This window comes from Adiantum capillus-veneris, chromosome 28, assembly GCF_014529385.1.
Source record: "Adiantum capillus-veneris isolate H3 chromosome 28, ASM1452938v2, whole genome shotgun sequence".
Classification (NCBI taxonomy): domain Eukaryota; kingdom Viridiplantae; phylum Streptophyta; class Polypodiopsida; order Polypodiales; family Pteridaceae; genus Adiantum; species Adiantum capillus-veneris.
In genome coordinates this window covers 37,294,538-37,366,626 of record NC_140958.1, presented here as the reverse complement: position 1 = coordinate 37,366,626, position 72,089 = coordinate 37,294,538, and positions in this window count along the sequence as shown.

The following is a 72,089-nucleotide window of genomic DNA, read 5'->3' as shown; positions in this document are numbered from 1 at the left end:
TTGTTGGTCATTCAAAAAAGGACATTGCTGACTTGAAAACCAAGCTGAAAAGTCAATTTACATGAAAGATTTGGGTGAAGCCAATCACATTTTAGGTATGTGCATTACTCATGACTGTAAGAAGAGGTTGTTGTACCTTTCTCAAAAAGATTATGTACACAAGGTTCTTGATTGTTTCAACATGTAGAGGGGAAGGTTTTGAGTACTCCATTGCCTGCATATTTAAACTTAGCAAGAACAACTGTCCCAAATCTAATAAGGAAACAATTGCAATGGCTAAGGTTCCTTATGGGATACTGTCAAGTCGGTGCTCAGATACTTGAGTGGCACTAGAGATAGACAATTATGCTATGGTCATGGAGAGTCATCCATTTAGGGATTTGTAGACAATGATTATGTAGGCTATGTTGACAATCATAAATCAACAACAGGTTGGATTTACACAATTTCTGGTTCTGCTATTTCTTGGAGATCCGTTCTTCAAGAATGCATCCATTTTTACCACAGAGGCAGAGTATGTTGCATTGAGTGAGGCATGAAAAGAAGCTATTTGGCTTGCTTGCCTAGTGAAAGATCTTGGATTGGAGTAGTGTACACCAGTTCTTCATTGTGAGAATCAAAGTGCTATTGCCTTGGCTAACAATCCAATGTTTCATTCCAAAACAAAACACATTGATGTGTGTTATCACTTCATTCATGAGTGCTTGGCAAACAAGAGCCTTGATTTAGTGAAGATTCCTACATCAAAGAACATATCAGCGGATGCACTCACTAAAAGTCTCTCTAGCCATCAGTTTCAGTAATGTCGTGAGTTGATGGGCATTGGGTGAAGAGTGGTTCTCTTTCATTCATATGGTCTCCCACATTGGCCATCAAGTGGGAGAATGTTAAGTTTAATGGACATGTGGTTGACCTCCCATCACTAACTGCTACTAACCCTAAATGTACAGTTGTACACTTGTGTGAGCCACTAACACTAAGTACAATGTGTATTGTGCCTTATGCATAAGATAGAAAAGAAAGAAAGGGAGCACATAGTGTGTGTCGACTCTCCCCCTCCAACCTGTGGGTAGCTATGGTGGTGTGTGTGTGAGTGTGCATGCTTATTCCTCTTCCTCTTTCGATGTGCTCTCGGGTCCTCTTCTTCACAAAGTAGATTTGGGTACCTAAACAACTATTGAGCACTAAGAAATCATCTTTAGATACACCCCCATATCAGCCGCAAAGGAAAAATTCAAAATCACAGTAAGCTCAATGAATTTGGAAACCTAAGCAAAAACATGAATCCAAGATCCAATAGTAAACTGAATGTCAAGAGAGACTCAAAACAAGGCCATGAATAGTTTTGTACAAATGGGTACCTACACCTTGACCAACACCAGAAACATCATCAGCTATAGTGTCCACCTATTCCAGCACCATGATTGTGAAATGTGCACATATCACTATCAAGGAACGAGCACAACTATTGCAAGGTTTGTGCTTTAAGAGAGTTAATCAACAAGATACTTTTCTATATGCTGACACCCTTGAGTATACTTCTCAAGACCCACCTCTTGTAGATCATACTATTTTCTACTTTCATTGACTTCAATAGCATGGTAGGGCCAATCTTGGCCATGCATAGACACGATTTCATCACCCATGCATTGCACAACGCGGGCTCCACTATGTCATCCCAGAGGACTCAGGCAAGGATGGGGGAGAAATTCTTAATGACACTTTAATTTCATTGTAAAGAGGCCACCCCGCTACACTTGCCCTAATCACGCAATAGCATCAACCTTTACACAAGCATGGAATAAAGAGGGGTCTATAGATGTGAATCATTCTCAATATATTCACACTACCTCACATATGTAAAGAAGTAAAAAAAGATATCATTTTTGGGAGCTCCATAAGTACTCACAAGGATATCATATCATGCTATTGGCCAAGCTGATCACTTACCACCAGTGCTGAAAAAAATCTATGGCTAGCAAGAAAAATGGATGAAGAATAAGAAGAGGTACCACCTAGAGCACCACCCACTTCTACAAGATTGCAACAAAGATTAGTCAAAGCTTTTGAATCAAAAATCAAGAAGGAAACAACCACTACATCTGTGGCACATCACATTGACAAAGAGCTAGAAAGGAGAAGAAGACAAAGCTCTCAAAAAAGAAGAAGGGAAAAAAGGCAAGGCCAAGATGGAAGGGGAAGATACCAAGAAACGTACATGTCCCACTGTAAGAGTCAAAGACCAAATACAAAAAGCAACAAGGATAGAAAGGGAAGCAACTACATTTGAGCTCAAACAAGGGCTGAAAGGAGACTTTGCGAAAAGGTGGCAAGCCAAACCTAAGCGGATCAAAATCCACTCAAAAAATCCAATGTACTACTAAGATGATGACACTTTGGTGGGGTTGGATTCAATTTACAAATAGGAAGATGCTCAAAAGGAGAAAGCCAAGGCATAGACTGGAGAAAACTTGGAAGTGATACCCAAAGTAGTAGAAGGAAAGTTGGATGAGATGCCTAAAAGAGAAGCAGAAGGAAGTGGACATCACTACCATGCCTAGAGAACAATCTCAACAAGAAGATCCTAGCACTCAACATGATGAATTCCTTGAAACTCAAACAGAGTTTCTAGGGATGTCCAAAAAGAAGCCACCAACATAAGAAACAACTGAACCATCACATCAACATGAATCTGGCACTTCTAGGAAACTCGAGGACTAGGAGGACATAGACAAATATGCTATATATGTCCATGAAGCTGTGGATAGAATGAAGTATGAAGTCTTTGCCCGACACCAATAACTTCATCACTTCAAGTAACAACTAAAGCTTACAATGATGCGGCTTGAGGTAGAAAAATCTTTCAGCGAGGCATGTACCGAGGCAATGGAGACTTCAAACAATAAAATTGGAAGAGGTGATGGCAAATTCTGAAGCAGAATTAGAACCTCTGAGATCAACAACACAACAATAAGAACATCAGCTCAAAGATGTAACCATTGCTTTATAGAATACTAGTTTGTTTGCTCAAAGAGTGCTAGTCTAGCTTGATGTAGCAAATGCTCAATTAGTCCAATCAGAGTCATGCTATTAAGAGAAAGCTACGCTACTTAATCAATTGTTGACTAAACCCATCGTGGTTACATTGCAACACACGGATGAGGCTTACAAAGCCCTTGAGCTACAATTAAAAGAGCTTGAAATGGTAATCAAGCTTGAGCAAATGTAAAAAACTCCCACTTGAATTTATGCAGAAAGAAGAAGGCTACAGGAAAGGAAATAAAACACCTCAAGAAAGATCTTAGAAAAGATCAAAAGGTAGTCAAGTCTCAAGCATCCACCTCCGGGGAGGACCAACAAGAAAAAGCCATGGGAGCTATAGATACTCTAAAATTCATGAATTTTGATGAAATACTCACAACAAAAATAAATCTCTCTGAGAGTATGGTCACGCAAGAAGATACCGGACCATCTGCACTGACAACAAGCTTGAATGTAGATGAAGAAAAGTTGCTTAAAAGGCAAGTAGAAGAAGAAACTGAGCAAGTCTGGAAGGAGTCTGTAAGGTTTCTACTTTCAAATTTCATACAAGTTCTATTACGCAGTTGAATTTTTTTTAACCATCACTCATTATTTAAGATATTCAAGTTCAAATTATGAATCGTAGGCTGAGAAAACCTAGAATTTAAAATTTACGCTACAAAATTTTGACATGTTTAGCTATATGAATCACTAATTAACTTATTGAAAGACTTAGTTACTGATTGTAGAATTTTCTTTTACTATTGTAAAGTTAATATAAGACTGTAAAGTTTAACTTAAAAATGTAAAGTAAATTATCATTAAAGAAATAAATAAAATAATTATAAAGACAAAAGAATACACAGGGATGACAAATGAAGGCACATGGACTCACCTGGACTTACATAGGAGGGGACAAAGTGGGACACACTGTCACATGAAAAGGAGAGGCTAGTTTTGACTAATCATAATGAGTGGGGGCTGTGTGGCCTTATCTTTTGATGATAATGACAAAGTGGTCAAGCTGATGGGTACCACAAGGGTACCAAAAACGTGGGTATGATTTTTGGAAGAATTAAAATTAAAATTAAAGAAACATTATTTTTAAAAAAAATTTATATATATATATATATTTTTTGGGAAAAAATGTTGGACGTTTTCCTTTCTGCTATAAATAGTGCATCCATGCTCACACTTTAGACATAGAGATTGCCTCTATAGCGCTCACGAAGTGCTCTAACTTCTCTTGGAGAGAAGGCTTCCACAAACCACTAAGAGAGCAAAAACTCTAGTGGACTAATAAGGTACGTATTAATTAAGCATTCAATTAACTTTAGGAATGATGTATGTGTGCTATCTCTTACTCTAATCTCTCTAATAGATTAGTAAGATTCAATTAGCTTTAAGAAAGATATGTGTGTGTGTGTGTGCTATCTTTTACTCTAATCTCTCTAATAGATTAGTAAGATTTAATTAGCTTAAAGAAGGATGTGTGTGTGTGTGTGTGTGTGCTATCTCTTACTGTAATCTCTCTAATAGATTAGTAAGATTCAATTAGTTTTAAGAAGGATATGTGTGTGTGTGTGTGTGTGCTGTCTCTTACTGTAATCTCTTTAATAAATTAGAAGGATTCAATTAACTTTAGAAAAGATGTGTGTATATGTTTTCTCTTACTCTAATCTCTCTAATAGATTAGTAAGATTCAATTAGCTTTAGAAAAGGATGTGTGTATGTTCTCTTTTACTCTAATCTTTCTAATGGATTAGTAAGATTCAATTAACTTTAGAAAAGATGTGTGTGTATGTTTTGTCTTAGAAAAGGATGTGTGTGTGTTCTCTTTTACTCTAATCTTCTAATGGATTAGTAAGATTCAATTAACTTTAGAAAAGATGTGTGTATATATTTTCTCTTACTCTAATCTCTCTAAGTATACCTACTCTCTCTAGTTAGTACATCTTCACTATTAACTTATGCATAGTTAATTGAAAGTTAATACATAAGAGAACTCATCATATTCTTATTATACATGATGAAATTCTCATTCACCAATTTTATTGTTAATTAGATTAAGTAGAATTTTGAATAATACTAAAAATTGACTTAGTTGAAGTATAGAAATTGAAGTTAGAATTGGATTAGAAATGTGAAGCATAAAAGTAATGCATTCCTAAACTTTCACTCATAGTTTACACACTTAATTTTTGATTAATTACGATTAGCAAATATTTGATGTATAGAAATTAGATGTAGAACAACAAAACTAAGTGTGAATCCGAGTTGGCGAGGGTTCAAATTACAGACTCTCTTTGGGAACAAGAGATTACTAGGGAAATTGACCAATTTAAAGTTCTAAGTGTATAACATAAGTGTAGTACAAAAAAATGGCTCCAAAGCGTGTTCGAACCCAATGCGCTAATGATCATGAAGCTGGTACAAGTAACGGTGGAACCCTTGCGGAACATGCTATGTCGAGTGGTATGGGACGCTCATGAGGACAAAGGTTTTTATAAATAATGTATATACCGATCGGACATAATAGCGCCAGTAGAGATTCTTGAGTGAACCTAATCCACGGGTTGTTGGTTTAGAATTGGACGACTTCTTGTTTGACTATTGTTTGTAATATTGTTTGAAGGGCTGTTTTAACAAACCAGTATCATAAATAAAGTAAAGGAACATGTATGTTTAAACAGTGTGGTAGTAACTAGATAACAAAAGAAGGGTGAGTGTGGTGTGGAAAGTGGGAGAATGATACCCCGACGGTATCATTCTATGGACGGGTGGACCCGATGAGTCGGGTAACTTTCCAACGCTAGAATTTTCTTTTTTTTATTAGTCATAAATCTTAAAAGAGACAAACCTTGGCGGCTGTGCTTCTGAAACACGCGGAAAAAAGCGAACAGGTTGGTCACTCTAAGATTTATACCTTTATGTATAGTTGATTATAGATAGTTTATAGATAGGGTTATGGTGGTTATGCTCCGCCATAGCGAGATAGGACCAATCCTTCACTAACGGTTGAAGCTCGTAGCTACGTAGTAGCTAAGGCAATGTCCGTTGGTTTTTCTTCTCAGGATTGGAGACCTATCAAAGGTACTCCACTCCTCTCAAAAAGGGGCAGGGACCTCACAAAGGCAATGTAGTGGGAGGAGTGAATGGCACCAACATGGACTCCCCATATGCTCATCAAGTTTAAAGTATTGCAAATTAAAGAAAGATTACTCAAGGAGCTTGCCACCAACCCAACAATGGTACACCCTAAATGGTGTGACATTTGTCTAAACCGGCACTTGAGATACCTCATTATCTACACCAATGCACCAATGGAAATAAAAAAAAGGTCCAATTTAGTGCCTAGTTTTGAGGGTCCGCACTTAGCAAAAACATTCCATCATCCAGCAAACTTGGCCTACTTGGCTTAATTATCCGCGATTCCCACCAACACCACAAGGAAAACCCACTGATGATTATACGGTGGAGAGTCTCTTATCAACAATACAAATTTTCCATAGGAAACCATACTTGTCTTGCATCATGTTGGTTAAGATTTCAAAGATGCTTCTTACTTGCCTACATACTTTCCATCAAGCCAAGTAGACCGATGACACCTAAATGTCATTATGTGAAGGCAATCAAAGGCATGTGCTATGATTTTTCAGAGCAACCTTCAGAGGAGGTACTCCATGGTTTCAATGCTAGGGTAATTTTCTTACCCTCATACTACATGCATCATTTCAAAGAGGTGTTCTACACGGGCTTCTTCACTTATAGAAGCATGATATTCAGCCCAATCATCACCAGCTTAAGAGCGTGTTTTCTAAGTTACTCTACCATTGAAACAATATTGCTATGTAATTCATGTCTATAGAAGATGAAGAGCTCCAGATCAACTACTAGCAAGGATTGGAAACAACGCTGCAAAGATAATCAAGTAGCTCAAAACACTCAAACTTGGGAAGACATTAAGTATGCTGTCAAAGGACGTTATCTTCCACCTGCACACGAATCCCTTAAGATGAATGAATTCTTCAACTTACATCAGTTTCATCTTACAGTGGAAGAATACTACTCCAAATTTGTAACTCTTAGGCACTATGCTCCGCCAATGACCGCAGATCAACAAGTAGCCCATTTCTGCCAAGGGCTAAATGCTCCTTTAAATACTCGTCTAGAATCCATGAGGCCTGTAAATTTGCAAGATGCTCTTTTAACAGCTAAACCCTTAGCTAAAGAGATGTCAAACTCTCAAAGGGTACGAAATGGAAATTTAAGGAATGCTGGAAGGAGAGGACGGCCTATGATGTGGAACCAAAGGCAAGTTCACCCAGTTCACCAAACTCATCCAATAGTTGCAGCTTCAGCAAATGGAGCTCAAAATGCATATCTTAGATGCTATGAATGCAACGAGCTAGGACATTTCAGGAATGTATGTCCTAGGCGAGTCTCCACAACAAATACACCTAATCGAGCTAGAGGGCGAGGCCAAATAATAAATCGTGGAGGAAGAAATGGAGGACGAGGTCAAGGGCACGGAATGGCTTCCAGAGTCAATGCTATCATAGGAGAACCAACATTGGGAGAAGAACAAGAGGAAAGAGAAACTCTACATGCTGCAATTGATAACCCAAGAGCAAGACAACAATATGTTGTCATTCAAACACCTGCAAATCACCAAGGTGAAAAATTTGAGCTTCCTATTGATTGTGGAAGTACTCATTCTTTCTTGTCACCTAAATGTTTAAGGAGGTTAGGACTTAATCAACACCCTACAAGAAAGATGAGAGTTGAATTAGCCAATGGAAAGGAGGTGTTATCTCAGTACACTGTGGGAAAAATAGATTTCAAGTTGGGAGAATACTCTACTTTTGCTACTTTTCGAACCTTACCCATAGGAATCTATGACGGAATTCTTGGAATGGATTGGTTATCCAGTCATAATGCCAATGTCCATTATGCCCAAGGAAGTGTTACTTTTGTGGACAACCAAGGTCAAGAAGTCACTATTCAAGGCCAGAATGGACAACCAAAAGCTTACTTGGTCAAAGCTAATTGTCTTTTGAAAGGGTTACGCAAGGGTCAACAAATTTTTGAAGTCAAGCTAAACAAAGTAGAAAAATCTTCTTCCAACCTTGAGCCAATGTGGCTAGAAGAATTTTCGGATGTTTTCCCCACTGAACTTTCTGAACTACCACCACCTAGAGAGGTAGACCATCAAATCAAAATTTTTCCAGGTAGTGAACCAGTCTCAAGAGCGTCGTACAAGATGTCACTTCCAGAGGATATAGAACTCAAGGAGTAGCTCAAGCAGTTGATTGAGCAAGGGTTTATCCGACCTAGTATATCTCCATGGGGTGCACCTGTTCTCTTCCAAAAGAAAAAGGATGTCTCTCTTCGACTTTGCATAGATTATAGGGGCTTAAATCAGGTTACCATCAAGAATAAATATCCAATTTCTCGTATTGATGAGATGCTGGACAGATTACATGGAGCCAAAATATTCACGAAGATTGATCTTCGATCTGGCTATCATCAAATTCGAATGCAAGAGGCTGATATCTGATGGCTTTCGGACTTACGAATGCTCCTGCAACTTTCAATCGTCTGATGCATGATTCTTTAGAGAATTCTTGGACGATTTTCTCCTAGTATTATTTGACGATATCTTAATTTATTCCAAATCAGAGGAAGAGCATGAAGGACATGTTAGGAAAGTGTTAGAGCTTTTACGCCGAAATAAGCTGTATGCAAAGAAAAGCAAATGTACCTTCTTTACCCCTAAGGTCTGTTACTTAGGGTTTATCATTTCACCTGAAGGAGTCTCTGTTGACCCTGACAAAGTCAAAGATATTGTGGAATGGCCTCAACCCACTTTACAAACCAAAGTCAGAGGGTTCTTAGGTATCACAGGATGGTACAGGATCTTTGTAAAGGACTATGCTCTTAAAGCTGCACCACTAACCGACTTGCTAAAGAAAGGAGCTATAATACTTTGGGAAGAAAAACATGAATCTTGCTTCAAACAGCTGAAGAAGTATCTTGCTTCAGAACCTCTCTTAAAACTTCCAGATTTCACCCAAGAATTCGAGGTGATCTCACAGATGCTAGTAACCTTGCATTAGGAGGAGTCCTTACTCAAGAAGGAAGGCCTGTAGCTTATACTTCTCGAAATCTTAGGATTCATAAAGTGAATTATGCTACACATGATTTAGAATTGCTAGCAGTTATTCATGATCTCAAGCTATGGAGACATTATCTATTGGGATGCAAATTCCAGTTGTTGGTAACAGATCACAAGAGCCTTAAGTGGATTTTTACCCAACCTAACCTTAACATGAGACAGAGGAGATGGATAGAGCTCATGCACGAATATGATTTTGATATTAAATTTAGACCAGGTAAGGATAATGTTGTGGCAGATGCCCTAAGCCGTAAAGCTTTTCTGGGGGAAATTTCCATGGCTAACAACCCTATTTTAGACAAGGTCTCGGATGCTGTTTTCAGAGATGCAGATTACCAGATGCTTGCTAGTATCCTACGTGAAGAGAGGGTATCATCAAATCAGCCTAAACCTCTACATTACTCCTTAGAAGATGGGAAAATTTACTATAGGAATCGACTATGCATACTTAAGGATTCTACCCTAAGGAATGCTATCCTATATGAAGCACATGATGGCCCAACTTCAAGACATCCAGGTTATGCCAAAACCATCAATACAATTCGCAGAAGTTACTATTGGCAATGGATGAAGGGTGATGTCCTTCGCTATGTCAAGCAGTGTTTGTCTTATCAAAGGATTAAGGCAGAGAGACTAAAGATGCCAGGTAAATTACATCCTTTAGATATTCCCCAAATGAAATGGGAATGTATTAGCATGGACTTTATCACCGGGTTTCCTTTTTTCAGAGCTGGCTATGATTCAATCATGGTCATAGTCGACTTGCTTACTAAAGTGGCTCACTTAATCCCAGTCAAGACAACCTTTACAGCTTCAGATATTGCTCGTCTGTTTGTGAAGGATGTTTTCAGAATTCATGGTTTACCCAAGAGGATTGTCAGCGATCGTGATGCCAAGTTTACTTCAAAGTTTTGGGTATCATTGTTTCAAGATATTGGAACCCAGTTATGTTTTAGTACTGCTTATCATCCTCAAACTGATGGCCAAACTGAAAGAGTTAATCAAGTAATTGAAGACATCCTCAGAGCCTACTACAATAGAGAACCTCGCAAGTAGATTCAATACCTACCCTTGGTAGAGTATGCATACAATTCCTCTACTCATAGAAGTATTGGAATGACACCTTTTAATGCTCTTTATGGTCAAGAATGTTTATCACCTCTTAACTTTTCTCACCCCACTATAAGGGTAGAAGCCTCAAAGAAAATGCTTGAAGAAATGGAAGCTCAAACCAAAGCTATTCGAAGGGATATTCAAGCGGCTCAAGATCGACAAAAGAAGTACGACGACTTAAAAAGATCTGATCGGATTTTCAAAGAAGGTGACAAAGTTTTCTTACGAGTAAAGCCCAAAAAGAGCAATCTGTCTCTAGAAAGGTATAAGAAGCTTAGCTACCGATATTGTGGACCTTACGAAATAATCAAGGTTGTAAGTGATCAAGCTTATAGACTAAAACTCCCTTCTCTTCTCAAAGTGCATGATGTATTTCATGTAAGTCTGTTAAAACTTTATGTATATAACCCTGATCATGTCCTTGATGATGAGAAAATCATTTTACCTGCTCAAGATGTTCTACAACTCCAACCTGATACTATCCTAGAAACTCGGGAGAGAAAGCTTAGGAATAGATCCATAAAAGAACATCTTATCTTATGGAAGGATTTCCCTATAGAAGATGCTACTTGGGAAGATGAGACATCCCTTCTGAAGGATTACCCTTCACTGTTCTTCAGATGAGGGCATCTCAAATTCTAAGTTGGGGAGATTGTAAGGTTTTTACTTTCAAATTTCATACAAGTTCTATTACGCAGTTGAATTTTTTTTAACCATCACTCATTATTTAAGATATTCAAGTTCAAATTATGAATCGTAGGCTAAGAAAACATAGAATTTAAAATTTACGCTACAAAATTTTGACATGTTTAGCTATATGAATCACTAATTAACTTATTGTAAGACTTAGTTAGAATTTTCTTTTACTATTGTAAAGTTAATATAAGACTGTAAAGTTTAACTTAAAAATGTAAAGTAAATTATCATTAAGGAAATAAATAAAATAATTATAAAGACAAAACAATACACAGGGATGACAAATGAAGGCACATGGACTCACCTGGACTCACATAGGAGGGGACAAAGTGGGACACACTGTCACATGAAAAGGAGAGGCTAGTCTTGACTAATCATAATGAGGGGGGGCTGTGTGGCCTTATCTTTTGATGATAATGACAAAGTGGTCAAGCTGATGGGTACCACAAGGATACCAAAAACGCGGGTATGATTTTTGGATAAAATTAAATTTAAAAAAAAAAACAATTATTATTTTTTTGAGAAAAAAGCTGGACGTTTCCTTTTCTGCTATAAATAGAGCATCCATGCTCACACTTTAAACATAGAGATTGCCTCTATAGCGCTCACGAAGTGCTGTCACTTCTCTTAGAGAGAAGGCGTCCACAAACCACTAAGAGAGCAAAAACTCTAGTGGACTAATTAGGTATGTATTAATTAAGCATTCAATTAACTTTAGGAATGATGTATGTGTGCTATCTCTTACTCTAATCTCTCTAATAGATATGTAAGATTCAATTAGCTGTGTGTGTGTGTGTGCTATCTCTTACTCTAATCTCTCTACTAGATTAGTAAGATTCAATTAGTTTTAAGAAGGATATGTGTGTATGTGTGCTACTCTTACTCTAATCTCTCTAATAGATTAGTAAGATTCAATTAGCTTTAAGAAAGATATGTGTGTGTGTGTGTGTGCTATCTTTTACTCTAATCTCTCTAATACATTAGTAAGATTTAATCAGCTTAAAGAAAAATTTGTGTGTGTGTGTGCTATCTCTTACTGTAATCTCTCTTATAAGATTCAATTAGTTTTAAGAAGGATATGTGTGTGTGTGTGTGTGTGTGTTTGTGTGTGCTATCTCTTACTGTAATATGTTTAATAGATTAGTTGAATTCAATTAACTTTAGAAAAGATGTATGTATATGTTTTCTCTTACTGTAATCTCTCTAATAGATTAGTAAGATTCAATTAGCTTTAGAAAAGGATGTGTGTGTGTGTTCTCTTTTACTCTAATCTTTCTAATGGATTAGTAAGATTCAATTAACTTTAGAAAAGATGTGTGTGTATGTTTTGTCTTAGAAAAGGATGTGTGTGTGTTCTCTTTTAATCTAATCTTCTAATGGATTAGTAAGATTCAATTAACTTTAGAAAAGATGTGTGTATATGTTTTCTCTTACTCTAATCTCTCTAAGTATACCTACTCTCTCTAGTTAGTACATCTTCACTATTAACTTATGCATAGTTAATTGAAAGTTAATACATAAGAGAACTCATCATATTCTTATTATACATGATGAAATTCTCACTCACCAATTTTATTGTCAATTAGATTAAGTAGAATTTTGAATAATACTAAAAATTGATTTAGTTGAAGTATAGAAATTGAAGTTAGAATTGGATTAGAAATGTGAAGCATAAAAGTAATGCATTCCTAAACTTTCACTCATAGTTTACACACTTAATTTTTTATTAATTACGATTAGAAAATATTTGATGTATAGAAATTAGATGTAGAACAAAAACACTAAGTGTGAATCCGAGTTGGCGAGGGTTCAAATTACAGACTCTCTTCGGAAACAAGAGATTACTAGGGAAATTGACCAATTTAAAGTTCTAAGTGTATAACATAAGTGTAGTACAAAAAATGGCTCCAAAGCGTGTTCGAACCCAAGGCGCTAATGATCATGAAGCTGGTACAAGTAACGGTGGAACCCCTGCGGAACATGCTATGTCTCCACCAATCGGACCAATCGGAGCTATGGTACAGGTTAGTATTGCAGTTTCATGTTATGCATCATTGCATATGCGAGACCATAGGAATATATTATTTACCTTATGAAAAGAAAACACGGACCGAAACCACGGGGCTTAACCCTAAGAAACTCGTCATATGTTTGACAAGTAGGAAAGATTGTCTGGTTAAACTGGCTGCTATAGGAAAGAATGTTTGTGCAAAACCTTCTGTATGGTTTCTCTCAAGTCTCTCTACTTATTAGCGCTGGTATTATGTGGTAGTTGCCGAGGCGTGAGATGACGCCCAGGATGGCACCGCTGATGTTGTAGTGGGAGTACACCCAAATTAGCCCAGCTGGATACTGCAGTGTTGTTTTGCCGTGGCGTGAGGATGACGCCTAGATTGGCACCGTTGTTGCTGTGATGGGAGTACGTCCAGATTAGCACAATGAGTACTTGTCGAGTGATATGGGACGCTCATGAGGACAAAGGTTTTTATAAATAATGTATATACCGATTGGACATAATAGCGCCAGGAGAGATTCTTCAGTGAACCTAATCCAAGGGTTGTTGGTTTAAAATTGGACGACTTCTTGTTTGACGATTGTTTGTAATACTGTTTGAAGGGTTGTTTTAACGAACCAGTATCATAAATAAAGTAAAGGAACATGTATGTTTAAACAGTGTGGTCGTAATTAGATAACAAAAGAAGGGTGAGTGTGGTGTGGAAAGTGGGAGAATGATACCCCGTCGGTATCATTCTATGGACGGGTGGACCCAATGAGTCGGGTAACTTTCCAACGCTAGAATTTTCTTTTTTTTATTAGTCATAAACCTTAAAAGAGACAAACCTTGGCGGCTATGCTTCTGAAACATGGGGAAAAAAGCGCACAGGTTGGTCACTCTAAGATTTATACCTTTAGGTATAGTTGATTATAGATAGTTTATAGATAGGGTTATGGTGGTCACGCTCCACCATAGCGAGATAGGACCAATCCTTCACTAACGGTTGATGCTCGTAGCTACGTAGTAGCTAAGGCAATGTCCGTTGGTTTTTCTTCTCAGGATTGGAGACCTATCAAAGGTACTCCACTCCTCTCAAAAAGGGGCAAGGACCTCACAGAGGCAATGTAGTGGGAGGAGTGAATGGCACCAACATGGACTCCCCATATGCTCATCAAGTTTAAAGTATTGCAAATTAAAGAAAGATTACTCAAGGAGCTTGCCACCAACCCAACAATGGTACACCCTAAATGGTGTGACATTTGTCTAAACCGGCACTTGAGATACCTCATTATCTACACCAATGCACTAATGGAAATAAAAAAAAGGTCCAATTTAGTGCCTAGTTTTGAGGGTCCGCACTTAGCAAAAACATTCCATCATCAAGAAAAATTGGCCTACTTGGCTTAATTATCCGCGATTCCCACCAACACCACAAGGAGAACCCACTGAGGATTATACGGTGGAGAGTCTCTTATCAAAAATACAAATTTTTCATAGGAAACCATACTTGGCTTGCATCATGCTGGTTAAGATTTCAAAGATGCTTCTTACTTGCCTACATACCTTTCATCAAGCCAAGTAGACCGATGACACCTAAATGTCATTATGTGAAGGCAATCAAAGGCATGTGCTATGATTTGTCAGAGCAACCATCAGAGGAGGTACTCCATGGTTTCAATGCTAGGGTAATTTTTTTACCCTCATACTACATGCATCATTTCAAAGAGGTGTTCTACACGGGCTTCTTCACTTATAGAAGCATGATATTCAACCCAATCATCACCAGCTTAAGAGCTTGTTTTCTAAGTTACTCTACCATTGAAACAAGATTGCTATGTAATTCAAGAGCTCCAGATCAACTACTAGCAAGGATTGGATCACCACACATAACGGACGGAAGAGAGAAAATCCGACCACTACTTAGCACCCTAAGTCGCTATGTCGCGGACATGAACACATTCAAGGAGGGGGGAATGTTAGATCCTCAGCTAATAGGAACAACAAATGGACACCACTATCATTTTCTCCCCCATGACTTATTGTATCAAAATCTTATTATTTGATTTGAAATCCCATAAAAGTCCAAACTTGTTGTATCACAACTAATTTCCCACAAGAGTGTAAAGGAGCTAGGGGCTTTAAAATTTGTAATTATTTGCAATTTTGAGCCTTATTACTGAGCCAAATTAGCTAAGAGTCCATATCTTAAACCTTGGCTAAGCTATAAAAGCCAATTTTTGTAATGTTTTGACCTAAGTTTTTCAATAATGAAAGTGAATGTACGTTGTTGTACTATGTTGTGAGCTCTCTAATGTTTCATCTCTTCATGTTTCCCTCGTGTGGTGCTACATTGCAATTCTGAGCATACCAATGTGCTCGCAGGTGAAAGCTCTTCCTTTCTACGTAAGTTTCACGCGATGAAGTTGTGTTTTTAGTTGTGCCCGTCTACAAGTTGTTTTCACTTCTTATGCACCATACACACATCAAAATTGGTTTTTGATCATAGGAGTAGATAGAGCATGTCCTAAGGAAGCTATAGCTTTGGAGACCAAAATTGACATTCCCAAAATAGGTTGTTTATCTTTGGTGCAATTTCTCCAAAGCATCAAAAATGACTTTTGAGCACATGGGGATGGTGAAGATACTCTACACATTCTAGGTAGCAAGTTTCATTGCATTTCGAGCATCGTAGCTATGCAAATTTGTCGTATTAGGCTTGCGGTAGAAAGGTTAGCTTTTGGTGTTTGACGCACACCTGAGATCGATCTAGGTGAGAGCACACTAGAATTGGCTTTTTTGAGAGATTAACCATTTCTTGTAGCCTCCATGCACTAGTTGGGTCAGCTACATCCCACGGATTGACATTTTATGTATGTGATTCTTGCTTTGCTAGCATCAATATGGTGAGGCTTGGCAGCCAGCCGACACTGGCATTTGTCTCAAGCACAAAAGGTTTCATTGGATCTGCAATAGCTAATATGGGTACATTAGCTAGAGTGACATTACATGATTCAAAAGTTTATTTTTGATCATCTCTCCACTTATTGGTCTGTCATAGCAATAACAATTTTCACATAGTTTTTGAGAAACCTACAATATAAGCCTTCAAATACTAAGAATGTTTGGAGCTCTTTAAAATATTTAGGAGGAGGCCACTTACAGATGGATTCCAATTTGGAATGATCCATATGAAGGCATACAACATAAATTATATGTCCAAATAGTGAATTTTCATCTTAAAATCATCACACATGGACTATTTGGCATGTAAATTGTGTTGCCTAATGTGATTAAACACTTGCCTTTGATGTTGTAAGTGCTCATCATTAGAAACACTATAGAATTCATTGAGGAAAATAATGAAAAACTTGCACAACTATGGTTTCAAAACACTATCCATGAGTGTCATGAAAGTACATGGAGCATCGGTTAAATTAAAAGGCATAACCAAAAACTCATTCAGGCCAAACCTATCCGGAAAGTAGTTTTAAGTATATCAAAAAGTCTAATTCTTACTTGATGATATCGAAACCACAAATATATGTTTGTAAAAATGAATCCATGTGTGAGTTTATTAAACAACCAATCTATCCTTGGTAACGTATAGTTATTCTTAATGATAATTGTGTTAAGACTACAATAGTCTATACACATGCGCATAGTACCATATTTTTTCTTGACCAATAGGATGGGGGAAGTCCATGGTGAAGAGCTAGGTCAAGAAAATCCACACTGAGGTAGTTAGTAAGCTGACATTTCACCTCAATAGCCTCAAAAGAACCTAAGTTGTAACGCCATTTTCTAGCTAGCTTACCACCTACAACCACATCTATGCTGTATTGCACAGGAAATTTTGGTGGTAAACCATGTGGAAAATCGCATGGAGAAACATCATTGTATTCCATTAAAATTTACTTCAATTTTGAGCAACATTTTCTTGTCATGATGATTGAGAAATAGAGAGAGATTACAAATGACGCAAAGAGTAGCACACAAAGAGATTCTCTATTTGTTCATTGGAAGAGAGCTTCATAAGCTTGGCTTTACAAACGAGCGGTGATGTATACATTCTGGCCCCAACAATAGCATATGCATACCATTGGATTCAAATATTAAGATGTTGTGCTTATAGCTACGCCATAATGATAAATGTAACCCATGCAATGACTCGTAGCTATGCCATAATGATAAAACTAAACCATGCTATGACTCTTGACTCAACACTTTATTTTCCCTATCCATGTTCATCACCCAAAAATATAAGGTTGTTTGTTAACATAGGATCTCAAGGGGTACTCTCTTGACCTGAGTATCCCACACTTCAATATCCTCACCATTGATTGTGGCTATCCTATAGTGGTAGGAACTAGGTGTCTGAGGTAGATTGAGACAATTTACTAACTTGTGGTTAATAAAATTGTGATAAGAACAATCATCTATAAGGATTCTCACCTTGTTACCTTGAATGTAGCCGTGGATTACCACAAGCTTCTCTAAGCCAAATTCCGGTTGCCACATAGAGGTAGTTATACAACACTGATGAACTATGGTTTTATGTGTTACCTCTACATTGGAGTAGCAAGAAGAGGATTCAAGTGGACACAACTACACCATGTGCACCGCTTTTTCTTTACCTTGGGTAGCAAGCTTCTCCTTAGAACAATCTTTTTGCCATGGAAAATTCTTATACAATCAAAACATAATTTCTCTTGTTTACCCTTTCAAATTCCTCCATGGAGAGATGGCCTCTAAATCCTTGGACTTCTTGGATGCACCAGAGGAGAAAAGAATAAATTTTCTTTTATTGTGTGCTTAAGAGATGCATGCGCATGTGAACTATCAATCATATACATGTTATGCAATGATCTATCATTGGAATCATTATGAATATGTACTTGCGCTATGGCTTCCTCAAGTGTTTTGGGCTCCTTGGTTTTAACGTGCTTCTTAAGCTTAGAAGTTAATCCATAGATACACCCTTATACTTGTTGGAAATAATTTAATCCCTCCAGTTTGAGGATAGCAATTGTATAGTGAGAGATATATTAATAACTAGCTTATGCTACCTCATAGATCACTTATCCCAGGCTATCCACTTCTTATTTTTTTCATTAGTAGAAAGTAACTACTTTGGAGAATGTTCTCAAAATCACTCCATGTATGTGGTAGGATTCTATTCTCCTTAAGAGAGATCCACCATTTTTAGGTTTCTCCTTCTAGTGACCAGCTACTATACAGTTTCTTGAGTGCAATTGAAGTACGACAAAGATGACGAACACCTTCAAATTTACTGAGGAAAATATTGATCGTATCTATGTTGCGTTCTTTCTCTTCACCCCAAAAGATTGGTGGTTTTGTGTTTTTCAACCGTACACCCACCTCTTTTTAAGCAAGATACTTCAAAGGTATGGATTAGACCCTTGCTTAGAGCGCCACAATTAGAGCAATTGTAGTGGTAAATAGAATTACCTTTGAATTGTATCTTGATGATGTATCAAACAAGATAGCCTTGCTCTTAATGGCCTTGGATGTTTGATCACTATTGGTGGACTGACCTTGCTAATAGGTCTCCAAGAAGAATAAGCTTCTAAGAAGCTCTTTATCAATGGTAGAGTTATAAAGTGTCACTTAACCCTAGATTTCATTGGATTCCAAGAGCAGACACAAAATTCAGCTTAGAAACTTGAAAACTAAACCAAACTTCATGAAACTTACCAAGTGACTTGTTTAAAGTGTGAACATTCAATGCAAGTCAAAAAGTGGAAAAAACCCTTCATTTTGACCTTAGAGATTGTTAGCAGTGTGCAGTGGGCGACCTTCAGTGATGCTATTTTTAGCATACGATGCTTATATTTTGATAGACATATAATTTGCATATGCATGTTTGATGTATTTATAGGCTCTACGTGAGTTTCAAACTGTATAATTGATGTTACCATGATGCCTAGGAGATATAGAGACGCACACAATTTTATGCATCTCATGGACGGCCGTACATATTTTTTATTTTTAGGTATAAAAGGGGAAATTAGGCCATTTTTCACTTATCCTCTTGAGAGTAGATCTTCATGGAAAACTTGTAAAGAAGGTGGAGATGGTGATGCATGTAGTGGATATTCTTCTTGTGCTTCCACTCTTTCTATGGTATGCAATAGAAAGTTAAGTGCTCTTCTTCTTATATCTCTTTGTCCTTTGTGTTAATGGCTGTGGTTTAGTCTCTAATTATTGCTTTCACTCTCATTTCTCTTCTTCTTTTCTTAGTTTTGAGCTCTTTGAGCTTTTGATCTATGTGTGTGAGTGATTAATGGGTGTGTGCATTATTGTCCTCTTGATTGTGATACTAGAAAGTAGACATTGAGTAGCATTCTCTATTAGCACTGCATTCCCTTCTTCTTCTCTCTCTTGATTAGAATCATTTTCTTGCATTTCTCTTGACTCTTTGCCTCCATGCACTACCCGTGTTTCGATCCAATGGTTTGCCATTATGTCAGTGGATTGATCTTTGCTACAACCCGCCAACATTGGTGTAATTGTCGAGAATCGATTGCATAAGCTAGCGGAGTCATTAGTGTGTAGAAGTGTCATTAAGCATCAATCAAAGTAGTTTAGGTTTTATATTACGTGTTGGTGATGATAATTGGTTTATTTGTGATGTAATTTAGTTATAAAAAAAAATTGTACTTTTCATGTTTTCCCCTTATTTGTGACTAATTTACTAATAATTTGTGTACTAAACATGTGTGTATGCTTAATTAGAGGTTTGGACATCACTCTTTTGAAAGAAAATTACAAAATTTTCATGTGGATTTGAGTGATTTTTAGTGTGTAATTAAGGCATTTTCCCTAATTATCCTCTCTAACTACCACTAATCACTTGAAATTTTAATGCTATGCATAGATATAGCATTGGAAGTGTTCTCATTGATAAAATGTGTTTATTTTCCATGAATTTGATACTACAAATAAGTTTTTTGTGATAGATTGTTTGTAGGTGAATTACGGATGCTATGTACACACACATGTGTGTAGGTGTCATTAGAGTTGCAATTCAACACAATTCTTGATGCAATTTTGAGTGCAGCAACCCATTCAAATATTGGTTTATGTGCAAGTTTTTATTGAAGATTAGGCACATCAAAATTGGTGCAATTTTATGTGTATTGTTGTGTGCCTATGTGTAGGCAAAGTGCACACATGTAAGTGCAAATGTATGGAAATTTTGATGCCAAAATCAATTCATGTGAAGAAATCCAATGTTTGTGGCTGTTGAACTGATCATGGTGATTGCTTTTGAGTATTCAAATTGCTTCGTTATTGTGCATATTTACACACTTGAAAATTGAATGAGTGATTTGATGTGCAAATGAATTATTTCAAGCATTGATTTTATTGTAAGTATTGGGCCAACGTGCAATTTTTTTCTAATTGAACCATTGATTAGACAAATATTTGGGTCAAAATTGAGTCAAAAACAGAAAAAAACGATCCAAAATGGTTCAAATTTGATTAGAAAAATGATGAATAATGTAATTACATTGCCAAGTGCTGAAAATTGAGTTGATTTGGCTGCATAAGCTTTAGAATTTTAAAAAATATTTTTTGGCTACTTTTTTGTAATTTTTTGCTAGTTTATTGCCTAAAATTGCTAATTTTTATCCAAACATATGATGAAAATGAAAACACATGATGCAAACTTTCAATCTTGAGCATGCTTTGTAACTTTTTGAAAATTTTCTATTCTTTTTGGCTATGTTTGACATTTTTTGGGGCATTTTTTATGTAACTTCTGAATCTCGGGCAATTGTTTTTTCACTTTTTTGCATTGTTTATAACTTTTGACAAAAAATATATAAAAAAATTTTACAAACCCCCCCCCCCCCCCACCCCCCCCCCCCCCCCAATGCACCCCAAGCACTACAACATTTTTAACCTATATTTTTCTATTTTCTTATTTTTTGGCTTTTTTGAGCAATTTTCTTTAAATTTTTTTATTTTATTTTATTTTGTTTTTAAAAAAATACACACAAAAAAAACCTCCCCCAAAAATTAATTTTAAATAAAAATTTATTAAAATAAGAAAAGAAAATAAAAATGGTAAAAATTAATTTAAAAAACAATTAAAAAAACACACACAAAAGGAACAAAACTAAAAACATTAAAAAAAAAGAAAAATAAAGCCCGCGTGCACACACACACACACACACACACCACACCACACCAACCCACATGCACGTGCGCGTGCACACACACACATGTATGCGCACGCACACACACACACAAAAACAAAAAACATTAATAGTCGCTTTGTCTCTCTTTCGTTTTCTCTCTCTATCTCTCTCGTGCAGGTTGAATTTCTCTCTCTCTCTCTCTCTCTCTCTCTCTCTCTCTCTCTCTCTCATGTCCCTGCGCCACCGAAAGGAGTCCCCCCCCACTCTCTCTCCTCCTTTGTCTACATGCCGTGTTGTTCACTTCTCACCAATCCCTCCCTCGAATCTCGATTCCGTAGCCATTGATGTCGGCACCTGTAGAGACCCTTGCTTTTATCCTCCCCCCCCCCCCCCCCCCCCCCCCCCCCCCCCCCTCTCTCCTTTGATGTTTTTTAATAGCCATTTGATCTCATTTCATTCGGTTTTAAAATTTCATGTGGTTTCATTTGTTTTTAATTCATTTCATTTAATTTCATATCCATTTATTTTTTACTTAATTAATTTTTCATTTTTGTATTCATTAAAAAAAGAAAAAAGGAAAAAATAAATTTAAAAAACATTTAAAAGTAAAAGTATAAAAATCCAAAGAAAGCCAAAAAATCACAACAATTCACCAAAAAACCCAAAAAAAAAATAAAATTTTAAATAAAAACAAAAAAATCACAAAAATTTAAGACAAAACCTTTTTTTAGAGAAAAATACAAAAATAAAATAAAACTAGAAATAATTTAAAAGAAAATCAAGAATTACAAAAAATCTAAAAAGCTAAAAACATTTCAAAAAAACATAAAAACTCCAAAAAAATTATCCAAAAGTCAAAAAATTCATTAAAAACAAAAAAAAAAGTTAAAAAATCCTTAAAAGCCGAAAAACATTGTACCTAATTTTGTCTTTTGAGCATTTTTAACTTTCTGTTTTTCTACTTTTTGTTTTTCTACTTCTTGTTTTTGAATGTCTTTTCTATTTTTTAATTTATTTTCAAAAAAACCAAAAACTCAAAAAACAATTCTTTTTGTATTTCTCCTCATTGATTCTTCTCGTCGCTTTAGAGATGCATCACACACCTCGTACACACCTCCGTTCATGCGCACTTAAACACGGCTAGACACGTTTAGATTAGATACGCATGGAGTGTTAGATTTTACTAGATTTTTTTTTATTACACCAGATTTGAGCTAGATCACATGCATAGACTCTGTTTGTACACGGTTTCCAATTTTGGTTTACATTTGACCAGTTGACCAGCTTTAGAGCGTGCTCAAGTGGATTATTCCATTTTGGGTCAATTTGATTGTAGATTCCATGCTTGACCACATTTGACCCGATTTGCTGGTGTCCATCATCTTTGGGACTGGTTTCCATTAAGAAGGAATAGCTTTGACCTCTGATTTCATTTTATGCTCTCCTATGAAAAATGGAAAAGTCTTCAACGTTTCAAGCTTGCTCTCTGCATATACTTTTGGTCTCGCATCATTGTATAGAGATTATATATCTCTTATATAGAACTTGTGATCCATATTGATCTTGGTGATAGGTGTAGACGCTCCTTGTTTCCTCTTTCATGTTTAAAGTACTCCCTAGTTTGTTGTAGCTCTGTCTCTAAGGTAGTTTTTGCTTTTAGCCTTTTTTCTTCCATTTTTTCTTTTTTGGCTTTCCATGCTTTTTCCCAAGTCCTTACCATCAAGATGTCAAATATAATATGATTTGGAAGTTTTTGTTCATCCTCGATTGACGTAAGTGTTTGAATATTCTTGAGCTTGTGTTCTAGTCACCACATTGATAGGAATGATTGGCTTGTTTCCGATCCACTCAAACATGGCATAACTCCGACAATGCTCATCATCGCTTTTCCCTTGTTTTCAAGATTTTTGGGGCAGCTTGAAAGTAAATGTTCTATTCCATAACCATCACATAATCCAAAATTCTTTTTACGCTCGCCCTTGTATGGAAAAACAAACCCTTGCCCAATGATTACCTCCACATTTATAGCAAGGACCTTTGTGTTGGTATGCTTGTTGAGTCTCCATTGGCTGTCCTATCCTAGGAGGATTCTTTGTTGGTTCAGCAATGTATGATGGCTCTACAACATCATCGGTGCATACCCAAGAAGGATAACCTTTGTTGGCATATGCAACACTCTCAGGTTCCCTTTCATAGGTCTCACTTGGCTTCTCGTAATATGAAGTTGGTGGAAACATTTTTCGATTTGTGAGTGTTTCTACACACTATGTGTATTGTACAATTGTATGGTTCTCTTGAGGTAAAGGAGGTTGTTGGCCTAACAATGATTGAGGCTTATGTCCCCCTTGTGCTTCATTTTTTGGGCCTATTTGGTACCTCGGTGATGTTGGCAAAGGTTTTTCATCCTTCTAATCATTGCTTTGACCATTTGATCAACATTTGATACATGTGAATGCTAACAACTCAATTTTGATGTGGATTAACTTGTGTTAGAAGAGGCACTACTTTGTAGTATTGTTTGCATCTATGATTACCTCTCCGTAGACCTTGCAATTGGCAAATAGATATAATGCTTCTCTATTGACTTGCTCAACTTTCAAGTACATGTCCTTTTTGAGAGTCTCATTCCTCAAGCCCTCAATGAAGAGAACTGATAATCTCTCTTATCTTCCAATAGCTCTCATGCATGACACCTCTCTGATGTATTGTTTTAAGCGAAGCAAAGCTTCCTTCACTTTCTCGTTCTCTTTTTGTTTTAAAGCATATATTTGAGAAACTGTGTTATGATTGATTACCCTGTTTGAGAATTCCTCAACAAATTTTCACAGAAGTTACTCTATATTTGGAAAATATTTGTTGTTCAATGGTTGGAACCATGTTAAAGTTTCTCCCTCTAATGTCAACCCAAATCTCATGTATTGACTATCAAAATCAACCACTTGTCTAGCTCTCAAAACATGTTTGAAGAGTAAAACGTGTGCATATGGATCCCTTGACTCATTGTACTTCTTGGCAACCACTTTGCTACTTGAGATGGTCACATTCATTGTGTATTTTCAACCATTCACACAACTCCAAGTTCTCTTACAAAGATATCTCTAGCCTCATAACCCCCAAGAGGAACTCTAATTGGAGTTCGTTCTGTGGACCTCTCATCAAGTCACACATCTCTAGCTTCTATCTAGGTAGCTGGAACTCTCATCATATAGACCATGCTTCTTCAGTGTCCCTATATGTGGTCATCGGAACCCTTGAACTCAAGGATCCCATCAATCTTAGTACTAAAAACGGTGGTCAACTAAATGAGTCTACAACTCTCGTTCTATCTGGAGTCACTCTTTTTGTTTTTGGCCTTGTCTCTGATACAGGAGGTATGAACGTGCTTGGAGTGACATGATACTGATGGAGTGGGTTCCCAAAGTATGTATATCTCTGAAGCTCATTACGATCTACTACGGAGTATCTCTGCCCATACCCATTATCAAGCATGATAACATGGGGTATCTCTACCTTTGATGTAATATATAAAAACATACAAGAATTTTTTCTTTGACAAATCTCCAATGGAGGGCTCATTGCACTTATAATAGAGCATTTTCTTCCCATTATTGTATTTGTACAACCCCAGATGAGTGTTGTCTGTGTTGACTCTTGTTGTTTCATTTGCTCGCCTTAGTTTTGCCTTTGGAATGTCCAACTTAGTTGGCTTATCCTTAGGCTCTATTTTAACTTTGTATTTTGTGTCTGTCAATCCCTATTTGTCCAAAATATATGGAATTTTCACAACAACAAAATACATTCTACCCTCATCATCAAAGTATCGATCACCACTATAGTCCATAGGCACTATGTCCTTGAACTCATTAGGTCTCTCTTCTAACTTTATGCGATAGAAATCCATACCATCTTTGTGAGTCTTTATACTGTTGTCATTTTCAAATTGATATTTCAAGTGCAAAAAATTCATGGTTGGTGCGGCCTAGGATGGTCTAGCTCCCATGTTTTTTCCCTCTTTGAAACTCACACTTCTGTATCCCTCAACGGTATAGGTATAAGATGTTTCTCACTATGATGGAAATGGCCTATGAACATTAAGAATAATGAAATTAAGAGAACTATAGTGAGAATTTTTATGAGACTACTTGGAGAAAATAGAGGGTGAACTTGATTAGAGGTAGCAACATAACCATTATACTTAATTAAATTGGTATGAACAATACTTTGCAAGAGAGAGAATTAGAGAACTTGACAACAGTTGAGGACCGGATTTATGTGGAGCCGGTCCCCCCTCCAAAAGGCTTTGGTAATATAGTTTCTCCCATAAAGAGAGACTTGGTACAATACAAGCTTTGTGTTCCTTGAAACCTTGATGGTGCAATGAAGATAGAGAGCTTCATGCACCACAATTATGACCATAAATTAGCTAAATGAAAGATTAACTTGTCCCCGACCTCAGTCCCAAGACCTCAAACACCTTCGAAGGTGGAGAGATCTAGCAAGGAATGAGGGCAGGGAAGAGGAATAAGAAGCATTCTTACAAGAAAGAAATAGCTCCTTACTTATCGTTACTCTTGTTGCTTAGCATAGCATAATAGCATACTAATGATGATGAAGAAGATGGAAAGCTTAAGCATTGAAGCGTGGCTCTTGGTTGATTTGCATTCCATAGCCAAGAGTGTTGGTGTAGGCTCCCAATTTCTCAACAACCTTGGAGAAGGAGATAAAGTTCTTGCACTTAGACTTCACACAATGAGAGTGTGTGTGAGTTTGTGGGAGAGAGTATACCCCTCAAGCTAGGCCCCAAGTTGCTTGGGTAGACCCCCTCTTTTTTTCCTTGATTGAAATTTATTGACTCTCCCAAGGTGTTAGCGGCAAGCTAACTCGGATAACATTTTTCGGAGCTTTTATTGTAAAAACACTTATTATTTTGATAAATTGGGAATGTTGTAACTCCTACTTTCTAGAAATAGTGCAATTGATGAGCCAAGGCTACAAGCTTCCAAATTGTATCAACCTATCTTCAGTTACAGCTCCCAGATTATTAGTTTTGACCGCAAAAACCTTGGCTAAGGTATAAAAGCCAATTTTTGTAAGTATTTTGTAAGTTTTTGGATAATAGAACACAGTGTGAGCTAACGGCGCTCACTTCTCTCCTTCTCGTGCTTCCTACTCCCTTCCTAGTTGTCACATTGCAGTGTCATCTGTTGTGTTGCAACCGCAGGTAAGAGCTACACGCGTTGATGTAAGCATTTCTTGGTAATCCATAGCTTTTGGCATTGCCGCGGCCTAATTTCATCATAATTAGGAATTTAAGCTAGAAAATCATAAAATAAGTATAGGTAGGGTATTGAGGCACCATTGCTAAGCATTTAGACACATTTTGGGTCGAAAATGACTAAGTCAAAAACTCACTGCTATTAATAATCGTGATTTTTTCACTTGACCTAAAGTGAGATTTGAGACCATAAGCATGTGTGCTTAGGTCTTATAAACATGTCCTAGAAGTTTTGTAATGTTTGGATGTCGTTTGATGTTGTAACGGGTATGATTTGTTTTTGCCGATTAGCGACTAGCTTTTGATGATTTTGGTCATTTGAGTGTAGCTTGAGTTAGATGTGAGTTGTCTGTTGTCTTCCAAGATATTGACAACCTCTTGTAGCCTCTATGCACTAGTCAAGTTAGCTTTGTCCCATGGATTGACAATTATATTCGTGGTTCTTGCTATGTCTGCAATAAAATAGGAGCGAAGTTAGAAACCCATCCTACATTTGGTGCAGTTGTTGGGGATCGAAGAGACCTAAACTAGGGAAAACACTAGCGTCTTGTGTAGTTTTCCTTTAACTTCCTCTAGGATCACCTAGAGTCAAAACTTTTTCTTTAAAACCGCATAGCTTAAGATTGTCGTCTTTTGCTGTGTAGAGGTAGCTTGGAAGTAAGTGTACTTGCTAAGTACTTGGACTTCAGCCCCAATATTGAAAGCACCAGATTGGAATAACATATTCCACATACATGTAGATGCTTCCAATTTTTCCATTGGGTGTATACTAGCTCAATCGGGAGACAAAAAATTTGATTTTCCCATTTCTTTATGCTAGTAGTAGACAGTTGAATGTGGCAGAGAAAAACTATACAACCACCAAAAGGGAGGGATTAGGAATTATCTATGCCGTAAGAAAGTATAGATATTACCTATTAGCTAACAGGTTTGTGTTTTTTGTGGACCACCAAGCCTTATTGTACTTGGTCAACAAGCCATGCAACACAAGAAGAATAGTGAGATGGTTCATCATTCTTTTGGAATTTGATTTCATTCTGGTTGTAAAAAAGGGCACCACTCACCAAAGAGCATATCATTTATTGATGATTATTTCAAGAGAACCATCAAAAGGGGTAGACAATGATCTACCAAATGCATATCTATCTCCATAGAGATGATACCATATTGCTCAAAAGTTATGGTTTCATTGATGACACAGCCCAAGTGGATTCTCAAATCCCACTTCCTATTACACCCGAATTAATTGGGCAATTGGCTATGTATCAATTACTAGCTGGAAGGTTATACAAAAGAAATTGGAATGGAATATTGCTTTTGTATATTAATCTTGAGGAGAAAACCCAATACCTAAGTCAAGCACACAGTACCATAGTAGGACTTCACTGTATGGAAGACCAAACTATGCAGCGAATCTTGAGACTTGGAGTATTTTGGCCAACCATGAGGAGTGACATTCACTCATTTGTAAAACAAAATCCTCAATGCCAGAAACAAGCACCCATACCTCATGTGACATTGTTCCAAATATCACTCATTCCTAAGTGGAGTAACTATCTAGTTACTTACTTATCAAGCCGAACATTTCCTGAGAATATGAGTAAACGTCACCAAAGAGCAATTGAAACTGAGGCAAGAGAGTATGCTATTATTGGAAACCAATTATATCAAAGAGGAAAGGATCAACATTTGCGTCTTTTTGCAAATGAAGATGAACATATTCCCATTATAGAACAAGCACATGCTGGATTAGCTAGAGGTCACTTTTCTAGTGAAACTACCGCTAGAGCTATCTTAATGGCAGGCATATGGTGGCCAGCACTTTTTGCAGGTGCCAAAGAATATATTTGAAGGTGTGATGCATGTCAACGAGAAGAACGTACCAACCTGTGTAGATAGCATTCCTTTAACCAATGATGGGGGCTAGAGCTTTTGCAAAGTGGGGCATAGATTTTGTCGGGCCAATACAACCACCGGCTTATAGAAAATCTCAATATATCATTGTAGCTATGGACTATCTCACCAAGTGGGAAGAGGCTAAGGAAACCAGGAATAATGATGCCAAAACCACAGCCGCATTCTTATATGAAAATGTATTCACAAGATATAAACTACCAATAGAAATTGTCATTGATAGGGGAACTCATTTCCTCAATGAGTAATTGAGTATCTGCTAAATGAATTTATGGTCATCCATAACAAATCTCATTATCACCCCCATGCAAATGGACAAGTTGAGCACACAAATAACATTCTTAGCTTGGTATTGACTAAAGTGGTTAGTTTAGGACAGACTGATTAGGAAATGAATATACATGCCACTCTATGGGCTTATAGAGTTTCATTCAAGACAGCTTTAAATGCTATGCCCTTTAACCTTGTTTATGGCCTTGATGCCATTTTGCCAATAGAATTTCTATTGCCGACATTAAGGGTAGCTAAGGATCTTGAGTGGACCGGACATGAATTTTTAGAGAGGCTTGAAGATTTAGAAAAGATTAATGAGCAAAGGCTAACAGCTGTAGCTCACATCTATGCACAAAAATGGAAACAAAAACAGTTTTTATTCACATCTAGTCACAAAAATCTTCAAAAAAGGGGACCTAGTTTTAGTCTATTTTCTTAGGCAACACATTCCCAAGTTTAAGAAAAAGGGAAACGGACTGTTTCTCATTGAAGACGTATCTCCAAGTGGAGCAATGAAGTTGTCCTCTCTAGATGGTGAACCAATGGCTAATTGGATTAGTGGATGCCACTTGAAGAAGTACAATTTTCCACTAACCAGAAAAGATACATGCAGCAAAGCAAAGAAAGATGAAATGACAGCATGTCATTGATGAAGCCCAAGAGGAAGCTTGGCTTCGAAGACTGAAAAGGAAAACTGCTCTCAACAATCAAAAAATAACTATTCCCATCAACATTCTGGAACTAGATGAATGACTATGGGAATTACAAAAGGATGTAGTGTCACAACAGATGATGAATGGTTAGATGGAATGGACCTTCGTAGGGCTCTTTATCTCTTTTGGAACCCACTTTTTAGGCTCCTCACCTGCAGCTTGGCGGCTTCTTTTCTAGGTTTGTTTTTCCCTTTCAAACCTTACGTTTTTTTGCTAAGGCTCCTCTTGGTGTGTAGCCACTGCTTTTTTCTTCATTTCTTCTATTCTGGCTCTCCTCTCTTCATTGTCTGAGCTATCACTGCTATGTGCTTCATGAGATCTTCCTGCCGACTCTTCATTAGATTTGTAAACTCTCTTTGTTGAGCGGGTGGTTCTTGGAGATGGCTGTGAAGACATAATCCATGTGTTTTGATTTGGAGTAGGCGAAAAATTGTCTGCCATGCCAATAGCATGGTATGCTATTCTTATTAGTACCTCAGGTGCACCCAGATATGTGATCTTACCCTCTTTCTTGGTACCCTTCAGCGTTGATAGCACATATTGCGCGTGATCAATGGCTTGTCTGGTTGTCGACTTCAACACTTGTGTGAATGTAGTCGCAACTGCATGATTAGGTGTGGTGTACCTTGGCGGTCTCTTTGCTAGAGAGTGGAAGTGCTGGTGATACAACTGTGTTGGTTCTTCCACTTGTTTCAGGATGAGGTTAGCAAAGGTTTCCGCAGCAGCAGTCTCCTTGGTGAAGGTGCCTGCTGTCTTTCTGTCTTGAGCCCTCACTGTCATCCCTTCTGTTGGAAACTTCAAAGCCTCAGTCACTATTTCCTTTGTGATCACTACTTAAACTTTCTTCCCTTGTTGGCCAGTAATTTGGGTTGATCCATCTTTCTTAATTGTAGACAAGAGCTCATAGGCTTTGTGGAAATCTACGTTGCATGGTTCTTGGTTGTAGAATTCTCTTAGGCCCAGCCTTTTGATCACTACTTAAACTTTCTTCCCTTGTTGGCCAGTAATTTGGGTTGATCCATCTTTCTTAATTGTAGACAAGAGCTCATAGGCTTTGTGGAAATCTACGTTGCATGGTTCTTGGTTGTAGAATTCTCTTAGGCCCAGCCTTTTGTTGGCCTCCTTTGTGTTTTTTCCGTGACATCATAGATTTCTTTCAGTAGTAATTGTAGCTCTACTTGATGTCCTTCTTCACTTTTAAACTTGCCTATGAAAACCGTGGTGTTGTTCTCTTCAAGCTATTCTCTGGACAGATATGTTGCCTTGGCTGTCTTTACTGAACTGGGATCCAATTGGTATGGTGATAGCTCTTGCAACTTCTTTTTGGGACACCCTTTTCTTGGCCTTCTCCACAGCTTGCATTGCTCTTGTGGATAGAGTGCCAAAGTTAGAAAATTTCTGCAATTTCTGCTCTAAAATGTCCTTCAGTCTGAATTGCTGACAAATTGAGTCCAATTTGCTTCAAATCAATTTTTGAACATGCATAGATGCATAAAAACATGTAAAGGTCAAATTCATAAAGTCCAAGCAAAAATTAGCAACAAGAGGAAATAATCGCGATTATTTACAACTGAGAAATTTTTCCAACTTTTTGCATTTTTGGCATCATAGGCTTGAAATATATATCAATTAGATACTCTTAGTGAAGTGTGGGCTCATTTGAGTACACAGGGTGAAAATTGTGCCAGATTTAGGCTTTCCATCTCTGAAACAGTAGATATAAGGGGATTTTGATATTTTGAGCTCCAAATTTGTTCAAACTTGGTCAGTGGGCTTGGGGCATCATGTGCTTTGGCCCCATGAAGTCAAACTTGAAATTTCCCCCCATCTTGGCAAAAAAGTAAATAATCGCAGACGATTATTAACTTTTTCATCAAAATGAATATTTTTTGGTGCAACTTGGTTCTTGGCATGATGTAGGCCCTTGTGTATGAGGTATGGTGTGATTTGGATCAAAAAATGTGACTGATAACTCAAAATTTGCATTGGAAAGACTTCTTTGAGTTTTTTGACAATTTTCCAAGTTATCTTTGATCATTTTGGCTCATACTTGGAATGTGGCATGTAATAGGTGTGCACAAGTGATAGGTGATGCGAAGGTACCATTTTCAAGCCAAAAATTTACAAAAGTAAATAATCACGATTATTTACAGCAGTCAACTTTTTTTGCTAAACTTGACAAATTTTGACCTAAACATATTCAATACATCTAAAACAAGTCCTAAATTGAATTTGGTAAAGTTTTGTCTTGTCGGCACACTTCGTGCTTTGTCGACTCTGAATTCACCGATTTTTGTGACTACATGGCCTGTGGAGTTGGTTAGTCACTTTTGAGGCTATCGACTTGTCCGCTACATAGTCATGAAGCTACTCATCCAGTTTTGGCCCATTTGGAGTCAATTTGACTTCGTATGTCAAATTTAACGCTTTGTAGCCTTCAAGCTATTTTTTGCTTTTTGAGAGCTTGCCTTGATTTTTTTATGAAACCAACCATATACATTGTATATTGACCCAGTCTATAAGCTGTCTGTGGAGTCAGAATCCAATTCTTGCATCTGCCATAAACCTAGCTTTTCTACTTGGGACCCCTCTCGACCCCTGCCGAATGGTCAATTATTGATATAGAACTATTTTGTTATATAGGGGCATGCTACAGTTCAAGTCTCATCCAATTTGGTTGAGCTGACAGGCCGCTATGGTCAATTTTTGATCGTAGGACTTCGTGCACTTTTCAGATTCTAGGGTTTTTCCCTCGGGTTTAGACTAGCTACTGGCCATATAAAATGGATCACTGGTAAGTATAGAACTTACCCCTCATGTCTCTGTGAGACGGTGCTATAAAGGGGCCGCCTAATATGGGCTTCCCGCTTCTATCTGCCGAATTAATTGAAATTTTTTGTGCTTGTCTGCCTTCTCCTTTTGATCATCGGCGTATCTTTAGTTTTCCCATGCTATTTATTATTAATTTTTCACCTATTTATTGAAAAAATCAAAGAAAATAACAAAATGCACTAAAAAAGCAAAGTGAAAATCCAATAATTAAGAAAATCCATTGAAAAACATAGCTGTATTGTTTTTTGTTGGATTTCTTCATTTTTAAGTCCTAATATCAAGAAAAATGATAAAAAATAACTAAAAACAAGCTATTTTATGATAATATTCTCATAGTATATACACTATTTACAATCATTAGGGAGATGTTATCAGTTAAATTTACCATGTTGATGATTTGTAAGGATAGTATTAGGTAATCTTGCAAAAAATCACACGTTAACATCAAACCTTCTCCTCCCTCTTCAAACATTGCCCTTAATTACTTAGTTCCCTTCCACCCCTTCTAGATGGCGTACTCCGGGGGACAACTGTGTGCATGGGTTGAGCAATCATGTCTATGCATAGCCTTGGTTGGCTCTACCATGCTTTGAAGATCAATGCAGTTCAAACCATTATGTTGTGCAAGAGTTGGGTTTGGAGTGATTAACTCAAGGGTTTTTGATGTCGAGATTTTCTTTTGTTGTCTTTCAAAGAGCAAATCTTGTAGCTTGTGTACTCTTTGCTTGATTGTACCTCCAGGATGCTTTGGTATGCTGATTTTTTGAGCTGCCAATATTAATAGCGATTGTTGTCGAGCTTTTACCCGCCATTGATGTCTTGGTTTGCTTTAGTTAGAATGGTGTGGTTGAGTCGTCTGAGACTTAACTCTCCATTGTTTGATTGGTTTCATGGTTTGCGGAGAAGATAAGTGCTCTTTTTTCTTCCAAATCCATTTTGTATTGGGTTCCCTATTTGAAGATGCTCCTCTTTGTGTTTTGAACCTTGGAACCATCTTTGGTATTGTAGATGATGTTTTGGGCACCCAAATTTGAATCGACTTGCCCTTAAGCTGTGCTTTTGGTACCCAAATTTACCTGACTCCTTGCATGCTACTTGTATCATTTTCTAGTTGATAAAATGGAGAAGATTGATTGCTTCGTGGTTTTCTCTGTTGATAATCCCCTTTCCATTCCTCCTTGCTTGGTGCAATTGGAACGATGAGTTTTCCGACTTTAGGTGATAGTTTGAGATGATTAATATCCCAATCTGGTAATGTCTTTTACGTCCGCATCCATGAGATTCCAAGAATCATTGTTTCATTCATGTGTTCATCTGGTAAGCATACAAATTGATGAGGGCATGAACATCCATGTACTATCACATTTAAGTTGACTACTCCCAATGTTGGTGTTGGGTTCTTGTTGCATTCTTTAATAGTCGCTATTCTTGCTGTCAAAGACTGACTTGTTGCTTTCTTGTATGTGGAATAAATGATTGCATTTACTCTAGCTCCTGTGTCGACCAATGCATTTGTGCTATGATTGTTCATTTGTACTTTGATGCGAAGGTCCATTATATCTAACCATTCAGCATCTGTTGACATTGCATCTTTTTGCAATTCCCATTGTCGGTCATCTGGTTTAAGAGTGTGATGGGAATAGGCATTTGTTGATTTTTTAGAGTAGCTTTCCTTTTGAGTACTCGAAGCTGAGATTCCTCTTGGGCTTCATCAATAACCTGCTGTTGTTTTATCTTTCTTTGCTTTGCTGCATGCATCCTTTCTAGAAATTCAATGGTTAGTGGAAAATTGTAGTTCTTTAAACGGCATCCACTAATCCAATTAGCCATTGGTTCACCATCTAGGGTGGACAACTTAACTGCTCCACTTAGAGATATATCTTTAATGATAAACGGTCCATTTCTCTTTTTCCTTAAACTTGGGAATGTGTTGCTTAAGGGAATAGATTAAAACTAAGTCCCCTTTTTTGAAGTTTTTGATAACTAGATGGAAATCAAAAAACTGTTTTTGTTTCTACTTTTGTACATAGATGTGAGCTACAATTGTGTGAGGTCCCCACCCCGCCGTATCAACCAGCGGACTTGATGGTGAACCTGGTGGCCACTAGATCTATTGCAGAAGCAAACAAAATGGTTCAAGGTTCAACTAGCGGACGATCTCTCATCACAAAGTGAGTCGAGTTCGAGCCTACTAGCAAGGAGATCTAGCTCCACCTCGCAGGGGAAGCGTACTTAAACTATCTAGCGATCCTGAGCCCCACCTTCCAAGATGAGAGAAAACCCAAGTGCCTTTTTTCCCATGTTTCAGAGGCACGTACCCTTGAGATTTCACCACTCTAGGGGCAATGAGTAATTACTAATATCGAGTAAGCACTATGGGGACAGAGAGTTCCCGACCAATCGGGACCACCCATCTCGTAGGCATTGGCAACCTGAGCCAAGCCCCCACTTTCTACCCCCATACTCACACTTCCTTGTGCGACCTAATTACTACCACAAAGGTTGTTCAACATAAACATTCCTTGTTTTAATTCCGAAGCACATTGTTCGTTAAGACAACCCTTCAACCAATATTGCAAACAACACCAAGACAATATTTTAGTAAAAATTCTACTCAAACTTATTCATTAAAATTCCAATGTTCTGGAGGTACAACATCCCCCCTCCAGCGAGAGTTCACTCCTCCCGTTGTCGCCTAGCTGCCCATACGACTAGGTATGTCCACCGCATAAAAAGCACGTCATGGACACTCCCACCGCATAGAAAGCAAGACATGGGCTCCCACCGCATAGAAAGCAAGTCGTGGGTATCCACCGCATAAAAAGTAAGTCGTGGATTCAAGATCCGTTAACGAGGAACTCTGCCCCCTCTGATCAGTAGGGGGGTCAGGACTAATTCAACATTGGAAGCAAAATGAACATGTCGAGTTAAATTTTCCCTAGCAGACATTCTTTCCTCTTGCAAACAGCATACCCATCAATCATTTCCTTCCTACTTTTAGAACTTAATGTACAATGAATTTAATGCCGAGGTTTCCGTCAGATTTCTCCAACATGTTTGGGAATATGTTCATTCCTAACTAGCGTATGCAATGTTAATTTAAACGACTTAAATGAAAATATGACCTACCTCTTCCATTTCTTCATCGATGGTCCGTGAGATGGCCGGTATTTGTTCGTCCATGGGAGCTTTCCCCTTCCCGTTGAAATTGCTGGTTCACGCCTCGCGGTCATGGGCACCACCGAAGCGTGTTCTCTTAACCGGAGCCATTTGTCTCACTACTCTAATTAAAAGAATGATTCTCTTCATTCTACACAATTACCAGCTTACCGATTAATTACTATGTTACCTAGAGAGAGAAAATTCCAATAATTATGCACTAATCATTAATCGAGAGTGATGAATGGCTGATAATTCAGCTATGGAATGAAGATTACATAATAAAATATGGTTAAAGAGAATTTAGAGAGTAACTATAAAGAATTACGACTAGGAATAAGCATAATAGACGATGAATTTAGATGGTAGAGAAAAGAATTTACAGATGGCATTAATTTAACAGTGGTTACCGTGATTAAGGGCTGATAATATTCTCAATTTTCTGATCTGATCGAGCTTCTTGAGATGAGAATTTGGCAGCACCTTCCTCCTTGCTTCTCCTTCAAAAAGTGTGTGAACCAGCAGCACCTTCCTAGGGTGTGTAGGTGTGTGTGTATGCACTCTGTGTGTGTGTGTGTGTGTGTGTGTGTGTATGAGCATAAGTGTGTGTGTGTGTGTGTGTGTGTGTGTGTGTGTGTGTGTGTGTGTGTGTGTGTGTGTGTGTGTGTGTGTGTGTGTGTGTGCAGGTCTTTAAATAGGCTCCTACAGGCTGAAAATCGATTTGTTCTGCTATAAGCATCTGAGTGACCACTCAGTCCTTGCATGGTAAGTCTAGTTCCCTACTCACCAAGTGTCAGGTTGGCTAGTTTAACTGACGCTGAGACTTAGTTACTTGCTTGGCAGCTTTCCCAGGACTCCCACAAGGCAAGAGGGAGCCCCCTAGCTGCTAAAGCTGATCTGGAGTGGCCTGGGACCTGTTCCCACACAGTCCTGGGCCCCCGGTGCCTCCCCGCTCAATTTTTGGAAAAATTAAATTTTGACTAAAACGGGTCATACTAGTCGGATTTTGATGCCGTAAATTGCTATACGGAGCTCTAATTAAGACGTACAGGACCGAGTACCTGCCACATCTAGTAGCCCCCGGGGTCCGAAATTGCAGTTTTTTAAAATTCGGGGTACGGGTGCAGTTTTTCGAGACGATTGAAACTGGACGGGTCGGGTGACCAAAAACTTGCTATTTTTGGATTTTTTTTACAAAAACTATTTTAATTCACATTTCGAAGCTTTAAAACATTCTAAACATCAAGGCACTGACAGAATTTGGAAAACTGCTAAAAATAGTACCTTTTTCCATTATGTTCATTTCATGGTACAATGGTGCTCTTTTGATCGGGGTCAGAGACCTTACAAATTGTTAGCCTTTGCTCATCAAGATTTTCTAAATCTTCAAGCCTCTCTGACAATTCATGTCCAGTCCATTCAAGATCCTTAGCTACCCTTAGTGTCGGTAATAGAAATTCTTTGGCAATATGGCATCAAAACCATAAACAAGGTTAATGGGTGTAGCATTTAAAGCTGTTATGAATAAAACTCTATAAGCCCATAGAGCAGCATGGAGATTCATTATCCCAATCTATCCTTCCTGAACTAACCACTTTAGTCAATGTCAAGCTAAGAATTTTATTTGTATGCTCAGCTTGTCCATTTGGTTGTGGGTGATAGGGAGCTGATTTGTTATGGATGACGATAAATTCATTAAGCAAATACTCAATTATCTCATTGAGTAAATGAGTTCCCCTATCACTAACAATTAGTATTGGTAGTCCATATCTTGTGAACACGTGTCATAATAATCAATATCTAATTCTCCTACATGATTTTCTCATGTTAAATTGATCATTTAATATGGGGAAGTGCTAGGGAAAAAAAAGCTAGAATATTGGTTAAGCTAGCAGACTGGCCACAGTAGGGATCCAAAGGAGGGAAAATAGGGATCCAAAAGGGGGGCCATCTGCAAAAGAGCAATGTGTACCAATGGGCTTAAAAGACCCAAAGGTTCAGCCCATTAAGACTTCCAAAATGCTAAGGTTCCAAAATTCAAAGGTTGTGTCCAAAGGTCAAAAGCCTAGGGAAATTGGATGCTTTTTGTGTGTCCCAAAAGTCTTCAACAATCCCTACAAAGGAGGGGCGAGCCCTAAAAGTAGGAGATGAGAGAGAAAATCACACACACACACACACACAAACACACACACACACACACACACACACACACACACACAAGCTCCCTTTACACAAAGGGAATGAGGGACACATGTCAGCTCCCTAGCCCAGATGCCCACAAGGTATACTCAATTCCTATTGGATGGCCCTGGAGGTGGACCAATGAGAATTAAGCTAGCATAAATCTAGTTTAATTAATTTAAAAACACTTAATAAAAGAACCAATAAGAATTAAGCCCTCTAGAAGACTATTGGACAGTCTCCCAAGGGGTCCAATGAGAATTAAGGAGCCCAATGGCTTACCTGATTCCTATTGGTGGCCAGGAGGCAAAGGGGTCCAATGAGAGTTTAGTTGAATTAAGTAATTCCTAAAGCTCTCACAAAAGGGGAAAGGGGAACACATGTCAGAAGACTATCACTTATGCTGCTTAATTTCCATTGGCTAGGCCTCGGGAGGTCTGATGAGGTGGAGGATGAGCAAATAGCAAGGGGGGTTGACCAAGAGAGCGAGGGGGTTGATTTTTGCAAGGCATTATCACACATACACTCACAAAATCTCATGTGTGAATCAAAGAAGACTCACTCTCCTTCTCAAGCTTTAATGGAAAGCTTACCACCTACTCCAAGCTTGTGAGAAGGGAGGCCTACACCAACAACTCTTGGCTTTGTGATCCAAATTCAACCAAGAGCCAAGCTTCAATGCATGCTCATCTCCTCTATCATGCTAATTACTAAGCTAAGCTAGGCTATATGAGTGATTATGTGAGGAGATGTACAGCTTTCTCATAAGAATACTCCTTCTTCCTCTCAATCTACTCTCATACCCCGCTAGCTCTCACCATTTTCGAAGGTGTGCGAGGTCTTGGGTCTAAGACCGTGAAGGAATTGATGTTGTGTTTGATAAGTGTTTTGCTTAGTGCATGAAGTTTGCATCTTCATTGCACTAGCTAGTTTTGAAGGAACACAAAGAATTGTATTGTAAAGTGTCTCTCTTGATGGGAGGACCGGCTCCATGCAAATCCGGTCCTCAACGGTTGTCAATCGCTTAATTTCTCTCTCTTTTGAAGTATTGTTCATGCTATCTAACTAGGTGTTATACGTTTTGTTGCTCTTTCCACCTAAGCACTCTTGTTATTCTCATTAGGAAGCTATTCTAACGAAATGCTCACTATGTTCATGCTATTTTCCACTACACACAAGTTACTAGACCATTAAATGTTACATTGGGATCAGAGCACAAGGTTTATCTTTTCTTGCTCAAGAAGGGGGAATCCCAAAATCCGAGCAAATAAAAGCGAGAAAACCATAAACCGAGCAAAAATAACAAATGTTTTTGATATCCTTGTGCAATATATTAGTTGTAATACAAAATTACCCAAACCATAAACTTTTTTTTGATATCCTTGTGCAATATATTAGTTGTAATACAAAATTACGCAAACCATAATTTTTTTTTTGATATCCTTGTAATACAAAATTATGCAATCCGCAAACTTTTTTTTGATATCCTTGCAATACAAAATTACGCAAACCATAAACTTTGCAAAACTTACAATGTTTTTTTATATCTTTGTGCAATATATTAGTTGTATATATTGTGGTGTGTGGTTGTGTAGGTAGAGTCCGGCCACCTAGTGTGGTCAGACATGTTATGGTTGTAACTGCTTGATGGTAATATAAGGAGGTGCCGAATGAGAGAGAGGCACACTTGGTTTGGTCGTGTAGGCAGAGTCGACCACACACCACAATATCTTGGATTTTTGTTGGTTAGAAATACTCCCTACTTAGTTTCTTAACCTATAAAAATAATTTTAAATTGTTCTATCTCTAACACATGTCAAAAACCTTCCATCAACATTGAAATTAACCAAAAAGGTGTATGGCATCTACAAATCAAAATGGAGAGTGCAACAAAAAAATACTGCCACGGTAGAATATTTGGGGCAAAATTTAATAGCCATAAGCACATATCACCAAAAAAACTACTTCTATAACAACATAGCAAGGTCCACAAGCCTTTAAGGCTGCATCAGCACCCGTGAACCTCCAAGTGCTTGGACTAACTCCAATTTTGTTAAAGCTGCCTGATGCATGAACTCATGATCATGAGGGTCAAGGCCAAGTACTTGTAGAAATATGAAGTAAATGTGCTTACATGGCATATACACAAGTCGCTTGCTTTCCCGATTTTTAAAATCCTCGCAAGTACATCTAGGAAAATCTGACATTGTCACAGAGTATGTCACTCCCTTTGCACTTGACCCCACAGTATTAACATAGAAAACATGTGTTTCATTGCAAACCACAATGACCTCTCGCACCAACTCTGTTGCCATGGTTCTACCCACTTCAATCTTGCCATGAAACTCCTTTGTTAATCGTTATCTCCATTTCACAATCTTTCCATCTCTAAATTTGGGACGGATGTTGCTAGCAACTCTTTGGTTCAATGGAACTGTTTCATGCATTCTTGATGTTGATGTAACTCCTGCTTGCAAAACAAAACCATTGGCTTGCAGTTGCGTTACCTCTTGAGGTTGCAAATTTGTGCCCTCTGCGACCACCCAAACATCGGGAGCTGGACCTGGTTGTCCTTCGACTATGCTGTGAACCTTCCAGGTTGGCATGCTATTGGAGGTACAAAACCAAATGAACCCTTCCACAAGGCCTCCCAATTGTGAACCAGATGGAGGATATTTCTTGCGACCCCAAAAACAAGGAGCTGGCACCCCTATTTTGGCATCCGTTGAATAGGCATTAATGAACCACCCACATCGATCTCCATCTTTTGACACCACACCGAAACAAGTCATCTTTTGCCCAGGTTATGTTCTCCTTATTGCCCAAAGTGACTTTGCTACATTTACTTAGGGATATGGGACATCCTTTGAAGCTGTTTTTTTGTGCTGAAGCCCACCAATTGAAGTTTTCATTGTAACATACTATGGCCTGTGGCTATCCTCCTCCAAGACAATATTTGCATCAGCAAAAATTGGCCTCTTTTCTCTAATACTCTTTTCTTGGAGTATATTTCTATTCATTTCAGGACTATTGACACCCATTTCATGCATTGAAGAATGTGTGAGGTCAACTAGTTTCTTTCCAGCTGCCGCGGAAGTAGATGAAGGTCGGGTCATGAAGAGATCTGCCAAATCTTTAATGTCGAGACCGGTGGAGCTCCCAAGAGCTTTCAAATAGGCATTATATTTCACATTATATTTCACACTCTTGAGGTTGCAAATTTGTGCCCTCTGCGACCACCCAAACATCGGGAGTTGGACCTGGTTGTCCTTGAACACGGTGAACATGATCAAATTATGGATAATGATTCAAACAAAAATTTGAGATTTCTTGTGCTTTTATGATGTAGATTTTGTATTGCTTGCATACGGATTGTGAGACTTATCTTTTTCTTTTTGTATGGAAGTGTCTTGCCAATTTATGTTGCGGGGATTGTAAAAACCATGGCTACTGATATACGATACGATTTTGACACCCACAAGAAGTGTCAAAGACGTAATGTCTTTATTGATGACGAGTGTGACTCTTCATAGTCACGAGATAGAACCATAGCATTTCTTGTTGTTATAAGAGTGCAGAGGCACGACATGTTGTTCTCTATATTCCACTTGTTATCCTACAACTCTAAAGAAATCTCTCTTTTTTTTGTATAAGATATGGCAATTCTCTCTTAGTATAATTTAGAAACTTTGTAGATGTATGAGCATTGTTGACTTGCATTAGATAGCTCCGTAAAATTTAAAGTTAAAATAAAAATTATGGTGTTGAATGTAGTTTTGGATCATTGCATGTTTTGTAATAGCTTTGCTACTAGCTTGGGTTTTCATTGCTCGACATTAAGTATTAACTTCGCAAAAGAATCGAGAGTCTAATTTTGACAATTATATTGCTACGATTACTTAGGGATTCAAGATCCTACTATTATTAAAGTAGGATCTTCATTCATCTTTTTTATCAAACCCATTTGGTTTCTTTATTTCATTTTCTCAGATTTTCCTTCGCTCGCCATACGGTAAGACTCTCAAGAAGGGAGGTCCTCAAGCTAGCTAGCTATAAATGGTTGGTACTATTAATTGCATGTGAGTAAGTAGAATAGGGATTTTTCAGCCTTGCAGTGTGCCTGCCTTTGTGCAGTTAACGGGTATCACTGTCGAAAAGCTATGGTCTTAATAGTGGATTCCTACGAGACTTGCCTACGGCTTAACCACTATTGAGCTATTAGAAGCTTGACAAGAGCCGGTGCTGTTTTGGTGTTCAACAACCCTCTCTTCTATTCCTTGCAATTAATGGTATTCGAGCCACAGGTTCATTAGCTTGAGTTCTTTTTTTAAAGGGGTAAAGAGGAGTAGCAACTAGGGCTTGAAGTGTCAAAGTACACCTAAAAATTTTACACCTAAAAGTTGTTAGAATGGTTGACAATAGTAAAGAGAGTGAATTTAATGTTAATAAATTTGATTTTGCTAATGAGAAAGCTACTAATGATGCCCCGATGCTTGTTAACTATCTTATTTCTAGGCTTCAACAAGCCATGGGAAATCCATTCCTCCAAAGTGAAGTGCAATGGTAGATTCGTGCTCATGGGATTCTCCAAGCTTCCCACCATGACGAGAGAGCACCTAGGAAGCCTCCTTGCGGGACTTCCAAAAGAGGCCTCTCTCCGATTCGGGAAGAAGAAGAGGATCCATATGAAGGGGTCAAAAATTTGCTCTTTGATGACGCATCTCCTTATCAAAGGATAATTCAAGAGCCTCCACCGAAGGAACGAGAAAGAAGTGAGTCTCCTGCCACCTTGGCGGAGATGGCTCCACGAAGACGGCGGGCTAAATGCTCTCCACCATCACCTCCAAAACGGAGAAGACCATTGCATACTTCTCCACACCATACTTCAAAGAGGGATGACAAAAACCAAGAGAAGAAAAAGGCGAGAAAGAGGACGCACTCTTCTTCATCCTCTTCCTCTTATGAAAGTGACAGTGAAGACAAAGAAGATCAAGGAAAGAAAAAGGCGAGAAAGAGGTCACCCACTTCTCCATCTTCCTCAAATTCTTCATCTTCTAAAGAAAGTGATGGTGCAACCTTTGAACCATAAAAAATAAGAGGCCATGGGGAATCCTATGCCATGTGGAAGAGGTCGTCCAAGCTCAAAGAGGGAGGGAAGAGCATCTCTTTCCTTACCTATGATGGCACTTTTGGTGCTACAAACAAAGTTTTGGCTCAAGAAATTCAAAGAGGGAGGGAAGAGAAATTCAAAGACAAAGCTCAAGAAATTCAAAGAGGGAGGGAAGAGCATCTCTTTCCTTACCTATGATGGCACTTTTGGTGCTACAGACAAAGTCTTGGCCTTTATCCAACAATTTGATGTGGCGTTTGGAGATGAGGGCTTGAGGGAGTCCTCTAAGCTACGCCATGTAGCTATGCACTTTCAAAAGTCCGCCAGGAAATGGTGGTCTAGCCTACGGGCCAACGGTGAAGCTCCACGAACATGGAAAGCTTTGAGAGCTTCCATTATGAAATAATTTTTGGCCGCCGATGCCAAAGACAAGGTACTCACCAAATGGTGAAGCTTGAAGCTCTCTCCCTACGAATCCATTCACAAATATGTAGACACGTTTTGGGATTTACAACTCAAATCCACTGTCTTCAAGAAGATAGATTTTGGAGAGCAAAAGCAACAATTTTGTGCGGGCTTAACTAAAGAAATGGTGGAGTATGTCAACTCCCAAAGGCCACGCACCATATTGGCGGTTATACGCCATACTATGGTGGCCTCTCAAATCAATTTCCAAACGGGGGCTAAAAATTCTAAGCCCATGAATAACAAGGGTCTCAATGAGCCTAAGGGGAAGGACAATGTCCAAAATTCTCCTAAGAGCAACTCCAACAAAGCTAAAGAGAAGGGAGTTTATAAAAGAAAAAATAAATTGAAGAGCCTGAGCGTTATTGCAAGGATAACTGTTGTTTCAAGTGCAGCGAGCAAGGGCATGTGTACCATGCTTGTCCCCAAAAGAACACCCGCCATGAACCTCCTAGAGCTACCTTGGTTGAAATCCAAGAGGAGGAAATTCACCACAAAGGATCTCCTCTATGCCATGCTTGGGGAAAGGTAAGAGAACATGATGCTTTTATTCTCTTTGACCCTAGTTCTACTCACAATTTTATATCTATAGAGTTGGCCACCAAGCTAGGCATACAAGCCTACGAGATGGGAGATGTCCTACCCATAGACGGTTCTTTCAAGGGGCAAGAAGGTTCAGTCACTCCCTTAATCGGGAAATTGAGGCTCCATGTATAAAGCTATGTGGACAAAGAGGACTTCTTTATCTCTCCTCTCAAGCATGAGGATGTAATCCTAGGGGCACCATGGTTTGAATGCATGGCTGCCAATGTTGCATTCCTTGAAAGGAGAATCTCCTTTAGGTTCAGGGAAAAATATATGTATATAGATGCTAAGGAAATGGGTGACACTATACCCGTTGTACATACATAAGCTTTCAACAAGTCAATAAAGAGCTCTATTTCTGTGTACATGATTTTTTAGCAAAATGAATCTAATGTTTTAGCAAAAGAAAATATACAAAATCAAAAGGAATTAGAGTTATCCAATTTTCTCAAGGGGTTTCAAGATGTCTTTTTTGACGACATCCCTTGTGAGCTACCTCCTAATCGAGGTAATGATGACCATGCAATTGAACTTCTTCCAGGAAGTTCACCGCCTAACAAACCTCCTTATAGAGTTTCTCAAGATCAACAAGAGGAGATTATGCGGCAAGTGCATGAGTTAGTTGATAAGGGCATGGTTAGGCCTAGCTCATCTCCATTTTGTTCTCATATGCCAGTAGTGCAAAAGAAAGACGGCACATATCGTATGTGTGTCGACTATAGAGCACTAAATAGGATCACTATCAAGAATAGGTTTCCCATTCCACGGGTAGAAGACCTATTTGATAAACTACAAGGGTCCACCTACTTTAGTAGGATTGACCTAAAAAGTGTCTATCATCAAATAAGGATAGTTGATCAAGACATTGTAAAGACCGCATTTTGCACTACGTTTGGTCTTTACGAATACATTGTCATGCCTTTTGGCTTGACCAATGCACCAGCCACATTCAACTGCTTCATGGAGAAGCTATTGAGGCCTCATCGAACCTTTACTGGAGTGTTCTTTGATGATATCATCATCTACTCTAATTCATTAGACGAACACAAGCAACAGCTCCAGGTAATATTTCAAGTTTTAAGAGAGAATAAACTTTATGTTAATCGAAAGAAAAGTGATTTTTTCTTACAAGAAAATCAATATTTAGGTCACATTATCTCTCAAGATGGAATCCAAATGGATCCATCAAAGTTAGAGGTAATAAAAGGATGGCCTAAACCAAGGAATCTTCATGAGTTAAGAAGTTTTATAGGTATGTGTGCATACTATAGACACTTCATAGAAAAGTTTTCACTAATAGCAGGACCATTACATGACCTAACAAAGAAAAATGTTAGGTACACATGGTCTACCAAGGAGAACAATGCTTTCGAAAACATTAAAGAAAATCTTATCTCTCACCAGTGCTTACACTACCGGATCTCTCAAAGCCATTTGAGGTCCAATGTGATGCTTGTGGTGATTGCCTTGGAGCTGTTTTGCTTCAAGAAGGGCATGCCATAAGCTATGAAAGTCGAAGGCTTGACCTTGTTGAGCAAGCCCTAGGCATATATGAAAAGGAACTCCTCGCAATTATACATGCCTTAGACTCATGGAAGCACTATTTATTAGCAACTCCTTTCATTCTACAAACGGATCACCAAAGTCTTAAGTACTTCATGACGCAGACCAAGCTCTCCGACAAACAAATGAGGTGGGCAAATTTCCTTTCGTAATTTCATTTTCATATTGCTCACATTCCTGGCAAGCATAATCAAGTAGCCGATGCACTCTCAAGACGGTCATAGTGAATGCGGTTTCCATAGCAACTCACAATGATCTATTTTCTATGATAGATGAGTATGCTATTGATCCCGATTTTAGAGATGTGATTTCAGCCCTTGCATTAGGGAAGAAAGAGGAACCATTTACCTTACAAGATGGTTATCTTCTCTATGGCAATAGACTATGTGTTACTAGCTCACTACGTGAGAAAATAATGTATGAATCTCATGCTCCTCCTTATGCGGGGCATAGAGGGATTTAGTCTACCTTAAAGAGGATTGAAACATATTTCTATTGGCCTACCATGAAAGCAAACATCCAAGAGTATGTTTCTAAATGTGTGGTATGCCAAAAGACAAAGTTTGATCGAGGGAAGCAACCTGGATTGCTTCAACCTTTGCCAATCCTAGATTCACCGTGGGAGAGCATATCCATGGATTTTATCTTTGGATTGCCTAAGTCTATCCATGGGAATACGGGAATATGGACGATAGTAGACAGGTTTAGTAAACAAGCTCATTTTATACCTGTCAAAAATACTATCAAAGCCCATCAAATGGCAACCCTCTTCATTTCACAAATCTTCAAGTACCATGGCTTGCCAATGTCCATAGTGTCGGATAGAGATCCTAGAATGATCAGTAATTTTTGGAAGGGTCTCTTTGGGAATTTAGGGACAAGGCTAAATATCTCTTTAGCCTATCACCCACAAACGGATGGCCAAAGTGAAATAGCTAACCTAACAATCCTCCATCTACTAAAAGCCTATGTAATGAAGTAGATCAAAGATCCCAATACTTACCTTTAGTGGAGTATGCCTACAATAATACTGTACATACTTCCACTGAAAAAGCACCTTTTGAGGTAATTGAGGGAAGATCAAAACCCAAAAGGCATAACCCAATAGGCAAAAATACCCCATTCAGTTGCAAAGACAGTTTCTTGCTGATCTTTGGGTCAACCAAAAGTTGATTGTATCCCAAAAAGGCATCTAAAAAGATGTAAGCTTCTTTTCCTGCAACTCATTCTAAAACATGCTTAGTGATTGGAAGGGCAAAGTTGTCTCTAATGGTAGTTGCATTTACTTTCTTGAGATTCACACACACTCGTAATTTTTCATTTTCCTTGGGTACTACCACAATTGGAGACACCCAATATGTGTGTTCAATTTCATAAATGAATTCGACTTCCTTTAGCTTTTCAATCTCTTCTTTGATCTTTTTGGAAAATGTCTCATTATAAGTGTATGGCCTTTGTCTGCTTGGTTTTGCATCATCTCTCATAGGTACGGTATGTTGGCAGATTTCTGGATCAACATCCTTGAGATCCTTATAAGACCAAGCAAAGATATCTCGGTATTCTTTCAGTAAGCTTAACAAAAGCTCTTCTTCTTATTCTTTAGTCAAGTCATTTGCAATGTAGGTAGGTCTAGGCTCTTCTCTTGGTTCGGTCAGATCTATCTTTTTTGCATTTTTAGGTCCTTCGTAGGTCTTGCCTTGTTTCTATAGTTCCTTGACAAGTTGTTCGACTATGATTTTTTGGTCTTGGAGAGTATATTATTTGTAATGGGATAGACGACTCATTATATCTTTACCTCCTCCTCAGTGGTTTCCATTTCAGTTGTATATATTTCCTTTAGAGCTTTTATCAAATCTTGATATTTCTTTCTTCGTTCAAATCATGGTTGAATCCTTGTCTTGGTATTTAGGTTTTGCTTGAGTTTCCTTTCTTGTTTTTCTCAATTTTTTCAACATTTCTTGTTTCTCGGTTAAAGGATATATACCTTTGTTTTGTCTTTGGCACAATCATGTGCATCTATCTGCATTAGGAACTGTTCTACTAGAGACTGATGGCATAGTTCTAGCTTTCAAGTTTCTGGTGTCTCTTTTTCTTCTATACCATTTTTGTCTTCTCGGTTTCTGGTTAGGAAAGTCAAAAAACTTTTTCTCCCCTCCTTTCATGAGTAGCTTAGCTCTCACATGTTCTTTTTTTTACCCCGAATCTTCTAAGGTAACTGAGTGTTCTTCCAACTCATATGTTGCATCATAGTAGAGGTCTGAAAAGACTTGTTGAGCTTTCATCAAGTCCTTGGATTCGTGAATTTCGTCTTCAATGTGAAGGGTTGAGATCATTTGTATGGGAATTATGTCACAGCCGTCCTCATTGCAAAATTGAGTAGGCATAGATGTATTTACACATACATCCATTGTTGCTAAAATTTGAGTTCACTCAAATGGCTCAAACAAATGCTCCAGAAAGGGTTCAGGTACATAGGCTTCATCCGTACAATCCCTTTCTAAGATACATTCTTCTCATTTTAAGCTCTCGCTTTCTGAGGCTCCACACATCCAAATGGGTGTGTCACTACAAGAGGCTCTTCATATTAGCGACGCTCACACAGCGACGCTCAAAAAAAAATTTCCCGGCGTCGCTATGAGCGTCGCTATAAGCGTCGCTATGAGCGTCGCAAATTTACAAAGAAATTTGCGACGCTCATAGCGACGCTTATAGCGACGCTCATAGCGACGCTGGCTGGGGTAAAAAAATAACCGAGCGCGCCCAAAAACTCAGATCTCAGATCTGAGTTTTTCGGCGCCCTCAAGCAAGGAGCAGGTAACGCTCTCCCTCACTCTCTCTCTCTCTCTCTCTCTCTCTCTCTCTCTCTCTTTTTCTTCTCCACACACACACACACACACGCGAGGAGAGGAAGGAGAGCCAGGTATGCTCCTTCCCTCTCCTCATTCTCATGTTCCCTTCCCCTCTTTCTCTCTCCCTCTCTCACACACACACATACACACACACACACATAGTGTTTTTGAGAGAGAGAGAGAGAGAGAGAGAGAGTACAAACAAAAACAAAAACGCACACTCACATACATAAACAAAGAATGCACACACACATTGAGAGAGAAAAAGAGAGAGAGAGCATGCATAAACAAAAAACGCACGCATTGAGAGAGGAAAAGAGAGAGAGAGAACATGCATAAACAAAAAACGCACACATTGAGAGAGGAAAAGAGAGAGAAAACATGCATACGATCCAAAAAAACGCACACACATTGAGAGAGAAAGAGAGAGAAACTAATTTAACGTCGTAGGAAACTAATTAAAATTAAAAGACCTAAAGATCTAGCCGACGAGGAGTTGAACTGAAGACCTATTATTCAAGAGGGAAATGGCATAATCAATCTATCATACTTGGCATGGGTGATAGAAAGGTTATACCATTTATCTCTTTTTATTGGCACATACATCCACACACGCGCACACACACAAGAAGAAGAGAGTTATAACGTCGTAGGAAACTATCTTAAAAGACGTTAAAGATTAGGTTATATGTAGACTTACATTAAATTAGATTTAGGTTTATTTTTAACTAGATTTACATTTATTTAAGTTAGATTTAGATTTACGTTATATGAGATTAGATTTAGGTCTCCATAGACTGCGATGCCTGCATGAAGCGGGTGAAGAAAGCCCTCAATGGAATATAGGGTATTGCTGCCTTCACTCATGGTGGGCTCCGTCGATCCAAAAGTACTGGTGAAATGTCTTCAGAAGATAGGGAAGAAGGTGGATCTTCAGGGCGGCAAGAGTCACTACATCCCCGACACAATGACCATCTAGACAACCTCTAGTCATTAGACTTACGTTAAATTAGATTTAGCTTTATTTTTAGTTAGATTTACGTTTATTTAGATTTACGCTTATTTACGTTAGATCGAGTCCACGCAAGAATTACTTACGGTTTAGGGTTTAGAGTTAGACGAACAGTGAAAAGATCTACTGTGAAAAGATGTTAAGATGAAGTGAAGTGCTACAGCTAGAGAAGAGGCAAAGGGATTTTGTCCACTACATGCAGTATCATGTAGACGTGGGTGTGTAGATTTCTTGTACCCACAAATATAGGTATTGACCAATAAAGACGAGATTATAACCCGGTGGTTCTGATCTCCGTGCACCTCTAGACCGAGCTGTGCGGGGATTGGACATGACTAGAGAATGTGAGGTAGAGAGAGAGAGAGAGAGAGAGAGAGAGAGAGAGAGAGAGAGAGAGAGAGAGAGAGAGAGAGAGATAAGACGAAGAATGCCAATAGAATATTAAATTTGTTGTCCAAGTTATAAGTTTTTTATCCTCATTATGAGTAGCGACGAGGATGTGGGACCGTCCAACCGAAACACCTATCTCTCAACGAGGGTCTTATGTCCTTGTAATCAATGCAAGCATGCTGTGCGACGGACAAGACGTGTTTCTTTGCAGCACGTTCGCGAATTTGGCGAGTTCGATCCATCTATTATAGATCGAGTTGTTGCCAATTATAACTCGTCGGACTCTGACGCTGGCCAACAAGCAGCAATCTTGCAACCCAATAGACGTGTTCGCAGGCGCTTTGGTCAACAAGCAGCATATGTGAGGCCACAAGATGTAGCCTCTGACAGCTCGGGGGATGATCATGCAGAGCACATTCCCAACGAGGCAATGTTTGAGCCCGAGATTGATGAAATGATCGAGACGATCATGGATTCAGAAAGGCTTATCTATGATGATATGAAAAGTGAAGCCGATACGTCATTGTATAATGGAGCACATATGTCTAGATTGAAAGCACTCCTGGTTCTTCTCAACATGCAGGCAAAGTTTGGATGGAGTGACACTAGCGTCACAACGCTTTTCAGGTGATCTATTACAGTTAGTTTACTTTAATAGAACTCTAAATGTATAATGATCTGATAGATTTTTACACGACTGTATCATATTTTTATGTTGTGTAGATTGCTGAAAGAGCACATACTACCAGCTGACAATGTGATGCCAGATTCCCGAGATGAAGCAAGAAAGATTTTGCGAAACTTGGGAATGGATTACAATTCTATCCACGCTTGTCCTAATGACTGCATTCTTTTCAGAGGGGAATACACAGACATGGAGAAGTGTCCGAAATGTGATTCCGAAAGATATCGAGTAGATCTCCATGGGACAAAAATTCCACAAAAGGTTTTGCGACATTTTCCTTTGCTTCCTCGCATCAAGCATTTCTTCGAATGTAAGTCCATGGCCGCCCTAGCATCATGGCATGAGGAGAATAAATCTTCGGATGGTGTGCTACGAATTCCTGCAGATTGCGCAGCCTGGAAACATATAGATGGAACATGGTCGGATTTTGCCAGGGAAGCTCGAAATTTGCGCTTAGGCCTGGCTATGGATGGCGTAAATCCATTTGGTCAAAGATCAACATCTTACAGTGTATGGCCCGTTGTCATCGTCAACTACAACATTCCCCCGTGGTTGACTACGAAGAAGGGGCACCTATGGCTAAGCTTGATTGTGCCAGGGCGATATAAAGTGGGGAATATGGATGTGTATCTTCGTCCACTATTGGAAGAGCTACAACAATTGTGGATTGGCATAGAGGTGGTGGATATGAGCCGACTCACAAGACGACGGAATGCTTTGATCAGAGGCATTCTAATGTGGACCATGCATGACTATCCCGGGCTAACAGAATGCTCAGGTGATCTATTGACACTCCTCACTCAGACACTGTAAAAATTGTTTTTTCCATAGTTGATCTATTATCATGTGTATACATGCAGGGCTTCAAACAAGCGGATATAGAGCATGTGTCACATGTGGACCTAGACTGAATGCACGTAGGGCACCCTCACTGAAGAAGCAAATCTACGAAGGTCATCAAGCGTATCTTCCAGAGAATCATGTGTTACGCGACGGCTTTTTGGGAAGAGAGCCACCAAGGATGTCTGCACAAGCATGGTTAGAGCAGAAGGAGATGTGCGATGACGGATTGCCTCCAGGGATGAAGAGACTATCTCTATGGTACGAGTTACCATACTGGCCCCGACTCATGATCAATCACTTGCTCGATCCAATGCACATATTCAAGAATGTGGGTAATCTACTATGGGACCATTTGACCGGCAAGAAAGATACTTTGGGAGCCAGAGTTGACCTTAGAAATGTGGATCGTATGGAGCAATATTGGCCGCAAACAGCGTCTGATGGATCGATAAAACTCCCTAAAGCACCATGGATTTTCACAGGAGCCCAAGAACGCAAAGTAAAAGAGGCCATTCGATCTTTGCGGACCCCCACTGGCGTAATGCACTCGCTCCGAACGTGTTTTACTAAAGAAGGAAAGCTTACCGGTTTGAAGTCACACGATTGGCATAAAATGTGTCAGGTACGTTCATAGTGGACTTTAATATCATTGCATAAAATGTGGACTTTAATATCATTGCTGCACATACTTTACAGTTTATTTTACCGGTTGCCATTGAGGGATGTTTGTCTCTCGACATCCGTAACACAATCTACAAACTTGCAAAGCTGGTGCAATGGATCTCACAAAAGGAGATCAACGTAGACTCCATACCATTCGCCAAACTAAATGCTGCGGAGCTTGTGTGCATGTTTGAGAAACATTTTCCTACTACAATGCTAACCATTCAGGTGCATCTTCTTGTTCACATAGTTGATGAGGTGGAAATAGCTGGCACAGTTCATTCCAGATGGATGTTCTTCTTAGAGCGTTTCATGAAAACGCTTAAGGGATATGTGCGTCAAAAGGCACGTCCGGAGGGTAGCATGGCAGAAGGTTGGTTGGTATCAGAGTCCCTAGTGTACATTGGAGAGTGGCTAGACGGATTTGATAAATCCCGGGACACGCTATGGCGAACCATAGATGATGAGCGCATATCTGGGATTGTCATGTGCAATCTCGGTGTTGAGAAGAAGATGACGGAAGATCTAGAGGCTAAAATCAACCGATTTTGCATGCTTCACAATCCAGTGATGCAAAAGTGGATTTCACAATATGAGGATGCAAAGCAAGAGCGACAAAGGGCACGAATCGAGTGGAGACGGGGAAGACGACCACCGATGCACTATCCAGCGGTTCTGGAGAGCCTACCAACCTTCATGAGCTTAAGATGGTTGCACAACCAATTGAAAAGCGCACAACAATGCGGTGACGAAGTGACTGAAGAAGAGTGGGAGTACTCTCGGGGTTGCGCGACCAAGGTAAGTTTGCAATGTACGACTAGCAAGTGACTTTATTTATAAACGTTTGAACGGCCACTCATAATCTTTGTTCGTTGTAGTATAAGTCATACACAGCAGCATGGTGTAAAGGTCGACATTTTAGGGTGGAACGAATCGACAAAAAGCGTTTTACTCAAGATTGTGGAATCATGGCAAAATTTGAACAGTCTAGTCGACGACGTTCCTCTGATGCAGATCCTGTGGTGGCGGAACTCACTTACTTCGGCACGCTGCAAGAGATTTTGAGGATCGATTACAGAGGATTTTTTGTCGACTTGTTCGACGTGCAATGGTTCAAGATAATCATGGAGGGTCGCAACGCTACTGTGCGTAGAGGAGAGTCTGGTTTTCTTGAGGTGGATTCTACTAAGAAATGGACTGACCTAAGAGACACTTTCGTACTACCCAAGCATTGTGAACAAGTAAGTATGTAAATAGTTAACATCCCCCTTTTACAAGTTATGTGCTTGAAAGCTCTCATGTAAGTTATGTGGCTCTGGCAGGTAGTATTTCATCCTACAAAGTCTACATCAAACTGGTGGTACGTCATAGAGGTAGCCCCTCGTAGTGCAAGGACGTATGAAGGCTACCATGTGCCAATCACAACGACATCAATGGAGGAGATCAGAGAAGATGCTCAATCAAAAGCCGCTGCGGTGGTGCCAGACGAGCATGAAGATGCTACTACTCTATATGGGGTGCATGCAGAGGAGCTACAAAATGAAACAGAGGATATGTGTTTAAACGGAGAGCTCTATATAGATATAGGAAGTTATGCTGAGTTATGCGAGGATGAGAGAGAGATCTCTTAAAGCCACAAATATTGTATTTGAACAATTTTGCTCCGTGTTGTAAAAGCTCTGGCTCTCTAAGTACCTTCCATGGTGTATAACGCTCTTTTCTACTCGCGCTCACATCTTTTGATTGAAAATTCTGAGTTTTCGACTTGCCTCTTCTATCACTCGATTCATTGCGTCATTGTATTTATATGCGTCATTACGTCATTGTATTTAATGGTCTTTGCGTCATTGTCTACTCTATTCATTCAATATTAAGTTTAAATATTCGTGTGTTTAATGCAGGTATGGATGATGAGGAGTTTCTTTCTTCTTTGTCACCGCAGCAGAGACAGTGGTACGTGGAGCGTCATCGCTCTGGCGCATCATCGCGCGTTCCTACACCATCCGCATCTCCCTCTCTTTCGGAGCATTCGGCGCGCTCCGAAGCTTCGGCGTCGACGAGACGAGCTTCACACTCGTCTAGACATCGGCGCTCTAGTGGTGGCGGTGGCGGTTGTTGTGGGGATTCCGCCACCGATGCCTCCACACCGCCTCGTGTTCGACGAGGCTCTTTACCCTCCCCTTCTTTGCCCGCCCCCACACCAGCCACAGCATCGCCATCTACGCCAGGTTTTGCACGGCTGACTGTTCCTAGAAGCTACACACCTCTACCTACTCCGCCAAGAGCCACCCCACTCGACACTCCTCGCTTCGGGGCCCAGACGCCGGTGGAGACACCTGACGTCCGTACCCCCATCGACACGCCGCTAGAGACCCCTGCCGGGACACCCAGGTTCACGCGTCACCGGCCAGAGGGCTTGCCTTACTCCGTCGACATCAGCGGCGGCATCATCATGGATGATGACGGCAAGAAGGTGATCTCGCGCATGCGTGGTCTTTGCTCTCAGCTGTTTAGACACTATATACTAAACAAATGGAGTGAAGTACCAAGTGATTTAAAAAACAGAGTCATCAGCATACTTCATGATGAGTTTCCCGTTCCAACACGGGATCAGCGCTTCAATGAAGACCTGATGAAGATTCGAATGCGCGAATACTGCAAACACAAGCGTTCCGAAGTGCAAAAAGCAATCAAGAATGGGTGGAATAGGCCAGATTGGCTGGCCAAAGAAGATTGGAAGAATGCGAAGAAAGCAGCGCGCGAGAATCCCGACAAGTGGAAGCAACAAAAGGATGCAGCCAGAGCGCGAGTAGAGGCAGGGAGCTCGCACCACTTGGGGAGCGGTGGATGGGCATCATTTGAGGCCGATTTTGTAAGTCTTTTCACATTGCTCTTTATGCATGTTCGATAGTTTAGGGTTTATGAGTTTTTTAGTTCTAACATAATGAGATCTTTGTATGTTTTGACAGTGGTCAATGACAGGACGTGATCCCACACCGTACGAGCGCGAGTACGCAGGCAGGAAGGGCTTAAACGCCCTGATGGACATTCTCAGTTCTCGCGGCGGCATGGTTAGTATTAGGGTTTACTCTTTTTTATTTTTTGTATTGTTTTATAAATGTCGTTATATGTTTATACTTACTGAAAGCTGTCTTATTGTCTTTTTTTGCAGAATCCGACAGATACGCCGCTTGGACGCGATGAGACGTCTGACTAGACGACGTCAGTTTAGCCGTAGCTAGATAGCATTAGTTTAGGGTTTCTCATAGCTTATGTATCATGAGACGGATTTTATACATCTTTTTGAACCATGTATATTATTACATTTGTCACCGCAGTTTCTTTTGCCAATCAATTCTTTATGCCTATGATGTTGTACAATTGTCATTATTACATTTGCCAATCAATTCATTTTGCCTATGATGTGTACAATTGTCAATTTTGCAAACAATGCGTCTTGTGGGTGACTATTTTGGGTCTATTATCTACCTTTGCACTTTTTTTAAAAAGTGAATCAAGTACAATATGGTTGATGGGTGGCAGGGCATTCAATGCCCTGCCACCAAAAAAATATTCTCTCGGGCGTCGCTATAAGCGTCGCTATTTATGGCTCTGTAGCGTCGCTATGAGCGTCGCTATAGTCTTCTGTGTAAACGTCGCTATAAGCGTCGCTATAGGCGTCGCTATATGCGTCGCTATATAGCGACGCTCATAACGACGCATATAGCGACGCTTATAGCGACGCTCTCGTAGCGACGCTCGTAGCGACGCTTTTAGCGACGCCGGGGGTTATAAAAACCCAATGTATTTCCGTCGCTAACAGCGTCACAAGAGCACACAACCTCTTGTAGTGTGTCTTTGTTCAACCAAGATGGAAGCTTTATGTATGGGTGTTTTCATGACATCTCTATAAGTGTGATCTTTTAGATTAACCCTTGTTATAGATCCCACTTGCTTCAAGTACAAATAATTTTTTCCCCAATCCTGGATGAGTTGTACTTGTTGCATGAAAGGTCTTCTCATTATGATTACGTAATTGAGTTTCTTTTCAAAGTCTACTATGGCAAAAGTGTGTTGATATTCAATCCCACAAGAATAAACTATCACTTTTCAAGCAGTCCTAAGGGTCTTTCAATGTGTCCATTAGCCAATTTCAATTTCATTCGAGTTTGTCTAATGGCTGGTTGTCCCCATGATTCCCATACTGCTTTCGTGGCTATGGCTATCTCTGCCCCACTATCCAGTATTGCCATGTTTCTATATCATTATATCTCACTGGAAGGTTGTGTTTCCTTCTTCCCCTTCGTAGTATTCTCCGACTTTGTTCATTGGAACAGATCTAATCTCTTTGTTATCCAATTTGTGTTTCAATCTTCCCAAATTTTTTATGATTAGCCCTGTTATTCCCACCTTCTGTAGGGTTTTCTGTAGATCAGTCCATAAATATGGTCTGATTTTTAACAGTTCTCCTAAAGTAAGAGTGCATTGAATGGGTGTAGACATGATTGAATGAATGTTATCTACTTCTAGGGTCTATTCCGCTCTCTTTATCTGAGTGGTTTTACACACTATGGATTCATCTTCCTTATCTCCCAAGCAAGAGGGTAATGTTTTCAAAGTCAATGGTTTAACATTTCTGAAGCTTCACATCTGCAATCCCCATACAAGGATTGTACATCCATGTCCATATCATGAAGTAGGTTATTTAACCAAACTTCCTCTATAGGAGTTGACTTCAAAGTTAAGCTCCCATTATCGATCTCCCTAACTTTTCCCATAAGTGTCCTGGTGAGTCTTCTTCTACGAATGGAATTCCGTCCAAGGCATCTTCGTTGTCTAGCACCATAAGTTCAGGCTCTTTTGTTTTAAGCTAGGGTTCTACCCCCACTTTGGATCTCTCTTTATTGGTTTCTATCACAAGCTCCTCAGGTTTTCCATACTCTCGAGCTTGGGTTTTTTGTTCTTCCAGCATCTCTTAAGTGATTCTTACCAAATTTTGATAAGCTTCAAGCTTAGCTTCTTCCATGTCTGGAGAAGGATAGTTTTTTCATCTGTTTTCCATGTTTTGGCTCGCTTTAAGTCCTGCTTGGTAAGCTTCCAAGGCTACATTAATAGGCTCAAAAAAAATTCTACTAAAATTGATCCTCCAGATTTCACGGTGGTTTCCTTGATTTTTCTTCCAGTTTCTTTCACCTTTTGTTAGAATAGTTTCTTTGCTTTCTTCTCGATTTCAACCCTTTGTTTTTGTTTTCTCATCTTATACCTTTGTTTCTGCTTCTCTTGGTCTTTTGAGAGGAAATTTTAGTATTCTCCGAGTCATAAGAGGAGTTATGTTTCTTTTTCTTAGCCTGGGCTCTGGTGATTACCTTGATTGGAACAATCAGTTCACTCTCAGATGAGCTACTAGGTATCACTTGGACTACGTTCACTACTGTTTTACCCTTGTTTAGAGGATTTTTTGGACAATCTTCTGGGAAGTGTCCTCCCTTTTTGCGACATTGTATGCAATAAGCTTCAATTGGCTTGAGGTTCTTGTCAGTCTCTGGGCATTCATTTTTCCAATGATCATATGCACCATAGTTATGACAGTTTTCAGTTCTTGGCTTAATCATGGGTCTTACCATAAGCGGTTTAATACCTTGATTAGCTACATAGTACATTGGTGCAAGTTCTGGTGTAGTATAAGTCACAAGTTCTTCCAATTGTGGTGAATGTGAATTATACCAGTCTCCTTCTACCATTATTGTAGATGGACTAGGCTCAGCATAGGGTGCTATAGGCACTAGTGCTTGTTCATCTATGACTCCCTCTGAGTGCATGTACTTTACAGGCACTACATTATGTCCCGGATATGGAGGTTGTTGACCCAATACGGGTTGAGGTCTTTCCATACCCATCGGTGGTCTTTGAGTCTGGGCCATGTTAGGTTGATGTCTGTACATGGGTTGTCCTTGTGTCCTCATAGGTACGTATTGAACATTCCCATCGTAATTTGGTCGGTATTAGCACTCATTGATCTCATGGTTGGTCCATTTATCCTCAATTGCACACCATTTTTGTTGCCTAATTGGTTGTCCTTGTTGAGGTATCCCTTGCCCTGGTCCCCTTATAGGTTCTTTTTGCATGTTATTCACCATGTCATTCATCCTTTTGAGCATGTCTTCTATGGCTGAAAGCGGTGCTGCAGCAGCCGCTCCCACTTGTGCTGGTTTGGTGGATGTTTTTTTCTTGCTTTGGTTATCCTTAGGGACATCTTTTTTGTTGAAATATCACAATTGTCTCCTAATTCAATAGCATCTGACACACACTCTTCTAGGGTCATATGCTTCTTGCTATACAATATAACATGAAGCTCTTTGTTTAGCAGTCCTTCTAGAAACAATGATACTAGTCTTTCTTCTGCAGCAGGTGTCTCTAGCTCTGGGCATCTTGCAATGTATTGCTTCATTCTAGTTGCATAATCCCTAACAAACTCACCTTGTTTCTGGTTAAAGTTATAGATTTGATCTATCGTATAGTGTTTGATCCTCGTCTTGGAACAAGCAGCTAAAAACCCTTGAGCTAATGTATTTCAGTCCATGATTGACCTTGGTGGAATGTTTTGGAACCATGTCAATGCTTTTCCTTCTAATGTCATTTCAAATCCCTCGAGTTGAGTATGGAAATCAAATATGTGTTTTGCCCTTAGCACTTGTTTAAAGCTTGCTAAGTGGTCGTATGGATCGCCCGATCCACTGTATTTTCTGACTTATTTTTGAAAATTAGCTGGTCTGACACGTCTATTTGGTTCAATTTCCGGTCTCCTGGCAGTTGGTCATTTTTTGAGTCCTTTAAACCAGTCTGTTGGAAACAGTGACTCATCTATCCCTGGACTGGCTTTAGTGTCACTTGGTTTTCTTCATGATGAGGTGGTTTCTAGTTTCTTAACATTACTCTCAAAAGATCTCTTGCGGAGGTCTTCTCATGGAATAGTTTTTGGTCCTTGATCCAATATCCAATCCCTTATGGAGTACCCTTGGTATTTAGTTTGTTCCACCTCTTCAGGAGTCATCATAACAAAGTTATTGTTATGAAATCCCTAAATAGGTAGGTTGGTAGATCTATTCAACCCTTGTCTTTGATTTTGAAGATATAAATGATCTTCATGGGCGTTAGTTGTCCTGATTTGGCATGCAAAGTCCATAGAAGATCTTTGACGTTTCTATCCTCCCAACTATTAGGAGAAACTTGGACTCAATTTTGGGCCCTGTAAGAAACGCCAACTCAGCATAGAAAAACGCAAAAGTTTTCTTTTGGAATTCTATTTCTCATAGTACATACGTAAAAGTTTGCTCAATCACTTAAATGTATGCTCGTACAAAATGCTTTTCGAGAGCCCAACTTAAGTGTACACAAAAATCCATGTCTGTGAATCTTAATGAGTGATGTGATGTGCGATGAGAGAAAAAACATAAGAGTTGTTTTCAAAATACAAAAATAATACCACAGATGCATTCGAAAGGTCCAAAAACCTTAGGATACTCTTTAAAACGTTGAAATCTGACGTCTCTAGCTCAAGATATAGCATTTTTAAACCTAGGGCCTCATGTGGTTAGAACCAAGAGAATAGAGGTCCCAGAGACCCCTCAAGTGCCTCTATTTGCTTGGTTTTGACTCCTTCATAGTCTTAAATAGTACCTATCAATCACTATGAAGTACGATCTGTTTGAATTTAAATTGCGAGCACTTCATAAAAAGGTGATTGATACTTGTGCAAGATGCACAAGTACAAGTACTTCACTTTATAAGATAGCAACAGTGGGTCATAAAAAGGTATTCGGTGCTTGTGCAAGACATTAGGAAATTTCGGAGCTCATTTGGAGGGCCTTCTAAGAAAATGTATTTTTTGCACTCTCTCTCTAGAAAAGATGGCAAATAATAGAGCTGGGTCTTTCATGGTAAAAGTTCAAAAAGTGTACTTTAAGTAGATTCCTTACTCTTCTGAACATTCGTTCGTAGTGATTGAGGGATAATCTTCTTTTCAGTTGCATTGAATGAACCTCATTAATATGGAGGGAATGAGGCTAACATGGAGGGACGAAGACGTAGCCGCTATTCACTTTCCATTAAACTTGCACATTTGGCTAATGGTGCACTCCTCAAATGGCACAAATGTTACCCAGAAATGAGCCAAATATCACCTTCACATTGATTTGGACAATGAGTACCAACCATTGATTAAGCGTAGTAAAACAAACACACATATACCTCCCGCTTCAATAGACACGCTCAGAGCTCAGGGAGCTAAACACATAGATATCTAGACGAGAGGCTCTCTCTACCCTAAGAAACCAATGACTAATGCGTCTCCACTGTTTGCCAATCCTACAAGCTTATTGACCTTTGCTGGTGATGGAGAAAAGGGCCTTCTGGGTTATTGTAAATCTCTTACAAGAGAAGCTGAAACTTATAAGGGCATTCTCCAAGCTCAACAATGTGAGATTGTTCGCCTTTCACATTTACATTCTACAGATCAGGTTACCATTTTGCAACACAAAACAGAGGTACAAGAACTGAAAGGAAAGGTACGAAGTTGTCAAATGAAGGACACCATCTTGGGTGGTCATATCCGAAAGAAGAAATTGCGCAATCTTGAAACATTGCAGGTTGCATCCGGAGGTCTCAAGAAAAGAATCTGAGCATTAAGGTGATGCTTCTTGGTTGGCTACATTGTCTTAGTTAAGTAATCTTTTTGTTTTTTCTTGTTATGCATTGTTTTCATGTGCCTAAATAGTGTTAGTGAAGCAAATTTTCTGTTATTTACTTATGCATTGTCTTCATGTAGAGATTCAATCTATCCTAACAAGGAAAACATTGACCCCAAAGCCAATATAGGAAAGAGATTGAAGCCACTCATAAGTAGAAGTCTGGCAGCAGATATAGTACATGACAAGAAGTTTAAGGTCCTACAACGAAATGTAGTGGACCGCTTTATCTCAGAGAACTCAGTGCCTGCAAAAGAGATCCAAGGCACACTTGATTCACTTGGTGTAAGCAAAAGAGGATATTTGGCTATACAAAAATCTGTCTCATCCGTCTTTGTTAAGAAGGGTATAAAATCCAAACTTTTACCATCAGCCTCAAGTGTTTGGAAAGAGAGGCTTCAGCTTAACGAGGCACAGGGAGACTATCTTGGACAGCCCTTTCATATTAAAGCAACTTACAGTGGCCATGGAGCAAACATGGCATATGATGAGTTCAATAATATTTTTATGGACCTGCAGATGTTAAAGAAGAGAATGGTGGAGTTTTACAACATCACATTTGAAGAGTCATGTGGGGTATTACATTTTGTGTTAAAACTGGATGAGTGTGAGCTTGTTAAAGAGAAAAAGCTAGAGCGTGTTACTATTACTTTAATGAATAGAGCCCTCTCAAAGTGTCCCAGTGATGATCCTTTGTATTTTAGTGTTCAATCAGAATCTAACATATGGTGGCTTGGTGCGTTTGAGGTAAGTGAGATTCTCAGGTAAGCTAAATGTTCACATCTACTTAAGTCTCATTTATTTTGTGTTGCAGGTAAAGAAAGAAGATCATCAGATTCTATATTGGGTGTTCCATCGAACTAATATTCCGGAGGTGATTGATAGACAGACTAACCAGGGAGAGGTACTATGTCTAGATGGAAGGGGAGACTTTCAAGTTCAGTGGCATCTTGCAGGTGACCTCAAAACATTAAAATGCATCTATAATTGTGGAATGGGTGCAATGGCAAAGTCACCGTGTTTGTTCTGCAAGGAGCCTGCAAAGGTCATGGACCCAAAGTGGTGGAGAAAAGCTCCAACACGTCATATTGAGGACCCTGCTTTTCGACCGGTTTTGAAAATTCCACTTGTGAATGCCCACATCTGTACAATGCATGCCCTTTGTAGAATTGTGGAGAAATTGGTCTACTTATATATCCGATTTGCTTGGAAGATTAAGAACTCAGCAGAGCGACAAGTAGCCCTGCAGTGCTTAGAATTGGTACTGTCGGATATGGGGCTTCATGGTGGCAATGTGAAAATCCAGCGGGATGAAAAGAGATCAACTGCTGAGAAGGATGTCCCATGCAAACCATCCATCGGTGGGTTGAAGGCACGGAGGTTTTTATCTAAACCCCAAGGTACAAGAGATCCGAAGCTAACAAAACATGGAAAAATATATAACACATCTTATGTTAGCAAGGTAGAGTATCAGAGCTGGAAAAAGTTACATATTGTAGTCAAAGACCAAGAACCAACTACTCGTAACACAAAGGCTGAGGTTTGGCGATCAATAGACATCCTATTTTTGATGTGCGACAAAGATGACTAGTCACAAGGTGATATGAACAAGTTCAAGGAGAATCTCAACCTTCTCAAAAAATCATTCAAGACAGCATGGACAGACACCCAGATTACTCACTACATGGTATTATCGTGTATTTGATTCTATTTTATGTGCAACTATGTGAGTGTAAAACATTCTAACTAATCTGTTTTCATATCTAGCACATCATCTTCAATCATTTACCATATTTTATAAAAAAGTATAGAACCCGGAAATATGGAATACCCAAGGGATGGAAAAGTCTCATTACATGGCGAGAAATTCTTATTTCAGGCACACACGACATGGTGGCTCTCGAATCAAGGCTAACAGTTTGAGAGAACTATTTGAATGGTTCTATCATAGAATCATTCATCGAATGCAAGCAAAAGAAGTCTTGGCCTCTTCAGCAACAGCACAAGCCATCAGACATTTACAACAACAAAAAGTTAAAAGATCAATGGCATACAACAACTCCGGTGCTCGTGAAAGTCAACGAAGGTGGAGAGAGACAATGGTGTATGTGAACCACAAGTGGAGAAAGATACTCTGAGTGGATGACATTGTACAAAATTTATGTAATACATGATCTTATACAATTGCTACTTGAAGTGTATCAAGATTTTGAAGGTTCAATTTTGTTTTTTGGCACATTACCCTTGTAACGAATCATGAGATGTTTGCCATACTCTAAAAGTTCATCTGGGTTTTGTCTACCAAGAGCTAGTGCCATTGCTGTGTAAGTGTAGTAATACGCTGCCCGACCACTTGTATAGCCCGGGCAGTAACCAAAACAATCTCTAGCAAACACTTTGTCAACAAGAATGACTTTATCTGCACTTTTGGGCAGCACGGGTCCACCCAAGAAGCATGATAGTGTCTTAAATGTGTAAGTTGCTATTAAACCCTCTTGTGACATGGAATTGTGAAAAACTACTATCGACGACTCACAAAGCTTTTAAAGGTACTGCGCTAGGGCCGCATCCCTTCCACGATACTCTTGAGTCCACCGCCGAAGGAAGTCATCCTTGTCAGCAATCCAAGACTGCACATATCATGTCAAAGTAAGTGACACACACACACACACACACACAGAGTTACCATGAAGCTCTCATCCTGCAAAAAGAGGTTTTCTTGCCACAGGTCTACAGATGTAGTTGACCCCTGACCTGAATGGTTAAACCAATCCTCCACTTCTTTGTTACTTGTTGATGGTCTTAGGCTTTGTCTTATTGCTTGGAAGGTGGCTTCATCAGGTAGTGTCTCCTTGTATTTTTCAGCTTTCTCAAAGTATCTTCGGAGGCATTCCATTGGATTACTGCATGTTTCCATTGCCTCATCATCACTACTATCCTCTGAAACAAATCCACTCCTCTCCTCTTGGACTCTGGAAATGATAGCCAGGGAGAAGTCCTCCCTTAAATAAAAGATGCTTTGCACATCATGTAAAAAGATATAGGTCCTGTCTCCAATCCTGAAGTCAGGCACAGCAGGAAGCATCATCTGAGCATGCTTCTCAATGAAGTTACTGACATCCAAAGGTAGTTTGATTTCTGTGGTTTTCATAGAGAGCATCTTACTTCTTTGTACTTCAATTGCCTCAACCTCAAGGTCGACTGTATCTTCAACCTCCTCGACTTCTTGTATATGTGTTGTGTCCTCGCATTCTTCATCTGGTGCTGCATCCTGCTCCTCTAACACCTCATCAGGATTCTGCATGAGGAATCCAAACAAGCTATTCAGGTAAATCATAAAGCCACAGGATTCCTGAATAAGTTTACACTCTTTTTGGTGCAAAGGGCAGGCTGAATGTCGGCAAGCAGGTGGTAATTCCCTATACTTCTTCAGTCCCTGTCCCTTTCCACCACAGTCACTTAAATGCACAACAGTCATAGTGGGCAGAACAACCCTCCCTACCTGCACCATCACTTCAAATTTATCTCTGTACTAGACTGCAAGAATTCACTATGCTGAGCTAACAGGTCTTCAGTGTCAAACTTTGGGTTAAACATAGAATGAACTAGATCAAATTTGTCCCCAGCACCACAAGATGCTACAAAATCGAACAGCCTCTCATCAGTTGCAGCTGGGTCTTCTAGAGAAGACACATCCTCTTTGGCTTTACCTTTAGTTGCACAGGGACTGCTTTCTGGGACATCTGCATCATCTGAGAAGTCTATATTCCTCTTTCTTGTATTTTTCTTGACAAGTACTGTAGAGGGTGAGGGACCCTTGTAGGGTGAGGGATCCTCTTGGCCTGGTGACCTCTCTGATTGATCTTCACCAATTAACTCTTCTTCAGATATGTCCTGACAAAAGTCAACAATTCTTTTGGCAGAAACATTAAGCAACTGAGCCTGCAAAGGCTGAATTCGTGGCACAAGCTCTGGGTCTGGTTTCAGCCTCTTCTGCCTACTGGACCTTAATCCTATTCATCAGGAAACATGACAAGTCTCTCTCTCTCTCTCTCTCTCTCTCTCTCTCTCTCTCTCTCTCTCTCTCTCTCTCTCTCTCTCTCTCTCTCTCTCTCTCTCTCTCTCTCCCTCTCTCCCTCTCTCCCTCTCTCTCTCTCTATCACTCTTTGGCAGTAATGAGGCTCTCTCTCTCTCTCTCACTCTCTTTCTCTGTCTCTCTCTCTCTCTCTCTTTCTATGGTTCTCTCTCTTTCTCTCTCTCAAAATCACACTTATAACGGATACACACGGCGGCGCCCCACGTGTTACTAAAAAATAGAATATAATTGCATGATGTCGCACGTGCTGTCATTATTGAGCCCGTATACTTTTGTACGTCACATATAAATGATATGAGAGAGAAAAACCACACCGCATCAAAGAGAGTGAGAGAAAGAGAGAGAGAGAGAGAGAGAGAGAGAGAGAGAGCCGTCGTCTGCGTCTCCGACAGAAAGCACCTGCAAGATTGACTCGACCCATCTTCGACATAACGCAGGTCTGCGTCCTTAGAAGGTTTGGCCCTCTCTCTCTCTATCTATCTCTCTCTCCCTCTGCTTCTGAAATGTCCCTCTATATGTCCCTCTACCTTTCCCTCTATCTCTCTCTCTGTCTTAACACACAACACACACATACACTCACAAACACACACAAATACAACACACACATACACACACACACACACAAACACACAAATATAACATACACACACACACACACACATACAGACACACACACACACACACACACAGACAAATATAACATACACACACACACACACACAGACAAATATAACATACACACAAACACACAGAGATACAAATATAACATATACACACACACAGAGACACACACACAGACACACAAACACACACACACACACACACGCACGCACACACACACACACAGCCCCCCCCTCTCTCTCTCTCTCTTGTGCATCCACGAGTGAGAGAGATGGAGTGTATCCACGAGTGTGTGTGTTTGTCTGTGTATGTGTGTGTGTTATAGAGAGAGGAAGAAAGTGTAGAGACTGGGGAAGGCGGGAGAAAGAGAGAGAGAGAGAGAGTCTTTCTGTACCCTTGTACTAACGGCGCGCGGAGGTGTATTTTGGGGTCAAAACATTCTCCACGCACGCCGTTAGTAATGGTAGTCTCTCACTCTCTCTCTCTCTCTCTCTTTAAATATGCTAAGCTATAGAAAGGAGAGAGAGAGGGAGAGAGAGAGAGAGAGAGAGAGAGAGAGAGAGAGAGAGAGAGAGACTCCTCTACTTTTATACAGTGAAATGGCTAGAACAAAAGCCACTGCAAGGAAGGCAGGCAAGGGACCAGGATTAGCAGCTAAGGCAAGTAGTAGATCTGCAACCCCAAAGAAGAGACCTGGAAAACCAAATAAAATTTTGAAAGGTCCAAGGGTGAAGAAGTTACAGAGCTACATGAGACTTTTCAGAGAAATCAGAAAGGCACAGAAATGTGTAGATTTGTGCATACCAAAGCTGCCCTTTCAGAGGATGGTGAGGTCCATATGTGAAGAAGCTACCTAGGGCACTAAAAGGTGGAAGGTGGTGGCATTGATGGCTCTACAAGAAGCAGCAGAGGACTTCCTACTCGAGTACTTCAGTGACATCACCATTGTAGCAGCCCATGTCCACAGGGTTACTGTAATGGACAAAGATAGTGAGACACTAAAAAGAATAAGGTGGAGGTATGACAAACTACTGGTCCCCAATGTCTGAAGGGATAAGAAAATGAGGGAAATTTTGTTATACCCCCCCTGAGCTATTTCCACAACTCACTGTTGTAGATGTCACACATAATGTGAATACAAGGGCAAGGGCAGAGACTGTTGCTCGCCAAATAGAGGACATGAGGGAAGCAGAGCTTAAGGAGAAAGCAAAAGTAGCAGTGGAGTCCCAAAGGCAAACAGAATGCAATGTGATCCTGTCCATAGAGGCAAGCAATCAAGAAACTCTACTTTCAATGAAGGATGGTTTGCTTGCAGAGATACCATTTGTAGATGGAGCCAGAAAGCTAGCTCTGGAAAAAGTGGACATTAATTTATTGCTGAATCCAGATGCTCAGATCTCAGACACAATTATCTATGCTTGTCTTAAGTAAGTGGTACTATCTTGCTAACTTTGAAAACTCAGATAATAGGTTTACTAATGTTGGGGTATAAAGCCCAATGTGGTCGCCCAGGTAATTGGGCGGGCCGCCAAGTATGTACACATATTCTTTTGTAAAAACCTAATAAGAACTCACTATGCCCTACACATTATAGTAGAGCGAGTTCACCATATCGTCGTGCTCTTCTTCTCGCACTCTCTCTCACGTCGCACTTCCACTCGTACTCCTTAACCTGGTATCAGAGCTCAGATCGAGGCTCGGGGCAGCACTGCAGGAGGCTAGAGTCACCAACTCATATTGGAGTGAAATTCAACAGGCAAAGACACGGCCCCAAATCTCGTGTCAGAATTTCATTCTGAGGTCATCTCGGCCACCGTTCGGCTTCGACAAAGGTCTGCGCAGGCCATTTTTGACTACGTGGTCTCGACGGGTGCAGATCCGACTCTGCAAATTTGGGGTTTTCGTCCTACGACTGCAGGTGCTAAGGATATTGACACTCCCAGAGTGCTGATTTGTGGTTGTCTACACATCGAAGGACAGCTCACAGTTCTTGGAGACGTGTCACATACGACACGGGCGCATCTACACACAGACTGTAGGCGACATCCACTAGTTCATCAGGTAGCTTGTGTTTGCTGCTTGATATTCCAGATTTCATCCTGACATTGCAAGTACTTCCACATGGGATGTATTGTCAGAGATGATGTATGTCTGTTGAGGGTTTGCTAGCTGTGAGTCACGCAGCAAACAACCGCCGCAGTGGTTACAGCATACAGTGGGAAATTTGTGGATGTATGACTTTGTGGGAAGTCTATGTATTGTCAGATTTACTGCAGCCTTTGTTGAGGGTCGAGTGAGGTTTTATTGAGCTGGGGGATTCTCGAATGTTGAGATCCTTTCGGTGATACAGGTCTTGGAGCGATCCCTCGAGCACCCTTAGATAGGCAGCTAGGATGTATTGTCTGTGAGTTAGACAGTTGGGATTGCATCTTTGCTTTACTGCCGTTGAGGCATTGTCGCAGTCTATGCTTACAGGACAGTGACAGGACAGTGAGAGACAGTACAAGTGCAGGACAGGTTTACCCGCAGCTTACAGTGTCAGAGAGACAGTGTTTTCTAAGCTGTTTTTTGGTCTGTTTTTTAGTACACCAGAGCCATTTTACAAAGGAGACTCTGCCGAAATTTATGCAAAATCTGAAGCTTTCTTGGTTCATTTGACAGGTTGATATTGGTTCAGAGGTCAGTTTACTGGGGAAACTCTGCCGAATTTTTCCCAGGAAAGTAAACTACCGTGAAGCGTAGCTATGGCTGGATCACAGGACACTGCTCTTTACAATATCAAGAAGTTGGATGGAACCAATTTCCCATTGTGGAAGAAGCAGATTTGGCACGTGTTGGTACAAAAGAAGCAGATAAAACCTATAAAGCTCAAGGGGATAAAACCAGAAGATATGGACGAAGATGAATGGAGCGAAATGGATGAATTGGCACTTTCTACCATTATGCTGACTTTGGCAGAAAGCGTTTACTTCAATGTAGCAGACGAGATGTCGTCTTATCAAGCATGGTTAAACCTGAGTGATCTTTATGAGAAGCAGAGTGCAACTTCACAGGTATACTGGCTTAAAAAGCTTGTTGACTTGAAGATGAAAGAAGGGACACCTATGTCCAATCATCTGAATGAATTCAACACAATCTATAGTCAGTTGTCAGCTCAAGGTGTCAAGTTTGATGAACCTGTTAGAGCTATGTTCCTGTTGATCACATTGCCGGAAAGTTGGGACACTTTTCGCACAGCTTTGAGTAATTCTGCACCTCCAGATGGTTTGAACATAGCAGGTGTAGAAGGAAGTCTGCTTACTGAAGAAACCAATAGAAAGACAATGGACAAAGGCAAAGGAACAGCCTTAGTTGTCAGGGGAAGGACCAAAGAAAAGTACAAAGGTGGAAAGAGGAATCAGTCTCGTAGCAAGTCCCGCAGTGCTAAAGGCAAGAGTGACATAGAATGCTACCATTGTGGCAAGAAGGGTCACATGAAAAGAGACTGCAGAGAATGGAAAGCAGAAAAAGGCAAAGAAAAAGCTGAAGACCATGGTGAGAAGAACAAGTCCTCAGTGAAGATTCAAGAAATAAATGTGACAAACACTGTTGCAGAGGATGACAGTCTAGTGTCAGGAGACATCTACTTCTTGAAGAATACAATGGACTCAGCTCTTCTTACAGCATCTGATGGAAATGCACTGAGTGACTGGATTATAGACTCGGGGGCATCACTTCATGTGTCTCCAAACAAAAAGTGGTTTACTTCTTATGTGACCACTAAAGATCATGTTCGGCTAGGCAATGGGCAGACATGTGAGATCTTAGGTTTTGGAGATGTTCAATTGAAGTTTTAGAATGGCTCTTCTTTCACGCTAAAGAATGTGAGACATATTCCCGCAATTACAAAGAGCTTGATCAGCACAGGTTTACTTGATGATGCTGGCTACGTCACCACTTTTGGACAGAACATGTGGAAGATATCCAAGGGTTCTATGACAGTAGCACATGGAGTAAAGTCTGGAGGACTTTACATGTTTTATGTATCAAATGTCTCTAAAAATGTAATCCATGTAACCGAGCAGCCGAACGTTTCCTTGTGGCATAGCCGGTTAGGACATATGTCCAAGAAGGGAATGGAAATCTTATCTCGTTCTGGTTATTTGCCTGGCTTTTCATTTAATGATTTTGAATTCTATGAACATTGTCTGTATGGTAAGCAAACACAGCAGCCACATGAGCATAGAAGCAATAGAAGAGATACATAGTTGGCACTTGTTCATAGTGATTTGTGTGGACCTATGCCTAACCTATCTCTAGGGGGAGCTTCTTACTTTATGACATTTATAGATGATTACTCGAGGAAAGTATGGTTTTAATTTCTCAAGCACAAGGATGAAGCGTTTAGTGTTTTCAAAACGTTTGTGACACTTGTGGAGAATCAGAGTGGCAAGAAGCTTAAATGCTTACGCACTGACAATGGTGGAGAGTATGTTTCAAAGGCCTTTCAGAACTTTTGTGAGTCAAAAGGTATAAAACGTGAACTTACTGCTCCTTACAATCCTCCTCAAAATGGTGTTGCTGAGAGGATGAATAGGACCATACAAGAGAAGGTCAGAAGTATGTTGTCTAATGCACAGCTGCCAAATGGGTTTTGGGCTGAAGTTGTATCAACAGTTGTTCATCTTGTAAATAGATCTCCTAGCAAGGTTTTGCAGAAGGATTCAGTGCTAGAGATGGTATGGTCAGGCAAGGTGCCCTCATAGAAGCATCTCAGAGTCTTTGGCTGTGAGGCATATACTCTCGTTGCAAAGGAGTTTAGGAACAAACTTGAGCCAAAGAGTAGAAAGTGCATCTTTCTAGGCTATGGTAATTCTGGTGAGATGGGGTACAGACTTTGGAATCCCAAATCCAGAAAGGTTGTCCGCACCAATGATGTTCACTTTAATGAATCCAAATATCATTCTAAACCAGAGAGGGTTGAGGAGATTGGAAGAGTTGTCTTCCAAGAAGATGGACCTGCACGTGCAAGACAAAATGTCAGGGCTCAAGAGGAGCAAGGGCACGATAGAGTGGAACCACAGGTTGTGGCTGAGCCTAAGCCACCTATTGTGCGTAGATCTAGACGTGTCACGCGACCTCCTGATAGGTTTGTTCCATCTATGAACTATGTCATGTTGACTGATTGCAATGAGCCTTCATGTTACAAGGAAGCAGTGCAAATGAAGGACTCCAGGAATTGGCAATTGGCCATGCAGTCAGAGATGACAGCTCTGCATAAAAACAAGACATGGAAGCTAGTTAAATTACCACTGGGCAAAAAGGCTCTACCTTGTAAATGGGTTTACAGGTATAAGATCACCGCTCATGATAGTCAGCCATAGTACAAAGCAAGGCTTGTTGCCAAGGGCTTTAAGCAAGAACAAGGCATTGACTTTGATGAAGTCTTCTCTCCGGTGGTCAAGATGACTACATTGAGATGCTTTCTTGCATTGGTTGCCATATTAGATTTGGTGTTGCACCAAATGGATGTCAAGACAGCGTTCTTGCATGGTGATTTAGATGTGGAAATTTACATGCAGTAGCCAGAAGGGTTTGTTGAGAAAGGCAAGGAAGATTGGGTATGCTAGTTGTTAAAGAGTCTTTATGGCTTAAAACAATCACCGAGGGCATGGTACCATAAATTCCACAAGTTTATGCTTTCTCAAGGCTACAAACGTAGTGAGTTCGATCACTGTCTATATACAAAGAAGGCTAAGGATGGTAGTTGGCTGATCCTTATTTTGTATGTGGATGACATGTTGATTGCTGGCAAGCACTTGGAAGAAATTTCAGCTTTGAAGTCAAAGATGGCAAAATCGTTTGACATGAAAGACATGGGTGAGGCAAGTCATATACTTGGTATGCGCATTGAGAGAGACAGATCAAAGAAATTGATTTGGTTATCTCAAACAGAGTATATTGACAAGGTTTTGCAACGTTTCAATATGGAGAAGGGAAAGGCATTGAGTGTTCCATTGCCACCATATGTGAAACTTAGCAAACAAGATTGTCATGTGTCTGAGGAAGAAAAGGCTGAAATGGATAAGATTCCATATGCGTCTGCAGTGGGTAGTTTGATGTATGCAATGATTGCGACTCGCCCAGACATTGCATTTGCAGTGGGAGTAGTAAGTCGATACACGTCAAACCCAGGCAAGAAACATTGGGAGGCAGTGAAAGGAATATTGAGATACCTGAAAGCTACAAAGAGTATGCGTATATGCTATGGGATTCAGGAGCTAAGTGTAAAGGGTTTTACAGACTCAGATTATGCAGGTGACTTAGACAACCGAAGGTCTACGTCAGGGTATGTCTTTACATTGGCTGGTGGAGCAGTATCATGGCGTTCTAGATTACAAGATTGTGTTACTCAGTCTACTACAGAGGCTGAATATGTTGCAGCATCAGAGGCATGCAAAGAATCAATTTGGCTTAATCGACTAGTAACAGACTTGGGAATCAAAGAAGAGATGCCTGTGTTATATTGTGATAGTCAAAGTGCTATACAATTGGCTCGCAATCCAGTTTATCACTCAAAGACAAAGCATGTGGATGTGAAGTATCATTTCATCAGGGAAATGCTCGAGGATAAGCAACTTCAGCTTGTCAAAGTTCACACCACAGAAAATCCTGCTGATCTACTTACAAAAGGACTTCCCTCAGAGAGCTTTGCGCATTTTCGCAAGCAGTTAGGTGTAGGGTAGTACATCACTTCTCTACATCTCTTGTATATTAGCTTGTATAGTAGCTTCTCTCACACTTAAAGTACCACATTGGACTTTAAGTGGGAGGTTGTTGGGGTATAAAGCCCAATGTGGTCGCCCAGGTAAGTGGGCGGGCCGCCAGGTATGTACACATATTCTTTTGTAAAAACCTAATAAGAACTCACTATGCTCTACACATTACAGTAGAGCGAGTTCACC